The 72,089-nt window shown below is 37.4% G+C and overlaps 1 protein-coding gene and 1 pseudogene across 3 annotated transcripts; one reads left to right on the forward strand and one right to left on the reverse strand.

Moving 5' to 3' along the window:
• Window positions 1–1,612: 1,612 nt before the first annotated feature.
• On the reverse strand, window positions 1,613–42,920 carry OTUD4 (OTU deubiquitinase 4). Of its 3 annotated transcripts, none has more exons than XM_063107609.1 (21): window positions 42,128–42,920; window positions 37,825–37,908; window positions 35,048–35,098; window positions 29,076–29,122; window positions 28,302–28,374; window positions 27,016–27,097; window positions 25,040–25,172; window positions 22,557–22,614; window positions 22,077–22,194; window positions 21,914–21,978; window positions 20,381–20,475; window positions 19,186–19,289; window positions 18,896–19,082; window positions 13,908–14,070; window positions 11,839–11,962; window positions 11,480–11,535; window positions 10,914–10,994; window positions 9,904–10,039; window positions 9,072–9,332; window positions 7,992–8,032; window positions 1,613–6,634 (listed from the first exon to the last, which is right to left on the reverse strand). In XM_063107609.1, the coding sequence occupies exons 1-21, from the start codon at window positions 42,284–42,286 to the stop codon at window positions 5,423–5,425; spliced, it is 3,330 nt and encodes a 1,109-aa protein (XP_062963679.1). In that variant the 5' UTR covers window positions 42,287–42,920; the 3' UTR covers window positions 1,613–5,422. The 3 variants fall into 3 exon arrangements, with proteins under 3 accessions (XP_062963679.1, XP_062963678.1, XP_062963680.1); XM_063107608.1 differs by having other exon boundaries at window positions 9,904–10,042; window positions 42,128–42,919; XM_063107610.1 differs by lacking the exon at window positions 35,048–35,098 and having other exon boundaries at window positions 9,904–10,042; window positions 42,128–42,919.
• Window positions 14,237–14,956, forward strand: LOC134386339 (large ribosomal subunit protein uL23-like; annotated as a pseudogene).
• Window positions 42,921–72,089: the final 29,169 nt, after the last annotated feature.

Below are 72,089 nucleotides of genomic sequence, written 5' to 3' on the forward strand. Positions count from 1 at the left end.
AACCCTGTACCAACCCTGTACTCATCACTACCTCCTTTACTAATTTGTTTGGGTAGATTAGTGTGCCCAGCCCCAGGTGGTTGGTCCTAATTGGTCTAAGACAGGCATAACAATCTTCTTCCATATTTTCCTAGTCTCTCTTGCTGTTAGGTGGGCCATGTGACCCAGCTCTGGCCAGTAAGTTGAAAGAAGTCTCTTGGGGCATTTCTGGAAATCCTCTTCCTTTCATAATGAAATGAGATGTGTATCTGGTAGTTTCTTGTGGATGTGATATATGGAGCAAGCATTCTGTGCCCATAAGGTGATATATATGAGGGAAATGCCAGGAAAGCTACAAGGATGCTAGTCCTCACATCAAACACTGTACAACTGCCAACAGCCACTTTCCTCCAAGTTTCTTTCTTTTTTTTTTTTTTTTTTTAAAAGATGACCAGTAAGGGGATCTTAACCCTTGACTTGGTGTTGTCAGCACCACGCCGCTTAGCCAGTGAGCGAACCGGCCATCCCTATATGGGATCCGAACCCGGGACCTTGGTGTTATCAGCACCACACTCTCCCGAGTGAGCCACGGGCCGGCCCCCTCCAATTTTCTTATGAAAGAAATAAATCCCTATTTGTTTAAGCTACTGTAAGTCAAACTGGTTTTCTGTTGCTTGCCACCAAGTACTGTTAGCTCATTGCCCGAGGTGTCCCTCCAAAGGCTTTTCCATTTGCCTTCTGCCAGACGACACATCTGTGTTACCTGTTTGGAGTCACTCTTCATTTTTCTTAGTTTGCAGATTCCTGGACCTCAAACCTAAATATACATGGTTTAACATTTTCAGTGCAGTTTTGTTTTGTTTTCAAGAACCTGGAACCCAGGCCAAGAGTCTTTATCTGTAGGAAATTTTTATTATTGCTATTTTACTGAGGTGATCCTGGCTTTAATGCAAATGTGTTCATTCCAGCTCCTAACCCTACATGTGCCTAAGCCTACATCTCCTCTATAAGAAATTCACTGAGCGTAGCTGGCATCCAAACATTCTTACAGGTTATCAGAGAACCCAGAAAACTCACCTGCTTCAGTCTGTCAAACCCAAGTGAATTGTATTTGCTTTTAAAGAAATTTGCTTTAAAAAAAAAAGCCACATCTACTTCTGGCATGCAAAAACAAATTACTACTATATTATTTGCATAGCACTCAGACTTCCTGATCAAAAGGTAATCTCAATATTTTTTAAAAGGGTAGATTTTCACAATGGTATGTACAAGTGAGAAATATATAAGTATACTTGATACCTTTGTTTTTAAAACTTTCAATTTGCTTCATTTTTCTTCAGACAGCATTGTTACTGAATACTAACTAAAAAACAAATTCTTAGACATTCTGCACATTCCCATTTCATTTGGTGATTACTGAAAAAATGATAGCACTAGCTATAAAACCCAAATTCTACCACTTACTAGTAGAACAACCTTATTAGGCAAATAACTTGGCCTTCTTCTCAGATTCATGTATATATAGTAGGGAAAATAAACATGGTTTTTAGTTGCCCATACTGGAATTCTCTTTTGGCTGGAAAAATACCATGGAAATTTGTTTAACCCTGTAACCAAAGAATCACAAGCAGAATCAAGAGACAAAATTTAATATATGCACACAGTTTTTTTATATAATGCAGCATCACACCATGTAGGGCATTTACTCTTATTTTATACATTCAGATATGTTTGAAACACTTCTTAAGGCTACAAAACAGAACATAGAAAAATAAACAGGAATATATTCAACACTTACAAAAAGTGATATGATAAAGTATATAAAGTACTATTTTCCTTTCCAACACTTCAAAAGATATGTATATATACTTTTTTTTTTTTACATGTAACATCACAAATGATCACATCTTCACATGCTTTTAAGTATTACTTGTACTCAGTGTAAGGCTATTATCATTTTTCATACATAAGTTTTTTCTAACTCCATAACAATGCAATTTTTAATCCATTCAAGTAAATTCAACCCTAAAGTTGCTGTTTCCCAGCATTAAGACATGCACCCACCCCTCTTATAGGATTTTCTAAAACTTGTATTTCAGGGGAGAAAAAAAAATCTCTTTAAAAAAATCCCAATTAATGGGAGAGTAAATGTCTGACACTAGTAGCAAAACCTTAGTTCTTTGAAATTGACATACTGGAAGTGAGCCATTAGAATTTTAAACAAAAATAATAGCATTTAGATATAATATAGGGAGCAAAATACAGTAAACAGAAACAGTGTAGCCAAATATGCATTCTCTTCAGCTACACTTAGAATGGACCTTGCTTAGTACCCATAAAGTGAAAGACAAAAAGTTTACCTCATCTAAAACTGTAGGTAAAACAAATGAGGCAAAAATAAATATTGCTAGTTTGTAGGATGGCTGAATGTTTTCTAAACCAGTCTGGTTAGAAAGGAACTTTATTGCACCAAGTCAATCAAGTTTGCAGTTCACAGGCATTTTAACTCAACCTTGAGTCACAAAGGATACAACACACTGCAAGAAAATAGAGTTTGCATCAAATAAGCTGTATCAGCATTATGGTTTGGGAAACCTGCCAGGTCAAGGCAAGGTCTGAGTTTAGGTCTGCATGAAAATGAACTTGTGGGTTACTAGTAAACAGCATGAGGACTACACAGATGCCAGCATCCTGCTGCCAAGGAACACATGGGACAAGAGTTGAAGATTTATCCAAGAGGAAAGGAACCTGAAGAAGAGATACATACTACTAAAAGGAAAGGAGGATAGAATCAAGCTCTGCAAAAGCACCTAACTAAAAAAAGAACAAGAGAGCTTTGGTCAGTCTAAACATTTGTTCTTCAAAATGTGTGTGATTGTAATACGGTGAACTTTCATAATTTCCAACTCAAAATACAAATGATTCTTAGAGTTCTATACTTTTGCTTCCTTTTTCTTATATAGAAATATTACATTTGTCAACATACAGTATGACATACAGTTAAAGGAAGACAAAAAGCTTGCCTGGCCCTAGTTTGACCTCAGCATAAGGCAAAATCCCCTGGACTTATACATTTTAAAACAAATCTAAAGGAAAAAAAACTGATCTTCATGCAAAGATTGATAATTTTTAAACTATCAAAAGTCAGAGTTCTTCCAGAGTTCACTGAGAATAGTACCATCCACTAAAATTCTCTTTCAGCACTGTTTCCATTATGCCCTGGAGTTGACATATGGGAAACAGGAACCAAATCAGTGTTTCTTTCAGGAGCTATAGAGTATTCTGTTTCTCAGTTGAGGTAAGACAAAGTGATGGTAAAGAAATGAATAGTATGCTTTCCTATCCAATCTTCTGTTCCAGAAACTGAGACCAAACCCCAGTCAATAAAATGAAGGACAATGGAAACAGCAATTTCTTTTGGACTCCTGAGATCAAACTTATATTGAACTTTAAATCTGTTATTTATATCAAAATGTGATTTTTATAAAATTTATCAGGTAAGTTAATCCTACATAAAAAAGTATGGGCTGAAAATGGAGGACCCTCTAATCTTCTCATTCGATAATTCAGCAATTGATATTAAGAAAAAAATGGCTTAAGCAGTACCTTCAACAACTTATCTAGCTTAGAAGATGACAACAGAAATTCCTTTCAACAGGTTCTCTCAAGAATTTTCCTTTCCACAAAACCATCCCAGTCTTTATAAGTTTTTACCTAGCACCATCATAATGTTATCTTTCAAAGTGCTCTCTAAAATCCTATGTTACAAAATTATCTAAATGCTAATTACTACTCAAATCAGCAGTTAAACAGACATTAGGTAATTAAAATAGCACAAAGGTAAATAACCATTATTACAGTACAGTGGAGATCTCACTGAGCCTAGCTGGCATCCAAACATTCCTGTAGGTTATCAGAGAACCCAGAAAACTCATCTGCTTCAGTTTGTCAAATTCAAGTGAATTGTATTAGCATTTAAAGTAATTTGCTTTAAAAAAAAAAAAAAAGCCACCACATCTATTTTTGGCTAGATATATTATGTACACATGGCATGCAAAGAGAAATTACTATTATTTGCATAGCACTCAAACTTCCTGATCAAAACATAATCTTGACATTAAGGGCAGATTTTCACATTGGTATGTACAAATAAGAAATATAAGCTACAGTTATTTTTACAAAGTAACACAGATGAATGAATACTGTGTTAATTCAGAGAGTCCAATCTCCAAATGAGAACAGAGTGCAACATGCAAAGGGAACCTCTAGTGAACACTGCAAACATTGGAAGGAAGCAGGATCAAAGACATGTTACCTAACAATAACAAACTTATAACATACAAAGCAAAACCATTTTCTAGCAGCATCCTCTAGAAAAGAACTAGAAGTCACAATCATCTTATTTTTTTCTAATAGTTCCAGCCATGACAAGTTGAACATGCAAACGTAAAGTGATACACATAACCAATGGTGCAAGGAGAAAAACAAAACACAGTAACTCTCTCTAGAAACCTGTCAAGCTAAAAATTTTTAACATTTCTTCTCACAAAATATTTAGAATCTGTCAGTCAGTGCATTAGTGTTAAAGTGGCATTAAAAAACTTCTGCAGTTTTAACAGATGCAGATTATTTTCAAAATGCATAGCATCTACATTTCTTTCGAGTAGGCACCATGATATTTACACCAGTGCTAAGAATTCTTGGTGGAAACAGCCATTTCATTGGATTTCCTACTATTTCTTAAACATCTATTCTTGTATGCGATCTCAAGTTAAACAAATACTCACCAAAATTCAAAAATATACCCTATGAATATTAAAAGAACTATATACAACATTACTAAGACACAGGTTAATAGGCTGCCTTATGTGTAATATTAAAGAGAAGACATTATTCAAGTTTGACAGATATTGAGATGAAAGGCCTTTGGGTTGGAAGCATTTTAAAAGACAACAGTGTTTTAGGCTGAGAATTGTTTGAGCCCAGTTTATGACTAAGGCATTGCATAATAAAATATACATTTCTATTTGGTGCAATGTTACGTTTTGGAATCTATAGTGTGTCAAATGGTGTATTTTCTTGTCACTTTAGTAAACACTATAAAGCATATATTTTCCAATGCTTGAAGTCAAACTTATACAAGGAAAAAGAACAAACACTAATTATACTAAGCTGTTTATAAAAAATACTTTAACAAACTTATTTTCTACTTCTTATGGGAGCTGTCACCCGATACATAAATCAGATTTTGAATAAAGAAAAATGGCAATGCCAGGAATTTGCCTGCCCCCTTGAACTCATGTCCAAAATGAGAGTGAGGGTCAAGGGGAAGGGGAGGAAATAGTTCCAATTTGGGTTTTTATTTTAATGTGTTTTTTTTTAAAGCCTTCAGAAACATTCACCTAAGAAAGGATTTCTGCTCTAAATACTCTAGCAACAACCATCAAGTGTGTTGTCCCCTATGGCCATCTCCCATCCCTGATCTCCTCCTATCTCCCCTATATGGTCGTCCTCTGACATTTCGATGGTACTGATAACCTTCATCCCGGCTTCTGCTTGGCTGCCCTTTCCAGGACTCCTCACCTCTCACATGTTGATATCCACCCCTACCAGAATAGCCCCAATCACTTTTGTACTTCCTGCCTCCGTAAGTCTGATTATAGAACTGCTTGGATCTACCACTTCTCAGAATATTAGACACTTCACTTTCATCTTCTGAACTCTCTTCTTTTGGTCTTTGCACTCTGCTATCCACAGAGTTGGCCCCAGGGCTGACCACTTCAGCAGCAGTCTTAGGATCTTTTACTTTTTCTGGTTTTTCTTTCAGACTTTGAGTGGTCCTTTTAGACTCAAGTTCAACAGGCACAGCTTCTTTCTCTCTGTTTAGAATCTGATTGGGAAGATGAGCCTTTCCTTCTGCTACAGGAGGGATGGAAGCCAATGCCATATCTGCCTTCCGTGTCTGGGACGATTGCTCCACCCGGCCTTCAAGCTTATTGCTCACACTTGCTTCAGGGACAGAATGTGCAACTTCACCCCTGCCTTCCAGAAACTCATCTGCTGCTGAACCACATTCTTTAGATAGATCCAGGCTTTCCAGGGGCAGATCCAATTCTCCTTTTTCATCAGAGGGCAAGACAATATTCTGCCTCATTACTGGATTTTCTATGAATCCTTGAAAAGGGTACCCATACCAAACAGGAGGAAAGAAAGGAGGTGCAATGGGAACTGGGCCTAAGAATGGATTAGGTCCAAAGGACGGATGTGGGAACATATTCTTGCTACTTAGTGACTCTTCATATTCAGCATGAAGAAGCTGCCCAGGGTTCTCAGATTCAAGATCAGCCTGGTAAGACAACTGTCCATGACTTTCAGACACCTGAGATGGAGGGATAACCAGAGGTGCAGAAAATGTCGGCGGTCCAATCTCTGCCTGTGGCATTTGACCATTAACACTGGCCTCAGTCTGCATAGGAAAGTGTGCATCGGTACAGGTACAATCACTTTCATTCTGAGCAGAAGGAGCTTCGTGGAACCAAGGATTATGAGGATACACAGGGACAGGGACCTTTGGGTACATCCTGCAGGCTGCCAGGTAGGCCTGGTGCAGAGGGTACAGGTAAGAATGTGGGGCCCACATAGGACAACTATATGCCTAAAAGAGACACAAAAACAGTAAAATAAACAAAAAGGGAGGGGGAAAAAGAGGTTTGGGTGGATATCTATCTAAAAGTACTGGGTTCAAGATAAGTTCCTCATGCCTGCAAAGACCATATAATCTACAATCCAAATATTAGATCACTGTGATACCAAACAAAAAAAGGAATTTTACAAAATCAAGTCACTGCTTTAAGATTCCATTTCTTGCTCCTATAGTGAAACGAATACAAAGTCCTGATAAAAATATTGATAAGAGACTGTATCTCAATCACTGGCTGTTAGCTAGAACTGCATTTACATTCTGGCTCTACCAGTAACTCACTGTGTGGCCCCATGCTGACCAGTTAACCTGTCTGGACCTGTTCTTACCAGGAAAATACTGGCATAGGAGAAGGTGATCTCCAATGTTAGGACCCCACAATTCAAGCAGCCCCCAGAGCACACCTACTGCAAGGATTAAGCTAAAAATGAAATACTCCAAACCCTTCCTCTGAAAAGGTTCAGGTAAAAACCAAAATATGAAGAAAATATAGCCAGCTAATTAACTGGCTAACCAATTAGATAAAGCCCACATTATAATTAGATAAATACCAAACCAGGGAATGAATATAGATGACTAGATAAATATAAAACTAGGAAATATATGAGAATGGTAAAATTAATCAAGTCTTTTATGCAACAGGTCAGTAGGCTAGGATAGGACTCTTCATTTCATATTTTAACTGTCTAGAACCCACAGAATCTAATTCAGGACAGGAGACAACTCAGCACTGACAAGTACCTAAAGCTCTACAGCAGCCTTTCTAAGAAAAGCTATTTCTAGGCTGACCAATTCCCAAAAAATATCTCTGCTGTGCTAGTGAACAACCATACCACCTTTATAGAGGAGTACTTTCACAAGTTATTTCCTTGGATCCTTTCAACAGCTGAGGCAGGTCATATTGAGAATATTACCCCCATTCCATAAACGAAGCAGGCTAGGCTCAGATACACTCAGTGGCTTGCCCAGGGCTACACAGTTATAGAGTGATGGCGGAGAACTTCAAACCTAGATCTTTCATCTCATTTGCCAGTGAGGGCATTTCCACGAGGCTACCCAAGGGCGTGGCCATTTTCTCAATATACTCACAGGTTAAACCATCTCCAATTAGGAGGAAAAAACAGCAAAAACTGGGGCTTGCTACCACCACCAAAAACAAACTATACAATACTAAAAAATCTTAAAATAATGAGATTTAGTAAACCTGAGGTTACTGACAGGATAAAAGTTAACATTATTTAAAGAGTAATAATTTAAAACAGTATTAATTTTAAAATAATAAAATAACTTTAAAATGATAAAATGTAAATACCTTCACGCCAAGATTGAAGAAGAACCGAAGAATGTTCTTATCTGAAAATAAAATAATTAGTCACTAAAACTATACATTCACAAAGCTTTTATTTTAATCATCCTCAATCACTATGTAGTTCTAAAGACAATTTTACCTATTAGAACTGTTTTCTCTAGCCTGTGATATAAAACATACATAAAAACTGCAATATAACCGAAAGACAGGCTATTACTATAGGGTAATTCCAGGTTCAATATGCTTTGTCTATATTAACATCTAAATCCCAAAATGGCTTAAGCTGAGACTTTTATCTGATTAAAAGTAAGAAGGAAACTCAGGTGCCCATTATATTTCAACTTTTCTGTAGACTTTAAAAATCATGAAATGAAAATATTGAGAGAATGATAAAATCAACATATACGTAACTTATTAGTAACATGATTGGTAGGGGTATTCATATGCCATTAGCCCATTACCTATCAACTTGAACATCAAACCACTGACAAGTGAAACAAAATTATCCACATAAATCCAGGTACAGAGCATATATTGCACTACTCTTTCAAGTTTTACAGATGTAAAATTTTGCAAACTAAAAATGGGGGGATATAAATTCCTTAAAAATAAAGGGGGCAAGCAAATTTAAAAAGAATTCTCTAATCAAAAAAAATATTAAGTATAGTACTATAATAACAGCTACTACATATTATATTCACTCTTCTCCATAATTTTTTCATGAATAAAGTAATAGGAGTAGTTCTAAAAACCAAGCCAGTGTTGAGAAAATTCAGTAAGGTTTACGTATTTAGTTAGTGAAATTGTCATGATCCTAATTCAAAATGGTTTCAAGGCTGGTTATGAAAAAACGCACAAGGAGACGGGCCATTACTAAATATACAAAAAGCATTTCCTAATAAAACTAAGCCGAAACAGGAGTGAATGACCAATAGCCAAATCTCTACTGTCCTTCCCACCTAAGCCCTTCCCTTCAGCTTACTAAGAAACCAGACCTCTAATTTCTACTTGTATCTTTTAATCTCACTAAACCTATTTGTATTTGATGAACAGAATCAGCTTGAACTTAGAGAAGGATCTCACCTTTAGGCAAATCATCCCCTGTCTGACACAGTGAATAAGGTGGTGCAATGGCTCGATCTCCCTTTTCATTATAAGGAAACCCAGGATAGAGTGGGTCTTGGTAAAGGCTCAATGTCTGAGGCAAAGGCATCAAGGGCTGGTTAACTGCCTGTATTGACACAGGAACTGGAGAGGGTGCTAAATGAGCTTGGGATACAGCAGAATCGGGTCCAGTGGTCAGAGTCTGTGTCACTGACAAAACAGGAATTTGAGCAGGAACACCTACAAAAGAGAGAAAAAGGAAACAAAAACTATAAAAAGCTGAAAATTATTCTCCTCTACAAATACAAGTTTACATTAAATATAAAGAATGCCACACTACAGCTGGTAAAATGGTGTGTAGAAAGGCAAGCAATCTAAAGAAATACTTTTTACATCAACCAAGGATTCTCCTAGACACATAGAGGGTAATGAGCCCAAGAAACAAGCTCTGAGTCAACGTCTTCTAACAGCAGCTCTTACAAACATGTGTAAGACACAGGTCCTGGGAAAGGGTTCAACTGGGGGCCAAAAAAAGCTGGCCTCTGAGGGAAGCAATCAAAGCAACCAGTGGAGATAACCAGCTCACACATAATGCTCCTGGGAGTATGAAGATATACCTCAAATGAATACCACCCCAATGAACTTATCCCTCCCACGCTGGAAGCAGAGAAAAAAGCAGAGTCACAGAAAGCTCTGTGAGATTCCACACACCTAACCCTGCTTTGAGCAACTCTCACTCTAGAATTTGAAAGCTCTGACTTGAAAGGCTTTTGTTGGTTGGTTGGTTGGATTTTCTCAATTTTTGTCTAACCTGTTGGTCCAAAAGTTGTAGGTTCACTTGGCCAGGCTGGCACAGTGGCTGGTAAAGAAGGCACCGCAGGAGTTAGATGTACCTCTGGAGAAACTAGAATGGGAGCTGGATTTGACAAAGACACATGTTCTGCTGGCTTCTTCAAGAATGGGGGGCGGGTAGAAAAAGACAAGAATTCATTTTACTTAAACACTAATGTTAAGCCACCAGATGTACTGCCTTTTACACACCTTCTTGTCTTAGAAACAAAAGAAAGCACAGCAACTAAAAATAATATGCAAACAAATTTGATCCTAACCAAAGGTTGCCTACACACAAGTCACAGAAGTCACTGGCAGAGTTAGAAACATAATGCTTTCAAAGCAAGTGAGCAAAATTATTGAAATCATCTTGAATTTGATGAGTTATTTAGAAAAACTCACACAAACACATGCCACTTAACTATAAGTTTTCTTACCAATATGAAGTGTGTTAATTGAAAGGCATTTAACATTGAACATTCTCTACTCCTGTATTAGACCAAGAACCAAAATGTCTGTCTGAATTCAGGTTCCTTCATCATTAAACTTATAAACTGGTGGTTTTGTTTTTTAAATGTATATTTTTCAAATCTCTTCCATCAGTACATGCCTTCCCTTCTATGAAATAATTGTTAATGATGCAGACAATTCTTCAAAAAAGAATCTTGAAATAAAGCAGAAATTCAGTTTCCCTTCAAAAATCTAATCCTCAAGCCAACACAAGGTAATAAAGATAACAAAATAGAAACTTTTTCAAAATCAATTCAGAAGAACAGTCTCTATGTCCAGAAAATAACATTCCCTAAACACTGAGAACGTTCCGAACTAACATCAGAATTATAGAAAAATCATAACTGCACCTAAATTGTGATGCTAGAATAAATTCTCCCCATTTCCCACATAGATGTCTTCTGTTTTTAAATGATCAAATACTGACCAAAAAAACTCAGAGAATGGAACATTTAATGTCAAATGTAACAATGTACTTACTTGTTCTGCAGGGGATGGGCACTCTAATTTCTTTGACTTTGATGGTGATGAAACTCTTGCACATTTACTATCACTAACAGTCTTTAAAAGCAAAAAAATAAAAAAAGAAGGTGTAATTCTGGAATAATGGTGGTTGCCTTTATAATTCACCCTACCTGCATCTGACAGAACTCTCCTCTCATCACTGAGTATTTTTTCCAATTATATCTGGTCTTCAATAGGTGGGTTAACTTTGCCTGCACATCTTTATCATATCAAACTCCTGCGTAGATTTTACTGGGGGAATGGCTTCAAATAGCCCACTCTTCTCCGTCTACTCTAGAGTGATGGAGAATAAAAGCTACTTTCCAACAATTCAGATAGGGCATCCCAATGTACCTTGAAGAAATGGTTATGATTTGTGAGTGACTTCTCAAGCTCTGGTATCTTTTCCTTGCTTTTCTACTTCCCTAAAACATACTTATAAATGTTAAAATCAGCTCCATCTTCTTCCACTTCTTCCTACTGTATTATCACAATGTTAAGGTAAAAAAACAAAAGATGCAATTAGTGTTTAAAACTTTTACCTCCAATGTGCTTGGCTCAGGTTTTTTATCCAAGTGAATATGTCCATGGAAAGAGTCTATAACAGATAGAGATTTTTAAAAAGGCAGCATGGGCCACCAGTCAGGTTTGAACACAGAAGAACAAATTATGAAGACAGAGAAAGCCAAAAGTACTTCTTGAACCATGTTTAGTCAATAAAAAGTGTGATTTTTAGAATAACATGTAATGTTTTACCTCAAAGTAATGTTTCTCTACAACAGTCAGATATGTGACATCCAATATAAACTGCTTAACAATTTAAAGTGTTCTTTTCCCAATATATTACTTTAAACCAGGCACAGATCTCTAGCATCTGCTTTCAAACGGTGAAATAACATACCTTTGTCTTTTCGTTCTTCTGTATCCATTCTCCGCCTACTTCCTTTTCTATCACTTACATGTGATGATTTTCTCTGGTTGCTTGGGTTGCTACTCTGAGAAGCTGACTGACTGACTGATGAGCTCTTTAAAATGAACAAAATCCAACATTTTGTGTTAAAGATTACCCACAAATACATGAAGAGAAGTCCTGTAACTAGGGTACCCATTTAACTCAGTTGGTTAGAGCATGGTGCTGATAACACCAAGGACCAGGGTTCAATCCCTGTACCAGCCAGCCGCCAAAAAAAAAAAAAGAAAAAGAAAGTCCTGTAACTAATCTTACTCTTCATACTTGTAACTAAAACTCTCAAAATTCACAGCCCTATATTTTTATACTTCTGAAACTACAAAAGATTGATTCTCGGGTCCACATTTAACTATATATTCTACATTAATAGTCTCATTACTGAGTCAAAGCATTACCATCAGACCTTAGGCCTTAATTAAGTTAGACTTCTTTTCATATCCCTAATTCAGGACGCCACCCTAACCAAACCTTCTTCACCTTGTAACTTAAATTCTTTGCACAAATAGCATTCTCTGCACCAGTCTTCAAAGAAGTCATTGTAGAGCCATAGTCTTTGGGGGAGCGTCGGGGGGCCTAAGTGCAAACTAGCAGATACAGTGTACTAGGATTCCTATCATTGAAATGCTACTGACTGTCAGCAAATCACAAGATCCAGTCTTCTAACTGGTAAAACAAAAGGACTGGAATAAGTCAGGATTTTAAGCTAAGTTCTCACTGAGGGTCATAGGTTCATATTCTAGCACTGTAAGTAAATGTTTTACACAGCTGAAAAGGAGATATCAGTCCTCTCTAGCAAGAGTTTTCTAGAAGACAAACCTAAGTCACTATCAAATCAAATACAGAATCAGACTCCCTACTCTAAAAATGATGAGTATGAAGACCCCATTTTAACAACCAAAATATTTCACAATCTGTCTCCATATTTTAATAGTTGTACTTTTACCGTTCACTTACTGAAAAAAGTGAAGGTATGAGTACAAGCTTAAATGATTTATAGTTGTTTATTATACAAACATTATGAAAAAATGACATATGACATGAGATAAATGTACTTGGCACACAATGCCTATTCACATAAAGATCTGAGCACTTCTTCCAACAGATTCGAACTACTATTCCAGATCACCTGTTTTCACCTGACCTCCTCCTCAGACCTCTAAGAAATCCCATAGAGACCAGAAGACAGACAATCGAATGTGTCGGGCTTAATGTTTTATACTGGGTAGCCTCCCATAACACTCCATTTTGTTTAATCAACTGTTAAGAAAAAGTATCTAATGACCATTCCGTGTCATAGGCCATTTGGATACCACTAACCAACACTTAAAAGACCATAGACACGGGGCTCCCAACCCTAAAAATGAATTAGTAATCCCTCTCCTGTGCTGCCAATGAACCCCTCTCAAACAGCACATACTTCACTCTACATGAGAACAGTTTTCCCTTCTGACTCCCCCCAAAAGAGTTAAAAAAAACCTGAAAGGAGAGAACATTTCATCAGAGAAGCATCCATCACAGCCAGTGTCTGACACACAGAACAAGGACTAAGCCACAGCAGTATATGCTACCACCACCAACACAGTGAACAATGTAAAAGATAGCTCTCATTATATACATCAGATCCTGGTATGTTTAATAAAGTGAAGAAAGTTTCCTGATTTTATAGCTGTAACTTGTAGTAGGTTAATTGAATCTTGACCACTACCACATTTTACTTTGGCTAGCAAATTAAACATGTTTTGGTTCTAAAGATAAGCCTAAACACTACAAGTGAATGAATGAACTTACTTGCCTCAACTATGTTATCAACATTTCAGTAATATCTCTAGACCTCATATTCTGCATGTAAAATGTGAAAAGGAGAGAGAACTACATGATCTTTAAGGTACCTTTCAGTTTAAAAATTATTAGTCTAACACTGGAAATCACAGTTTAATACAGAAACTATATTATGAGAGACTTCTAAATAATAACTTTTAAAAATCTCTTTTTATACATACGGAAAGGGCTGGGAAAGCCTGTTCATCTCTGTTCTGAATCTCATAAAGTAAACGAGATTCTTCTATAGCTTGCTTCTCTCTGCGCTCTTCTGGAGAGAGGCCAAAATAGTTAGATTCTCGACTCGTATGATCAAAGTCCTCAACTCTCTCACGATCAGGTTTTCTGTCAAATAAAACAATCTTGTCAGAAAGGAGGAAAAAAAAAAGACAAAATGTACTGAGTACCTAAGATACAATTATCAATTTTCAATACAAATATTCAACTAACTTAACTACACTCTGACATTTTAGAACTTCTGGCAGCCTGGTTATTAATAAACGCTTAGCAAATGGAAGCTCCCATAGTTTCCTTACAGAGGAAGGCTCTGTTAGGCTACCTTACAGAGTCAAGAAGACAAACTTACAATGGGAGGGAAAAAAAGGAAAAGAAACATATAACTCACTTCCAAGTGATACAGAAATGGAGATTTTTTTTTTTCCTTTTCATCATGGCAGAAATGTAAGCACTGTATATATTCTTTATGCCATATTCTCATACTTTCACAAGAATTCACTCAAAAGAAAGGAACAGCTTTTCACAAGACGGCGCCAAAGGCAAAGAAGGAAGCTCCTGCCCCTGCCAAAGCAGAAGTCAAAGTGAAGGCTTTGAAGGCCAAGGATGCAGAGCTGAAAGGTGTCCAAAGCCACAAACAAAAGATCTGCACATCACCCAACTTCCGGCAGCCCAGGACACTGCGGCTCCGGAGGCAACCCAAAGATCCTCGAAGAGTGCCCCCAGGAGAAACAGGCTTGACCACTGTGCCATTATCAAGTTCCCCCTGACCACTGAGTCTGCCTTGAAGAAGACAGAAGACAACAACACACTTGTGTTCATTGTGGATGTCAAGGCCAATAAGCACCAGATTAAACAGGCTGTGAAGAAGCTCTATGACATTCATGTGGACAGGGTCAACACCCCAATCAGGCCTGATGGAGAGAAGATGACATATGTTCGACTGGCTCCTAATTATGATGCTTTGGATATAGCCAACAAAATTGGGATCATCTAAACAGAGTCCAGCTGGTTAATTCTAAATACACATTTTTTTCACCATTAAAAGAGTGAGTGAGTGAGTGAGTGAGTGAGTGAGTAAGTAAGTAAGTATAAGTGAGTGAGTAAGTAAGTAAGTATAAGTGAGTGAGTGAGTGAGTGAGTAAATAAATAAATAAATAAATAAATAAATGGGATAGTTTGGGTCTCAAAAGCATTCTAATTTTCTGTTCTAAATAGAGGGCAAGGGTCAAATGAGATACCAGGACCATCCACCCTCTTGCTAATGACACCACCAAGGGAGACAGAGAACTGAAAAAAAGGAAAACTAAATGTGCAAGGCTGGATACTAACTACACAAGCAAGACTGCTGTCATCTCAATATAATTTTGGTTAAAGAAGAATGACAAGAAATTCATGAATAGAGTTTAGTAGCCTATAATACAACCCTAATGTTTTTATGTGGCTCATAAACTATTAAAGGCAACATGAATACTATCTGCTACCATGCCTAACAATTCCACAACAGTAGGAAATGGAAATTCAAAATCTTTAAGAAAAATATGTTGTTTGTCACAGTACAAAGAGATATAATCTTCCTAAAAACAGTGTGAGAGACACTATGATACCATCAGATTTTTTTTTTTTACCTCTGAAATAAAGAATAGCTATTTCATGTCCTCAGACACTCTAATTCCAACAGGGCGGATGTAATCAACCCCAGCCATATCAAAGATAAAAGCAGGGGAGCAAATCTGGACCCTCATCATCTTAGACCTCCCAAAACCCCAGTGATATAAGACTCGAAAGAGGACTCAGCAAGTGTCAGGAATCTCTGGGAAATTACCACCTTACCACTGTCTTCTATCACCCAAAAAAATTACCACTACTATGTTTTAATCTTATCCTCACCTACCACACACAGAGAATCAACCCCTTCCTATTTTCACCCAGCCTGAAGAGAGATGTTCAGCAACACCATTTCTACCATATCCCCATTAATGAAAACATACATGGCAATCTTGCTTGGGTTTTTTTGTTGTTGTTGTTATATTTCGTTTTGTTTTATCCAAAGGAAGAAACAGTATCGGTTACAAAGAAATAAAAAAGTAAGAGGCCATGAAGGTCTATGCCTAGCATTACAGTTCTCTTTTATTCTATAACTAGGAAATTCAAAGCTGATGAGTTAATTATTAGAAATAAAGTCAAGATGAACTATAACAGGCTTAAATTAGTTGAATTGTTAGCTATAAACTTCTAAATGTTGACTGGGCTTTTAAAAAATCTTACTTTAATATTCAATAATCACTAATTCCTAAATTTGGAAGCCAAAAATATAAAGTAACTATACGAAGGACATAGGCAGAAATGAAATTTTTAATAAAATTCTCATTTTTTGATAGACTAGAAAAGAAGCATTTTTTTCTTTGAACACAAAAGTACTCTTTGGTGTCTTAAAGATTGAAAAAGAAAATACACACCAACTACCACATGGCTAATTTAAATATACTTTTATCTATTAAAAACTGAATTTATATCCAAGGTGTTTCTGGTGTCTAATCACATAGGAATTAATAGAATACTCAGATGTTTCCTATCAACAATATTTTTAATCAATGTTTTTATTACTATGCAACAGACAATATTACTTTGTCTTATTAGGATCCTCTACTTTTTTATGTATTAGCTATATATTACTTGTGACATAAAACAAGGTGGTGGTAATACACAGACACAAAACTTTACAGAATTTGACATTGTGACTGATTTACATAGGAACCTAGTGATATTTACAGTTAGTCACAGGTTAGCATTGTGTATGTAAGAGTGAATTTTACTAGTATATTAAAACAGATTTAGAAACTAATCATTATTGAATATTTAAAGTAATATTCAAAATAAGTTAATATCTTAGGCATTTTGCCGGCAATGGATAAGCTGCCACCAGGTGCTAGTGGAGTCTTGTCAATGTCCAGACAACAGACATCAGCCACAACTAGTTGATTAATGGCATGAATCCCATCTGTCTGGGAGATGTAAACCACCATAGGCCCCAAATGTCCCTGCACACTGTTGCTGGATGTGCCAAGAATGCAAGGCTCTGACCACTCTTCACCCAGGCCATTTCACAGAGTTTTGTTTGTAGTGAGAAACCTTAAGAAATAAAATGTACCTTCTTTCCCAACTGATTTTTAATCATTTGTTCTCATTAGAACTTGAGAAAAATTGGGTTATGAATATATATGTATTTCTTACACATGTATAAAGTGTCCCTACAAAGATACACAAGAGTCTGTTAATACTGGATGCCTCTGCAAAAGGAAACTAGATCACTAGGAAAATACGGATAGGAAGGAGACTTTATACAGAATAAATAACTTTTAAATGTTTTGGACATTGAAAATATGAATTTACTTCCTATCCTAAATAATTTTTTAAATTAAAAAAATAGTGTAATGGATTTGAAGTACTAGTTATCTGTTAGGGACTAAATTGCATTTCCCTCAAAGGTATGTTCAGGTACCTAACTCCTGGTACCTGTGCACATGACCATATTTAGAAACAGGATCTTTTCAGATGTAATCAAGTTAAGATGAGGTCGTACTATAGTAGGGTAGGCCCTACATCCAATATGGCTGACGTCCTTGTGAGAAAAGAAGAGAAAGACACAAACAAATGGAGAGAACACCACATGATGATGGAAGGAGACTGGAGTGATACACGTACAAGCCAAGGAACCCCAAGGATTGCAGACAACACCAGAAGTAGGAAGAGGCATGGACCAGATTATCGCCTAGAGCCTTCAGAGAGAGCAAGGCCCTGGCAACAACTTTATTTCAGATTTCTGGCCTTTAAGAATTATGAAAGGTCAAATCTCTGTTGTTTTAAGCCCACAAGTTTGTTATAACAGCCCCAGGAAACTAATACAGCCTAAATGTCAGTCTAAGAACCTCTCTGTCTTGAAGATGTGACATAAAATACCTTTAATGACTAAAAGGTAAGCACTTTCTCAAGAAAAGGGAATGCTGGAAATAAAATAACTAAAGATCTCAGCTTGGCAGGCACATAAGCTGATGCTAAGCTCTTCAGGCAATTGAGGAGAGGGCAGTTTGAATAGAGAAGGCATTGGTCACAGTAACCCACAGGAGACATGGCTATGTTTGCATGAAGAGGACAATCTCAACTTAAGACACACCCTTTCAAATAATGCTCCTTCAAGGGACTATAAACTACTCAGCAGAAGGGTTTATCAGCTATAAATTATAATCCACAAAGCACAGGAAAATTATGACCTTGAATTTCACCAGTCTTTGTATATTTAGTCAGAATACTTATATTTACAATTATACAAAACTAAAACTTGAACCCCAAGGCCAGTCCGTGGCTCACTTGGAAGAGTGTGGTGCTGACAACACCAAGCCTGCAGGTTCAGATCCTTGTATAGGGATGGCCCATTAGCTCACTTGGTAGAGCGTGGTGCTGACAACACCAAGTCAAGGGTTAAGATCCCCTTACTAGTCATCTTTTGAAAAAAATAAAAATAAAACTTGAAGCCCCATTCAGTATTATAGATATTACCGCAAACAATCAAAAGTTATCAGAACAAAGTGAACCAACAATTTTGGTTGGTTTAAGTTCCTCACCCTCCAAGAAATTAGAAATGAAATTTGGAATCCAGTATTTACCATATTACAAGCCAACAGAAAACTATTAAGTTCTAGAATAAGATTTGGCTAGGATAAGGTCTCAAAAATCATACGACAAAAAGTATTCAAAAATAAAGGTCTCTTTCCCTACAATATTACCTTGCTTTTGTTAGGAACTGAAATCCTCACATAGTGTTTTATCAACAATACTTTTAATACTATGCTATAGACAAGAATATGAACAAAAAGATGGCAAATATAACAAATGCCTCTCACTTAATTTCCACTTCTCTTGCACTCGGGAAGGTTACCTTATGATCTGTGAGGGTGTCCTGCTAAGATTTTTGTGCTCACTGGAGGCTTTCTGAGGCTGTGACCCTGAAGAATGACTAGAGAATGCATGTTGTCTTACTCCCGAAGGATGCTGAAGTCTAGGAGGTAGTGCTGATGGGGCTTTTATTGGTTTGCTTGGATTCTTTGGCCCTCTGTAATCCACATCTGGAACAAGAACCCAAAAATAACCTCATAATTTTCATATAACAAACCACCACAAATACCATCATCCCTATCCCTAAGAAATGATAACTTGACATGCTCCTACCAGAATGGAAATTTTGTCCAGAAGTAGAAGGTTTTTTCATCTTCTTCCCTGACACTGTGTTCCAGCTTTCTAGGGGAGGTTGTTTGAGGTTCTTCGGTGCATGTCTTCAAAAGGAAGAAAAAAACTTGTAATAATTTAAAATACTCCTAGGAAGAATGCTTAAATACTTAAGAATTACATCAATTTACATAAGAATTTCTAGTTTTAGTTCTTACATTAAAGACAAATTAGAATTTAAGCACAAACAGCATTTAGCTATCCAGACATAATTCTAATCAAATAAAGTGACAAAAATCCAAAGCATATTTTCTGACTTAAAAAAGAGACTAAAAGACCTAATCACAATCTAACCAAGACTAAATAAGGAATGACTGTTACTCTGTTAGAAGTCATAAAGGTATTGTATTTAAGGTAGGAAGAGAGGTCTTTATTCTGCCATAGACACACATAAACAATTACTAGAGAAATGGGGTAATGCCTGCATTTGCTTTAAAATATTCCAATTTCATTCCCATTTTTTAAAAAAGTGAAAAGTATTAGGGGGAATAGATTAGAAAAGATTGGCAAATGCTGTTAGTTACTGAAACTGATGGTTATATTTGGGTTCACTGTACTATCCTCCTTACATTTATCATTTGTTTAAAATTTTCCACAGTAAACTTTAAGGTGTGATTTACTACCTTTTTCTCTAATTGCAGCAGCAACTAATACAGTAAAGTTTAAGGTGTGACTTACTACCTTTTCTCTAGTTGCAGCAGCAACTAAAATAAAAGGTACTCTAAAATAACACTGCATAAAAGCAAGTCACCAATATGTTACTACTCCATCTGACAAACATTTACTGAATACTAACCACATGCGATGCAGCACTAAATGAAATGAGAAATATGGTCCCTGCTCTCCAAAGCTCCCACTTTACAATCTAGTCAACCTCCCAAACTGCCTTTGTGAAGATATTTTAAACAGTTCTTATACACAATAAAACAAGTATTCTTTATTTAAAATTTGCCAACGTGCAAAATACTAAATTTGAACTCACACTATTTTTCTAAACATCTGTACAAATATACTTTCTACGCATGGGCAATATCTTTCATTGAATTTGCAAACACACAGGGCCATTTAGAAATGCTCATGATAACATTAGGGAAAATGGAAGAGACAGCAAATGCCTTAGCTAGAGAACAGTACATACTTCTTTCCCAGTTCTTCAACCAAAACTGGTCCATTCTCAGAGTAAACTCCTTGAATGTCTGCATTAGAAAATTTTCCATTGTGATCTAACCTAACCTGTCGAACAATTCCAGAAATAAAAATCAGTCACCTGCATCTTTTGCATTAATGATCAGTCTTTAACTTATTTTGTCTTCAATTAGAAAGAAAATGAACATTAATTGGTAAAAATAAGATCAAAAGGGTGTACAATAAAACCCATCTCGCTAACCTCCCAGATCTCCACATTTCTACCTAAAAGAAAAGAAAACTTTTGTTTATCCTTCCTTCTCTTTGTTCTCTTTCAAGTTTTCCACATAAATACAGTAAAACCTTCCACAACTCTTTTCTACGATTGGAGCACATTTCTGACAATCCTGTAAAGAAATCTCCTAACTGAATTATATCCTCTTCTTCATCACCTTTCAAATACCCCAGAATCAGAATACTATTAAAGGTTCTTAAGGTAAAGTCCATTTTTGATGTCCCAGATATAATCCTGGTCAGTCAGATACATTTCACATAAACCAATTTATTATAAAGTAAATAAGTGTTTCCTCCACAAGTCAAGGAAAAAATGTTTGTCAAAAGCTGTTTTATAGTACTTTTAAAAAGGCAACACTTTTTGATGGAAAAGATTTCTGATAAAAATGAACTTCCGATATTTTTTGTGCATGTGAGGTTTTTGTTTTAGAAATACAAGTATTTTTCTGCTAAAAAACAAAACAAAACAGAAAAAGAATCTTGTAAATTATCTTATCCAAAGTTTCTCCAGCCTTAGCATTATTGACACTTTGGACTAGATAATTCTTTGTTTGGGGGCAGCGAGGAGTGTGTTCTGGGGTGACTGTCCTGTGCATTGTAGGATGTTTGAAAACATCTTTGGCCTCTACCCACTAGATGTCAGTAGCACCCTCCCAGTTATAAGAATAAAAAATGTATCCAGACGCTCAAATGTCCCAGAGGCGGGGGAGTAGGGAGTTGGGAATCACCCAGGTTGAGAAACACTGATCTAATCCAACTTTTCCCTTTAACAATCAGCTACAAATCCCAGGCAGTACGCTTATTGAAAATAAATGGCAAAACTTATGGTTCACTCTCCCTCCTCAGTCCAACAGAAAAACATTATGTATGTATCAAAATCTTCCAGGATAACTTTCACAAAACAAATTGAGTAGTAAGTCAAGTCTGAATCAATTTCAATAAATTATTTGCCAATTGTAATGAAAACACCTAAATATCTGAAATGTCATTGTTATTTCTTTGAAGCATGAATACCAAAGGCTGAATTGTTTTTAAAGATCATGTGATGGGAGGCCATGGTTTTAGATAATACTTGTATAATTTTAGTAATGTATTCAAATGGGTCAAAAAGCTAAACATTAAAATGTATACACGATAAATATATTCTGAAACTACAAATTAACACATTCAAACCTCAGCTGTTTTCTTGGTTCCTATTAGAAAAAGCAAGATTTCAAGTAAAATCTTTTCTTCTTTTATACAAATCACTTACTTGGCATTTATCTCCAACTTCATATTGTAAGCCAGCAGCAATGGAATAATCATGTTTTTGTTGAGCTGTAAAAAAAAAAAAAACAATATAATATAAAGTTAACTTAATTATTTTGAAGTACCACAAAGCAAATTTATAAAAAATGCTCACATTTTTAACTCACCTTGTTTAGACTTCAGCCAGATTTCATATTCCACATTTCTATAGACTGCTGGATTGAGTGACTTAAGAACCTTTCTAGACAAAGAAAGGCTAGTAGACTCCCCATTGTTCTTTGGGTGCTAAACAAAGTCAGGAAGTCCAATCAACACAGAAATGCTTTTAAAACATTTTTGTTTGTGATGTGTATAAGAGTAAAATCAAATGAAGAAAATAACCTTCAAAAAATTAGTAGTCATCCATAAATTTCTTACTAGTAAATGGCCTTGACTCTACTGAAAATATACCATAAAAAAAATTAAACTAAATTCATATGCTTTCTTATATTGAAGAATTAAGACCATTTATTTTTTTAAATGTTAATAGTAACTTTATTCTTTTTTTCATTTTATTATTAGCATATTCATTCTTACAAATCGTGATATTTCTTTATGCCCTTTCCCTGACCTAAAGGAACTAGTTAAAACCATTCTAAATAAAATACCTCATCGCCTGCCAAAGGTTTAAATTCATTCACGTCATTAGGAGTGGCAGTTTTATTCCTATGAAGGAAGAAACATAACCATAATTAGAAGCAGAATATGTATCTGCATACAATTAACTTCTACCCTAACACAACAAAAAACTGTCACCAGCCCTTTGAATTCACTGTAGCATAAATGCCTATGCATTTTACATTCATTCACTCAATAAATACTTGAGTGCCTCCTATGTGCCAGGCATTATGTATTATTAGGTGCTAGGGTCTAACAGTGAACAAAACAGACAAAAACTCTGCCCACATGAAATATACATTCTAGTGAGAGTAGATACAAACTAAATAAGTAATCAGCATTTAACATATTTACTGATAAGTGCTACGGGAGGAAAAAGGTAGGAAAAAGTGATAGCACAGGGATGCAAGCTCAAATAATAAAAAGTGGGATGAGGAAAGGACTTGCTGAGATGTCTTTTTAGATAAAGAAAGGTTGTGTGACAACAAACCATATGGCTATTTAGTTTTCCGGGCAGAGGAAACAGCACCTACAAACACCCTACAGTGGCCAAGAGGCTGCTGAGGATGGAATAGAGTGATGACGGGTCAAGCGGCACATCGGCACATGAGATGAGAGAGGCTCTGACCTGCACCTACTTGTACTCTTCTGTTCTACAGTTCCTCCTTCATAAATCAATCTATAGTTTTCTAGATAATTTCCAAGAATACACCCTTAACTGCAACAATATTTACTAGACTCCAAGTATCTAGAGTTTAGACTAGAAAATCATTCATAATTTCCAGTACTTCAAGACCAGCCAATTTGAATATGCAAAGAATTCAGGCACTAGAGTATATAGTACATCCTCGGTCTTCCCGCCTTATTACCACTCTATGCCTATCTATCTTGCCATGGTTATATAGCATTCTTCTTCCCTAATTGAAGCTTTGTCCTCAGTCAGACATGACACAAGTAAAAAGTTTTAATAATGCAGAAAAGGCAATCCATATTCCAAGGGCTACAATAGTACAGTATAAAAAGAAAAACTGAGCACAATAATGAACACATCTTCTTACACACCTGCTCCACTTTCCCCGGTAAACTTCTCCAGCTTACTAGCCTCTTCACTTGCCAACTGCCATCCCAGACCCAACTGCTTCTAATACTATTAACAGCAGCAGCAATCAAAGGCATGTGCCACAAGTCCTCCACACTCCATCCACAGGCAATAAGTTACAACAAGTTAGTTAGTTATTCTCTAACTACTTACAACAAAGGAAGTTATTCCAACTTCCCTTATGCTCAATAACATGTCTTACTCAGACAGGTGCCTGGATAGAATCATGGAGCAGAATTTCTATCTGTGCAAACATAATCAGTCTGTTCTACGGTTAAACTTACAATGGCACACACTGATTCAGGTTAGAAAGAAACAGCAGTTAAATTTTCAATCAGTATCAGGGAAGTTTAATCCAACAAATGACTGAAATTACAAATCAAGACATATATATATTTTTAAGTATTTTTGTAATAAAAAATTAGATATCCTAAGGCTTAAATTCCATTTCTATCTCTAGCATCAGTGTGTAACACACCAAGTAGGATACTTTCATAACCTCATACAAGAGGAATAATATACTTTTAGCTTCAATGGAAATATAAGATAAAGTAAACTTTAATACTGTTGATAACAGCTAATATATGTTGACTATTATATCTAGGGACTACGCTATGCACTTTACATACTATCCCATTCCTCACAAATTCTCCCCTTCAAGGAAATACGGATATATCCTCATTTTATGGCTACCACATTGAGGCTTCTTAGAAAATTTAAGTAACTTGCCTCAAGTCCAGTTAGTAGCAAGCCAGGATTGAAACTAGGTTTAGATGTACAGAGCCCAAGCTCTTAACCACTACCCTGTATGTCTTGTGTGGAAAAGAAAAATAGGCCTCAGTAACTTTATGTTAAAAGGTATAAGTTTACAATCTATATAGAGGCATTATCCAGAGCTGCTCACATTCTTAGAACCCCAATTTTGGACTTTATCTAAAGAAAAGGAGGCACTATCTAAGGAGGAAAACAATGAAAGAAAGTCAAGGAAAGCTAAACAGCCATATTTTTCATCAATGGATATGTAAACATTTGAAAGGTTAACTTTAAAATTTTACTATAATAAAAAATAAAAAATTAAAATAAGATTTTACTATATATACACATATAGATAGGACCAAATCTATTCTACAGATATACTTCTACATTACATAGACATTCTCATCAACCAAAAACAATGACTTTTAAAAGGAACAGTGCCATAATGGAAATTAGGTAAAATTAGTGGCAGAGAAAAAAAAACTTCTACTGCAGATTGCTGTATTTTATGAATACCATAACTCCTGAATATATGAAACAACTCCATGAAGAAATATTTTTTGAAATGTTTCTCTGTAGGGCATTAGGAAGATATTTTAGGATTTAAATTTTTCTTACTTGCAACTGTCATCCTCTGAATCTGATATTTCACTGTTGTTCTCATCAGCTACTTCAGAGGTGTCTAGTCCCATCATGATTTTACTAACATCAGTTTTAAATACCTTCTCATACAGCAATTCGTAAAGGAGAGCTGCAATTAATGAGAGAGACTTTATGCAACATTAACTACAGGCAGTTTTTTAAAAATAGGAACAGAGCATAAAAATGTGACTGTCTATTGCTCAGGCTTCTAAAATCCTAACTGGACATCCGCAACATCTAATTGTCAATAACACAATTTAATCAGAAGGTTACCTAGAGAGCAACTAGATTTGTCTGTGCACTTAAGTACTATAGTTTGAAATCACTAAGATCCTGCCATTTTTTAAAATAACGCAAAAAGATATGACAATTGTGAAACAAATATGACATGAAAAGCTAAACATGCAGACTGAGCAATTACTACATCCTACACACTGTGCTACGCCTTTACATACCCTCATATTTAATCTCAGCACACTGAAGTATTATTCTTTCTGGCTGTACAGATGAAGAGACTGAAACTTAGGGATGTCATACAGCATGCCTGACATTAAAAGACTTGGATGGAAAACATTAAGATGGCTAAAAAGAGGAACACAATAAAGACTGCACTAGCTGACAAGTCAGAAGGCTTGGATGCTAGTCTTAGCTTTCCTACTAACTGTAACTTTGGACTAGGCACTTCTTGCGTTTCCATAAAGCAAAAGAATGTTTGACTATATAATTTAGCTCCAGATTTTAATTTTACATAAGGAACTAAAAAGACACTGTTATAAAATGCATTCTCAGCAGCCACTGAAGGGAAGACACATATTTAGATGACTTTGTTGCTTTAAAAAAATAAAAATAAAAAAATAAACAAAACCCTCCTGTCCTGAAAACAAGGGAATAAATTTTACCAAAAATTCAAAAACACATGGATTTTAAGACTTTCATTTGGTTTTATTACAGGGAGCTTTATGAAAACAAGTACATTAAGAATTCATCAACGATGGGTGCCCGCCCTCTAAATGAGTCCTCAAAGAGACCTCCTTCTTTCATACCATCTTTCTTCCAGATTCTGGTTACAAGAGACAGACCTCTGGTATCACCCAAACCACAGGCACTTAGAAGTATAGGAAAGGCAGGCTCCAGGAGCTATCCTTCCCAAAGCTGAAATGTCCAGATTTTACTGGCTGGGGAAGGAGGAAGACACAAACCAGTATACAGACAGCTAGATTTTCATATCTCAAAATGGATCAATTAATTTTAAAAAACTGCATCACACATATCTTTACTGGTCACCACTAGCTTAAAAACAGAGGAAAAAGCTGTTACATGCCCAGTACATGCTTTGTATGAGTGATTTGTACTTTGTCTGAACAGATGATAAAGTAGATAATGGTTACACTAGCTCTCAAATGGGAGGAGGGGAAGGGGAAAATCTCTCACACACACACCCCCACACACCCAGGAAACATTTGGCAAAATGTCGGGATATTTTTGGTTGTCACAATGAGGGACAGGGAGTGTTACTGGCATCTACTGGGTAGAGGCCAGAGATGCTACTAAACAAAAGAGCCCCACAAAACATGATTATCTGGCCCAAACTATCAATATTGCCAAGGTTAAGAAATCCGCCCTAGAGCCAAATACAAGCCAATGTTTGACTTGCTCAGTCATTTGGATTTTCAAGCTATATATACACTAACAGCTTTAAAAACGCATGTAAGTCCTTATTTACTGCTGAAAAAAATAACTCTGTATTTACAAGTCAAACTCTAGCCACTAGTTCCTTTTTTCTTCCATTGGAAAAAGTTTTTACTATAACATTAATATTCTTGGTAACCTAAGCTTCTTAGAAATATTTTTTATATCACAACAGAAAAGAATATATTTACTCTGATTTGTCTGCATTTAGGCTGTATAGTTTATGAATAAAATGTCCTCTATAAACATAAGGTGATACTTACACTGACACATAGCAGAGCTATCTTTATATTTTATGGGATACACAATATCATAATGATTTCCATTCGAAAAACACAGTAATACCTGAAAGGGAAAAATAAGACATATTTCAGCCCTTTATATACACGACATTTACAAAGCAACTTATGTCTCCAATGCCTCTGAGTTATCAGATAACTTCCAAACAGAAAGTGAATATTTTAGAAGCAACCTAAAGAGACAATGTTACATGTACAACTATGGTACATCCATATGCTAAAATGCTATACAGCCAATAAACCAAAAAATTCTTAATGGCTTGGGAAAATGTTTATAGAATCAAAAAAAAACAGACACAATATATGAAAACATGATTTCAACTACTTAAAGAACAAGAAAGTTAAAAGACTGTTAAAAAAAAAACAACCAAAACCTTATTAATACTAACCTCTAAGAAACACAAAAATAAATATTTTCTGCTTCTTTACAGTGTTAAGTACTTTCTAAATAGTCAATTACTTATACAAAAAGAAGTATACATTGATTTTGTTTAGAATATGTCATATTCCAAAAATTGTATTGGAAAGACCAGATCCAGAGCAAAGTCCTTGGAAATCCCCAAGTCCCTAGAACTGTGGTATTTCACTCAATTACCCTCCCCCTTACCACCACCAGCGTGGTGACACAAAAGACACTTCAACTTGGCCTGCATGACTCCAAAACAGCTAATTAAAACAAAATTCTCTTCAACCTTAGCCATGGAGGTAAAAAAAAAAAATCCTTAATGTAAGAAAATTCTAAAAAAACAAAATTCTCTCATAAGAGAATGAGGTGAATTTTTTTTTCTTTTCTAGATTTCACATAATTTTTCAGTTGTTTCTGCTTTATGACCAAATAACGCAATAACACCACTGCCAGTAAAATTACCTTTACAATGGAAAATATATATGATTACCAAAGTATTCCTGGATTCAATGGCAGAACCTATTTTTACAAGTTATTTTACTATTTAATGTTTATGTTGACATAAAACAGTAATAGTCTAATTCACCATATACGCTAGTGTCCCATAATTTTTTTGTCTCCACCACTGAAACGTTATAAAAGGGTTCAACACAGTAATTTGTTGGGGGGGGAATTCAAAACTGTATGACTCAATGGTGATTAATAGAAAATTTTAAAAAGTTACAATACCATAACCTTCATAAAGAATTATTTCAAGTCATTTGAAATTATAGCTTAGGAGGTCAAGGTAGCAACTGAATGGTTCTTTTACTTAAATCCACTACAAAAACTGAGAAATTCTTACCTTTTCAGGAAAGTTATTTTCAGTTACTTGTGAAGGAGAAACATTTGGTTCCTGATAAATTATAAAATCTTTCCTGAAAATAACATTTAGAAATTATTTCTAATGGAATATATTACATAAATTTAAATTTAATAATTCACTCATTCATTCATTTATCAAGAGCCTAATATGTGCTAGGCAATACTAAGGATAAAGCAGTAAACAAAAGATAGTAACGAAACAGCGAAGTTGTAAAATACCTATATAAAAGTATCTCTTCTAAAAAATAAAATTTCAAATATAATTTACACACAACATAAATTCAGATATAACTTTAAAGAGGGACCTCAAAATCACAGAAATCATGAAGATGAAATTTAAACAACATTTTGAAAAGAAAAAAACAAAGTATTCACCTGCTCCTCTACTGGACAATAGTAGTAAAATGGAGTAATAATGTATTTTAGTTCTGTTCTAGCAGCCATTCAATGCTACTGGCCCAGAGAAAGTAGGAAATCATTTTTCGGTAATACTGATAAGTGACAGTTTATAGGACATAGCCTGGAAAAACTTCTGTGCCTTTTTCCAAAAATATTTTTAAGAATTAAAATTTCTAAAGTTGACATATCTAAATGTCAAAACCTAATTGATGCAATTAAAAAAAGAAAAGAAAAAATCTTAGAAAAGATGCTTCACAACCAAGGTATAAAACAGCTTTGCTATTTTAACATTTTTAGCATAATGAAATATACTAATTCCCTGATTTTATTTTTGTTTACTTATTACAGTGCTTACCTGTACATAAGAGAAAGAGCACTTATTTCCACTTGTCCTACCCATTCCTGTATTGAAAAAAAAATATTTGGCACGTAAGTGTCTCACACATTTTACAATATACTTTATATAATACCTCTAGACATACCTTTATACAATATACTTAATGAACTTTTAATTAAAGCTCATTAATACTATTTTGAATATTATAAAACATTTCTATAAAATAGGCCATAATATATACTAAAAAGCAATCCAAGCCTCTGTTGCAAAAATCCTTAGTAACAGTAATAGGGTGTAATGACAGGTCCTATTGGTGTGGCAAGAACATTGAGTGGCATCTGTAAGTTTAGAACTTGCTGAATGCAAGGGCCATCCTCCAATCTAGCACACAGGACAGAGCTTGGCACATGGTATAAACCCAGAAAATGAAATGTTGAATAGAAACAGAAAAACAGGAAGCATTAAAAAGGCAGAAGGTCTCTTATCTTCAGGGTAAATGGAAGTATAAAGAAGGTAGTGTCATGGCAATCATTTTGAAATAAGGGAAAGTCTACACTCCTGAAAGAAGTCATTTTAAGCTCTTCTGGAGGAAAATGGCCAATATAAATCAAAATTTAAAATGCCCATATACTTTCTGACCCAGCAATTCAACTTCCATAAACCTATCCTAAAGAAATATTTCATATGCCCACAAAGGCATATATAAACAAGGACATCACTGTAAGCTATTTGTAACAGGGTAAGAAAAAGAAAAAGAAAAAAAAGAGCCCTTAAGATTCCTAAGAAGTAATTAAATAATTTATGGTTTACTTACACCATAGAACATCATGCACTCATTGAAAAGAATGAGGTGTATCCATATGAAATGACTTGGAAAGATTACTCAAGGCTATTAAGTTAAAAAGTAAGTCACAGGGCCGAGCCCGTGGCGCACTCGGGAGAGTGCGGCGCTGGGAGCGCGGCGACGCTCCCGCCGCGGGTTCGGATCCTATATAAGAATGGCCGGTGCACTCACCGGCTGAGTGCCGGTCACGAAAAAGACAAAAAAAAAAAAAAAAAAAAAAGTAAGTCACAGTAAAATAATCTTATTAGTGTAAAACAAACAAAAAACTGTATATATTTGTATATTAGTATGTGTGTGTGCACAGAAAGGGGACCCTAAGGATGCATCCTAAATTGACAATAGAGACAAGGAATTCAAGAGGAAAAATGAAGAATTTTCACCCTTCATTCTGCATACATTTTTAAATCTTTTACCATGAGAATGTATTCTTATACTACTTGTGAAATTAGATAAGACTTTAATACCAAGAGTCACTAAAAACAATGATTTATAGTAAATCAACGATTTTTTCCTTGAAAGGGAAAAAAAAAAAACTGAGATAAGGAAAAGATTTTAGACAAGGACAATGACAATCTTTCCCCCCGAGGCTTTTCATTTTAATAATTCTTAAAAGTTGGCTCTGACTTTCAAAATGAAATAGGTGTCATAAATTAAAAATAGATTCCTTAAAATAGGCCTTAGCCTAACAATCACATTTTCTGTCAAACCCTCCGGCACACAGGAAATCCTTCACTGATATGAGCCTGCATAGATCACAAACACAAGTTCCATTTCTAATTTACGCAAAATGTGTTACATGACTTCAAAAAATGAAAAATTCTACTAGTGTCAATAAAATGTTACATAATGTTACTGTAATACATGTTTCTATAAGTAATCTTAAGAATAAATTCTGTTGTAGTCTGGCTAAGTAAACAGTGGCTACCGTAAAATCTCCTCTTCCCTAACCAGGGTCAGTTTTAAATTACTTAAAAAAAAAAAAAAAAAAAAAAAAATCGATGTTCTACTACTACTGTCTTCCACCTTAAGGCTTTAATTTTATTCATTCAGCACTTTTTATGATGTTTGATATACATCTTTCTTGTGGGTGAGAAAAAAGAATTTCTGCAAAATCTGTTTTAACTATTGAACCATACTACATAAAATGCACATAATTTAAGTGTACTTAAATAGTCAAAATTAAACTTTTGTTCTTGAAAAGACACTGTTGAGAAAATGAAAAGCTGAGCTACAAAGTGGAAGAATGTATCTGCAAAACATATATCCAATTCAGGACTTACATCCAGTATAAAGAACTCTAAAACTTCAGCAGCATCAACAGCAATAAAAAATGTGCAATATCTATGAACAGACATTTCACCAACAAAGATAAATGGACGGGAAATAAGCACATGAAAACATGCTCAACACCATTAGAGAAATGCAAAGTTAAAAATCACAATGAGTGTTGGCAAAGATGTGGAGCAACTGGAATTCTCATATATTGCTAATAGAAAGAAAAATGGTACAGACACTTGGTACAAACAGTTGGCAGTTTCTCATTAAGTTAAACTATATATATTTACCATATGACCCATCACTTCCACTCTCAGGTATTAATCCAACAGAAAAAGAAAACATACGAGAGTACTTCAAAAAGTTCATGGAAAAGTGGAATTAAGAGACAATATGAATCTTTACTTTTTGAAGAACCCTCCTATGTCTACACAAAGACTTATCAGCAAATGTTCACGGCAGCTTCAACAGTAACAGACCCAAACTGGAAGAACCTACGTATCAATCAGCAGTGAAAGCGTAAACAAATGTGGCACATCCACACAGTGGACTACCACTGCAATAAAAAGGAATAAACTACTGATAAATACAACAACATGGATGAATCCTAAAGTGTTTGCATTATGCTCAGTGAAAGAAGCCAAACACATAAGACTACAAATGCTATCATTCCATGTATATGCATCTAGAAAAGGCAAAACTTTGAAAGCAGAACAGTGGTTAACAGGAGCCAGGAGGTAGGGTAAGGGAATGAAGTGCACAACGGCACGAGGGAATTATTTGGAGTGAAAGAAATATCATACCTAATGTTTGTGGTAGTGGTTAGACAACTGTATACATTTGTCAAATCTCATCAAACTGTATGTTCAAAATTGGTGAATTTTATTGTATGTCAACTTAACCTTAATATACCTGACAAAAATATACTCTTGCAGAAGTCTGAGGCATTTTTCAAAATGCTCTACTGATATTTTGAGGGTAAAGATGATTTCTCTGAGAACTGATGAAGCAACAGAGTTTATTCACTAACTATACTTTTGTTTTCATTTTATACATCCTATATATCAGGGAGAAAAAGTAACAGAATGAAGATTTATAAATATCTCTTGCTCATAATGAAGAAGAAACAACTGCTCAGAAGGCACCTAAGACATCTGGAGAAAAGGTTTGATCAGATTGGGGAGGAGGGTGTCATAAAATAAGAAGTCCTGTGTTTTTCCGAAAGAAACCCGGGCAGTTGGCATGGTAGGAAGAGGCACATACCTGACCCGCATGCTCAAAATTGCACCAACTTTCACTCCTTCCTTTCCCACAGACCCCAAATAAAATCAGTCTCATTTCAGTTCACACACTGTCTCATGTCCTCCTGTCCCCTTCTCTCTACTTCCATTATGTCTACCCTAGCTCAGTCCCTCATAGCCCAATAACCTGAACTGCTACACAAAGATCATTATAAAATAACACTGTGGAGGTTTTCTTATCAACAAATTAATAAAAGGTTTCTGTCATTTCCTGTATTTCTTTAAAGGAAGTAAAAACATATAATATTTGCCACCTACAGATAATAACTGTTAACATCTGGTGTTTATCTTCCCTATCTGTTACACACATAATATGATAGGAATTTAACATTCATTCAACACACACAAATTATCAATTAGGCACCCCAAATTGAAAGGTAACTATGGGAATTCCAAAGCAATAAAAATATAAAATCTAAGAGAGAAAAGTGTAAACTTCAGGAAAATGAATTTGTGATCATAGCAAATGGATAAAACTCAGTTTCAGAATTATTCAAATAAAAATACAGTCAGGATGGATTTAGAGAAAAGGCCTTCAGAGAGTATTTGTCTCCAAAACTGGAATAATACTGCACTTATTTCTTTTTACACTTAAAATAATATGTTCATTTTTCCATATTTTAAGCAATTTTTTAAACCATTTTGAAATGAATCTTTCTGCCACTGGTCTCATCTGCTTCAAACCATTTTTCACAATATTCTTTCATCCATCCAGTCAACAAAAATGTCAGGCACTTTTCCCAGTTCTGGGGCACAGCAATGAACAAAACATACAGAACTCTGTTCATGAAGCTTAATTCTAGTAGGAGGAAAACAAACAAAATATATAATATGTTAGATGGTATAAGCACTACAGAGAAAAATAAAGCAGAGAAGAGAGATAGGGAGTGTGTTGGGGGCTAAGATCTGCAATTTTAGACAGAGTACCCACTACTCTCACTTCTACCTCAAAAACCCTGAATGGCGTCCCAATGTCAGATGCCCAGGCCCCAGGCCCAGAGACTGATTCAGGTCTGGGATAGGGGCCATGGAATTTGCATTTTTACTAGAATACCAGCTGACGCATCTATAGGTTTATAGATCACACTTTGAGAAACACTGGCCTAAAGCATAAGCTCCAAACTACTGAGCCTAGCATTGAAGTCTCTCCCACAATCTGGCCCCCACTTTCCCTCTCTTATTTCTCACTACTTCTTCACATGCTCTAAGCTCCACATAAACCGAACTTTTTTCTGCATTGCTCACAGTTTTTACTGCCTAGAATGCTCAGGCATTTCTTATTCAGAATCCATTCAGACGTGCAATATAAATTTAATCTCAAACTCTTGCTTTGTCTACCCAGCCGGAAATAAAACTTAGAATGCCTATAGCATCATATCTCTATAATTCTTATGACACATGTACTTTTCTAACTTGTATTTGACTTTCTTTCCTCTTAGAGAAACGCTTTGGTTATCTCAGTTATCTCTGCATCCCCAGGATGACTAGCAATTCTTGGCCCATAAAAGGCACTCAAATTAATGTTAGGGAATCAAATGGACACAGCAATCACTGATCAACCACCTTTGTTTCTATATTACATTTTCTTTCTTCCGTTCCTAAACTCTTCTAAGCTTTTTCCTTTGCCAATGTTATTTTTAACTTAACAGTGGACAATGGAAAATCCTAACATTCTAAATGGCATTCCATGATATTAGGATTTTTACAGTGAAAATACTAGTTTTGTAAGCAGGGAAAAAATAGAGATAGAAAAATTATTTTAACTTCAACATGACGGAGAAAGTGTGTGACAGTAGGAGTTGGTGGGGAAGTGCTTTTTCTTTCTAAACAGTCTCTTCTTCCTTCACAAAAGCTGATTGATCATGGAAAATAGAACCTCCATAAAAGAACTCTGCATTCTCGGTGCCTAAGGAAAAATCAAACCTTGCCCTGTCCACCAAGTCTCATATACACAAAAACACAGCATTCTGAAAATCATCACCAGTATTATCCCAGATCTTTTATGCTACATTCACATGCCATGATGACAAAGATAAAGACAGCATGAGCCCTGAACTCCCTGGGGTGAGAAGGAGGGCGGGGAGGGGGCAACCAAGGGCCTCAGCCACATTCTCCACAACGTCCACATCCAGCCCAGCAATGACCACCCCAGCAATGACCACCAAGCCAGCCTGGAAGCGCCCACAGCTCCCCTGCTGGAATGAGGAGGGTGTCATGGGCCTCAGCCACACGCCCCCTACCCTATCTCCCTCCCCTTTCCCACTCTCCCCCTCCACCCCAACTGCTCCACAACATCTTAAAATGTAAAAAAAAAATAATAAATAAACCATAAAAAGAGATGACTCCTATCCTTAGTGAGGCAACCTCTAATATAAAGCTCCGCCTGTCATCCAACTAAATGCTGCATAAAATGTGTAACTAAAATGTTTGTAGGAAATGTTTATAAGGAAATAAGGAATCTTATTACTGTAATCTGTCTATACACTGTAATATTAATCTTCCATTTTAATGAATTTTAAAGATATTATTTGGATATATAAATAGAAATAAATTAGAAGATTATTTCATACCTGTGGATTTTCCAAACGTTTTAAATACTCTTCAAATGATCCTTCTATAAACTGCAAAAAAAAAAGTCTATTAGGACTGTCTACTAAAAATATCATCTAAGAAATGTCAAAACAACAATTAACCACTTCACTGAGTAAACATTTGCTTTGAATTACACAAACCTAGGTTGCATCAGTTAACATTAAAAATATATATAATCTAATTATGAAAATATACACAAATCATTAAGTAAAGACCATAAACATACAGAAAAATTTAAAGGAGGAAATGTTGTCAGGAAAGATGTCCTGGAAGAGGAGTGACACAAGATGAAGGCTGAACAGGATCTGGACGGGCACAGGGAACAAATACGCCACAGAGAGGGCCAATGTGGCATGAGGAAAAAGTAAGAACACTGTGTTCCGAAGACAGGAGCGATCTGGCCCGCTGGAGCAGGACAACTTGGTGGGGAGCTGAGTAGGCAAGGAACCCAAATGGGGGCCTGTTTATAGAGGGCCTTGAGCCCAGGCAGGATTTTGAGACTAGATGAGGAAGGCAATTCAAGGTCACTGAAGGTGATATTCTTTTTTTTTTTTCCTGACCGGTAAGGGGATCGCAACCCTCAGAACGGTGTTGTCTGCACCACGCTCAGCCAGTGAGTGAGTGCACTGGCCTCTCCTATATAGGATCCGAACCCGCAGCCTCAGTGCTACCAGCGCCGCACCCTCCCGAGTGAGCAACGGGGCCGGCCCAGATGATATTCTGAACTGAAAAACTGTATGATGAAAGCAGTACTTTAGGATTAACCTGGTAGTGGCCAGCATGTAGAAGAGAATAAAACAAAGTCAGAAATACTAGCTAAGAAATAGTGTAGCTAAGAAATAAATCGGGTATGAGTAGTCACTGTCTCTTAGGTCAGTTATGCTAAAAAGAGATGAGAACTAATAATGCTGAAGATATTTTGAAGCATCAACAAGATTTTTCTATTACAGCCTGCTTCATTGTTACTTTAACATAAAAATGAGTTTATTCAAGCTATGTGATAACCCATCCTTTCTTACGTCTTTCTCTTAACAATTGCACTAATTTGTGAAAGCCCTAAAAGACATTCATCTGAACCACCAATTCAATATAATTTAAATCAAAGTCCCATTTAATTTGACAAACTGATATACTTAAAAACATTAAAGCACACTCCCTAGTCTATTAAAATCTTTTAAACATCCATGGATTTTTTTTAAGATTGAGATTCTTTTATAGATTGTATAATGCCCAATTTCTAAAAAATGTCAAGTTTAAAAACATACTTATAATAAAATAGCGCAAACATTTTAAATATCCCACCAATCAGAGGCTACAAACAGACTTAAAAAAAAAAAAAAACACCCCACAGGACCATTTAAAGTTGGAAGAGACCTAAGCAGTATTCTGACACAAGCCTATACCCAATCTGAGAGTCTTCTTTCTAAGCAGAAAATGTCTACCTAGGCTGAGGCCAAAAGTTATCAGTGAGAAGGAATATCCCTTCTCACAACATCCCTTTCCAATTCTGGCCAAAAGAAACCACTAGAAGGTTCTTATTAAAAAGAAAGTGAAACTTTCCCCCTTAGAACATGCAATCTCTGATCATACCTCATAAGATTATAAGGACTAAATAAACATATGCAAAATACTTAAGACAACACATGGCATATAGTAAGCAAGCAACCAATGTTAGCAACATCCATTATTATCAACTCTAGGGCCAATAATAATTAATTCACTTGTAATTTCTTCAAATATTTAAAAACCACTTCACTTCCCTCTTCCCTCCTTCATCACCACACCCTAATACTCTCCTAACTAGCCTCTACATTACCAGGTTTTTTAAATAAGATTTCAAACCTCCTGATCAAGCAAGTAACTCTCCTTCCTGTACATCCTAAACCATGGCCCCTGGAAAGATGTTATGTTACCAGTAATGGTAGTTTACTTGACTACAGAAAACACCAACCCAAGAGCACATCCAAACTAAGAACTCTATGTGGTAAGTCTTAAATTTAGTTATTTGCAAAGTGTCAACATCCTTTACCAGTCAATAGGAGAAAAATACCATGCAAAGTTGTCAGGTTACATAATTCTAGGTCATTAAACCAATAATTAGTAAATCCTATAAGGCTCTGAATGTAAAATGAAAATAGGTCACTGAAGCGTCTCATTTCACGGCCTACAACATACTACTGAGAAAATGATACTGTTGTTATACAAAATTTTATTAACTATTAATCACCACTTACATAATTGTAGTGTTCTCATATGTGATTTCACAATAAACCCTGAAAATTAAAAATCTATAAATGCCTTCTGATAAAATTAAGAGTTCAATATTACTTATGCTTAGTATTTTTTTTTTGTACCCCACGTCTGAAATTTTTTAAAATTCATAAGGAGTTAGCAATCTCAGAAACTGCTATTAACCACAACACCCAATTCCCTGACCATGTCAGACAAAGCTCTCTCTTAGCGTACAAGGACCCTGTCCAGGTCATCCTTCCATCCTTCCATCCCCCACAGCTCAGTGTCTTATCCATCCTAGGAACTTTCTAAATGTCTGAATAAATGAAAAACACAAAACAGCCTAGAAAATATCACAACTGAATATAACTGGATTTAAGTTCGATAAAGAAATTCGTTTTTATGAGTTATTTTCATAACCTGCATTAAGATTCAGCCTGTGAAATTTCCACTATAACACTTCCAAAGGCCAAAATGTAAACGCAAGTCAAGTGACGATTACATGTTTGAAATTACAAATTACCGCTTCAAATTTCTCTCTGTTCTCTCGAAGATAGTGAATGCAGGCCATCCTGACTTCAACATGGCGAGACTGAGAGTGCAATACCTAAAAAGAAAAAGGAACACACTACTAAGCATTTTCTTAAAAGTGGATACAGGTGCCTTCTTTCACACCCAAAATAACCTGACAGCCAACAAATATCAGTCTCCCTCCATTTCCTTTTCTATTATTTTAATATCTTTACTCATTCCCACTGCTTCCTCTAAGCACAATGATGACATAACATATATATAAACAATAATATTTCTTAAACCAGATGTCATCCTATAAAGAACTTACTACCATTTCTCCTTTAGAATACTAAAATTACTCCTTTGAGGATATCTTTGTAAACTTAAGACACTTTCTTCTCTTGGTCAGCCCTCTACAATAACTTTGCTCTTCACAAAGCACAGCTAACAAAACCCCTACTACATAGTGCTGAGTATTATTCTGCGTTGTAAGAAAAGAGAACAAATAGGCAACTTCAGCAGGAATCCTCTGAGGCTTTAAGCCTGTAAAGATAGATTTCTTTTTCCCAATAATTTTGAATGTACTTAGTGGCCTTATGTAGAAATTTAAGTCCACTACAGTTTTAGAAAAATTAAGGCCCTCATTATTAAATCCCTAATTATCAAGCTTACAAGACCCCAAAGAACATTTAAGTGAGCAGCATGAAGGATGCAAAAAATGTGTGCTGTCATCCCAAGAGGCTTGAGATTTGTTCTTTTGCCCCAAATCGTAAAGCGCCAACCTACAAAGTATAATCCAGATTCTCTCACTTGGTAGCCTCTTTATTCTTCTGTTAAACAACCAGTTCAAGAAAAAGATAACTTACTGGCATTGCCCTTTACTAAAATTCTAAAGCTCTGGATTGAAACAAACTAATATTTCTTATCAAATGTTTAGAAACCCTCTGGCTAGCCCCCAATACTTGACCATGCTTAGAACAGATTCAAATTCTTTTCTTTTACTAGATACCTCAAATGAAGATATTCCTGGTACCCTAAAGGGATAAGGTTTAAAAAAAAAAAAAAAAAAAACCTCGACACACTTGAACACTTGAAATAACACATTTCGAACTACTATCAAGGTCTCTTGAGAATTTATATTAATAGAAAATAGCTTTAAGAGTTACGGCTCCAATGGAGTGATTTTTCCCTTATGTTCAGGGTGAGCAGAGAATTCAGGAAAAGGGAGACTCCAGCAGCACATTTTACAGCTCTCTTGGACAACAGCCAAGGCTCATTTATACCTTCAGAACTACAGGCACAACTGCCTGGACAGCTAAATATGTCCTATTATATTGAGATACATTGAAGACGCACTAACCTGACGTTAGCAATGAGTCTGTTTTCAGTTTACTATGTGGTTTTCAGCTTACCTTAGCGTACCTTCATTGTTGTCTTGGGACACTATTAAAAAATATCCTTACATATTCTAAGCTTCCAGCACCAGAAGTACCGTCAATATATAAAAATAACCACCATACAATTTTTTGCCAATTCTACAAATGACACTTAGCAACACTTCTTTCACAAAAGCTGTTAGACACTACTATGAACCTAGGTATTATTAGTATAAGTGAACCACAAAGTCATCTAATAGAGTTTTCCGGCTGTTAGCAAAGTGAAGCTAGTCTTAAAGCCATTTACCGAATAACAAGTGGCAGGCATAAATTAGTAAAGCTTATTTTCCATCCAAAAAAAAAAAAAAAGGCAGGCATATCTATTGGTTTTTCTCCTCTTTCAAACGGATTTGATCACATAGAATCAATCTGAACTTGTTGCTCAAAAGCAACTCTCAGCAACTTCCATAAAGTGTGGAGGGTGCTGGTAATTTACAAAGCCAAGGACTACAAGGTTAAATATCAACTTTTTAAAAAGTAAATTATTGTGCAAATTCGAGGAATTCAAATGGTATGATAAATATCTATCTTTACAAATTATTATATACATGAAAATAAGCTACAAGTAGTAGGCGTTCCCTCTTTACTTGGGACAAGATAGTGATAAACAATGGGAAAGGCCGAGACAGTTTTAGCAAGTCCTCTAGAGTGCCCTATTTTTAGCTCCATGGCTATGGAGCTGATTCGGGTCAGGGATCCTGCAGGCCAAAGTCCGCAAGAGTAAAAAGGAAAGAGCCTATCTAAATCAGGTAATCTGGAGGGAAAGACCACTCCTAACTCGAGTCTCCTCCTCTTTTCTAAAGACTGCCATCTGCATAACTTACTCTGACTCCTTAGAAATGGATATTTATTGTTATTTCAAAGGAGAAATTGTTGGCAAAAATGAAATCCTTTGTACATATTTTTAATGGGCAATCTGAGATCGTTGTTACTTCCCTTTTTCACACACACACACAACTCTGCCTTTGGCCATGATGGCTACACACTTAGTCCATATCTATCGAACAACTGAGCTTCCTCCAAAGTTGACAGTCTTGAGCTAAGCTCAGTTCAGTACAATAAAAATCAGAGTCACATAACTTGGAGAGCATTCCCTTATGCCTAACCTAAATTCCATTAAAAGACACAATAAAATATCTTATCTGATGTTAACAATGAGTTTTTAGTATAACTAGTTCTTGCACCTTTCTACTTAAAAATAGAGACCCCACTACAATAGAAAGGCTTCTGTATAATCAAATTTGCCAAACATCTACAGCATGTAATGCTGAAAACAAACACACCTTTCTGCTTCGATATAAACTAGAACCTGGATAATTCAATTCCAAATAAGCTCTCAATTTTCCTTATCTCTATTAATTTCTACCTTCTTCCTTACCAAACTCTTGCTAGAGCTAACAGTAGGAATATATAATAAATATGAACTGAATTATTTCCATCTCTTTCCTCTGCTTCTGGAGGTGCAGAGAGGTTCAAGGAGGCTGAGGCAGAGGAACCAGTACAGATGAAGATCAGAAAAATTCACAAATGGGGCAAACTACCCACTAATAGTAAGGGCTGGGATGTGTGAGTGGGTGTGAACATACCCCACCACAACACTGGACCATCCTAAATTTCCGAAAATGAGATAAGTCTAATGAAAAGAAAACGGCAGAGCCTGGTTTGAGAAGCTTTCAGAAGAATTTCAACGACAATGCATACAATATAATGTAAAGGTTTGTACGTACTAATTTTCTTGTTCAAAAAAAAAAAAGATTTTATGCTAGATGTGAAAACGAGGGCCTTTGGAAAATAAATGGCTGGCCTTTTAATGTTTAAGAAACAAGAGGAGACTGGTCTCCAGATGTTAAGTAAAACATTTACTCACAAATGAAAATTTTAAAAGCCATTTAGCACATTCAAAAAAAGTGAGGAAAAAAACAAACATCATAAAAACCCCACAGGGGTTAGGGGTGGGGGTGGAGGGTGGGGAGGAGCAGATCTTAAGCCAAAGGAAAGCAAACTGTTAAAGCTGTGAAATACACACCAGGGCAGTAATGTGAAACATAATCCAACTACTTCAGTAGCTATTTTTCAATATAGGATGGTTTTTGGTGCCTGCACACCTACAACACAGTGTAATATAAAATAAGCTCTCTCAAAAAAAAAAAAAATCCGAACTATTAGAAAGTGGTTTTGACCATTAACGGAGAACAATACGACCGAGGGCCTAGAGAACCCCGATTATATCCTTCCTACTACCAACACCAAAACAGACTTTTCAAAAAGTAAATTCTCTTCAGTATACCTACACAGTCTTGCAGAGCATAATAAAGTATGGGATCTACCCAAAGACAATTCTTTCAAAACAGTCCATATCTGTAAAAGGCTGGTTTTCTCGAACTGCAAAGTTTGCTCTCTTCATTCAAGTGACATCGGCGGGCTTGACTACCCCACATTCCAAAGTCCAGTGACTGAAAAAAATATGTTCCACGAGTAAAGTCTGGGGCACCACCTAACTCTAGTAAACATTCAGTTTACTGGTGTGAATGCTGTGCTCATAAAACGAAGGGAAGGTGGATGCGGAACATGTCGCCAGGTACCCAGCAATCAGTCAACAGTACGCGCGCTCCGAGGAGACCTCACGAGTTGTTCTCAACCCATTATCCCTTCGCCAGGAAGGACGACACCCAGTTAATTCACGGGTTTTTAAGTTTCGATTTACATCTTTCGGACCCAAAGCAGCGCTCCCATTCCGGCGTTACAATGGGCCGCTGTGACGAGAGCGGGGCCACGCGCAACCCCGGACGTGGGCGGCCCGGACGACTGCCGGCTGCCGCTTCCCCACCCAGACCCGCCGCACCCGCCTCCCGCCTTCCCCATCCCCCCGCCAATTACCTGCTCCGCCACGGCCCGGAACAGGCAAGACCCGTCCTTGGCGACCAGTTTCCGATACAAGCCCAGTTTCCGCAAATAGGCGTCCATGGGCGTCGCGTCCTCGCGGGGCCACGCGCCGCCCTGGTCCTCGCCGTCGGGGGCGCCGACGGCCGCCTCCATGTTGCCGGTCCTGCTGCAGGCCAGGCGCGGCGCGGGCTAGCCCCACATGGCCGCGCCGCCAGCTGCTCGACGCCCCGGCCTGGGACAGGCGGCGGCTCCGGCTCGGGCTCCGGGGGAGGCGGCAGGAGACGGCGGCGGCCCGAGGCAGCGGTCCGCGCTCTCCAGGCGCATAGGGGAGCCCTGCCTAGTGCATGCTTGTCCGCACGCAGCCGCCTCCCGGGAGGGACCACGCGCCCAGGGAAAGCAGGGGTGGGGGTGGAATTAAAGAAAACCCCGACAGTGAGAAGTCACTTCCCGACGGCCTCGCTGCCCGGCTCAGGAACAGGGCCGGGGGGTGGCCGCCCGCACAAGTTTCCTCGTCCCAACTAGTGTGAGGCGAGGAAGCCCCCGCCCCCGGCGCGCGCGCGAGGCCGGCTCAGGTGAAGAGAGGCCTGCGTCCCCGCGCGCTCGCCACGCTGGGAGCCCAGGAAACCAGAAGAGAAAGACGCGGCCTAGCGTTTCCCCACCTCGCCGGAGGGCGCCGGAGGGGCGGGAAGCGAGAGGGGGTGCCCGGCGGAGGGCAGCGCCCTCGCAGCCCAAAATTTGTTTTCGCTTTCGGCTCCACAGCGGAGAGGACGGCGGGAGGTGTAGTTTTGGCAGCGGCAGGAAGTCGGCTTGCGGCGGGCGGGCACGCGCGGGCTGGCCTACCGGGGGAGGCGCCCGGGAGGCACGCGGACTACAAGTCCCTACAGCGCGGGCGCCGCCGTCGCCGTTGCTGCCCGGAGCCGGCTTCGCGTTTCCCAGGCGTCGCCTCCGTGAACAGGCCGAGGTCTCCGCCAGCCGACGCTGGGCGACCTGCGCGCGCCGCCCCACCGGCCGCCCACTGCGCCGCGGGGCCGCGGGAAGTGCGCGCGCCGTGCGTGCGTGGAGTTGCCAGGGACACACAGCCGCGACAATGTCGGCCCTTTGTGTATTTCCAAACAGAGGGCGCACCTGTCTGCTCCCCTCCCCCAGGCCTGCTGTCCTTGCGTTTCCATGGAGGTGGCTTTAACGGCTTAAGCAGAAAATAGAGCTAATTGGCGAAGCCGCCTGGAACTGGCACCGTACACGACGACACACGCTGACCATAAATCAACCGTGGACTGCTGATGCCTGTTAGAAATGAGAAGTACAGCTCACGCACTGTGGCAAGATGATGCCTCTACCAGAGACATTTTTGTTCACCCTGTTACTGTAGCTGCACACCCCAACACAAAGAGAGGGCACTGTTAGAAAAGTTAGATTTTTTTTTTTTTTTTTTTCCTTCTTAAAAAATTCATCTCGTAGTTGCTTGAGAACATGCCGGACTTGCCAGGGGTTCCAGCAGTGCTCGAGGCTTCCAGCTCAACTTCCTACCCTTCGAAGTTGAGTGACAGGAAATTGGCAGAGTTGAATTATGCTTTAGAACTCAGGATTTATCCAGCATGCTTCCGGGACACCAGAATTTTATTTGACACCAGAACCGCGTCTGGTGTCATTCAAACACATGGCTAATCCTAAAAACTATTCCAGCTTTGAGTCCATGATGGAAGGGAGGGAGAAGAGATAAGTGGAGGATTACTGTAGGTTTAGATAGGTAGTCAGATAAACTCTTTGGAATGGAGGCAAGGAAGGCCAGATGGTGGGAGTCCAACATTAATTACTGAAAAACTCTTGTTAGACTGTTTTTCATTATTTTCAGTGCAAGCAATTAATCATGTATTCTCTTTACTTGGATCGTCCAAATTTGATTTCTTAATGTTTAAAGATTCTATCTCCAATTGTGCTGTTTTTAGACAGTGCAAAAGTTGTGACTTAAAAGAAAAAATTTCCTTGTCCCCAATATTAAGTTTTTTACATGTCATAGAGAATAAACAGTTTAGAATCACTTTTAGAAAAACATAATTTGAGGTCAAACCTGTTGCTTTTCTCTTTTAAAGATAGTTACAGTCCGGTCAAGTTGGTGGAATAGAGGGTCCTGTGTCACCCTCTCCCACAAATCAACCAATTTACGACTATTTAAAAGCAACGACAGCCAAGCTGGAGCCACTAGAGCTCAAGGGAAGAGGAGGAGAGACCTAGGGAGTTCATGAAGGCAGAAGAAGCCACAATGAGAGAAAGAAAGGATCGCTCCCACCATTTCCAGCTCTGGCTGCTTCAAGGCTTCAAGGAACGGGAGCTGGCAAAAGCTGCAGCTGTGCCCTTTGTACGAAGTTTCTTGGAGGCGGCCAGGGAGAAGAGGGCCTTGGTGGCCCCCAGGCCAGCAAGACCACTAACAGGGTTCCTGTGGACTCACATAGGAGGGAGGAGCCATAGACAACTGAAAAAAGGAGCCACTCAGTGGCCAGTGAGTCATCACAAGGGACCGGTGTATGGCCCGTCCCATGGGAAGTGTTTGGAGTACAGGCAGTGGGGGAAATGGGCCCACTAGGGGAGCACTGGGGCACAGCATGGACAGCTGATCTGCCCTCCAATCAGGCCCACTCAGTGAAGACTGGTCAAGAATAAGAATGGCAGGTGGGGAAGTTTGCTGAAAAGACTCAGGCCCAGACCAGTTTCCACACAACCCGGCTTTATTGGACCTCATGAGACCCAGAAGTGCATACAAGGTCAACAATTAAAACCTGAGCTTTACAAAAAGGCTTCCCCAGGGAATCAGCAGCAAAGCAGCAATTTAGCTCAACCACAGGGCTCAAGTGCTGGTCCCCACAGGAAGTTTCTCCATTTTAGAAGTAAGCAAAGGACAACAAATTAGTTCCAGTACAGAGTTTAAGTGGTGGGAACAGTGAATAATCCAACACAGAACTGAAAAAAAAATACCCACAGATCAGAGACATTGTCTGGTATTAACTAGTAAAGGTCTGACACCACCAAGGAACACCTAGAAAACCTAGAAGGACTGGAAGCCCACTGGGCTCCCGAGCCAGGGAGAGGGGGAGGACTGTGGGCTTCAGCCACATGCCCCTGATGACCATACCCAGTCCAGCCATGACCAGCAACAGGAAGCACCGCAGGCTTCCAAGCTGGGGTGGTGGGGGGCTGATGGCCTCAGCCATGCCCCCCAGCATCTGCAACCAGCCCACAGCCACCAAGGCACTGCCGGCACGCTCCCTCCTCTGCTGGAGTGGGGGGGGCGTGCAATGGGCCTCAACCAAGCACTCCCTCCTTCCTTCTCCTCCCACTCTGTTTACTTCCCCCTTCCCATCTCCCCCTCCCCTCCAACTGCTCTGCAATCTTAGAATATAAAAAATAATAATAAATGAATTTTTTAAAAATACATATAGTTAGTTACGTTGCATATATTCTCATTCTGCTCAAGAAAATTGCTGACAGGCTGCCTGGTTAGCTCAGTTGGTTAGAGCATGGTACTGATAACACCAAGGTCAAGGGTTCCAATTCTCACACACACAAAAAAATTGCTGAGTTTTGCCACTGCTTAACAACATGGCTTGCCTTTATTTATTTATATATTTTTTAACCTGACTTGCCTTTTAAAACCACAGAGAAATTCAAAAAGTAAAGTAATACCTAAACTGTAAAGCTTAAATGCTGAATTCCTAAAATGAGTTGATTCTATATTTTTAATTTTATAAGCAACAGACTTTCTGGTATGCCCAAAGAAAACCATGTCTTTTCTAACATTTAATATTCCTTCAATAAGAATTTCTTAAGCTAATCTCATTTTCAAAATGAATTTATGGGAAATCTACTGTATATGTCATGCCAAGATTGCATTACTGAATATCTTGTAGATATAATAAAAACTTGTATTTCCAGGGACTTCATATTTCAAAATTTATTAATCTTTGTTTTGTAACTGAAATGTTCATAGTTACATTGTTTTAATTTTTTTAAAAAAATCATTTAAACAGAAAGCTTTGCTCACTTTTTTTTTTTTTTTTTTTTAAAGGTGACCAGTAAGGGGATCTTAACCCTTGACTTGGTGTTGTCAGCACCACGGTCACCCAGTGAGCTAACCGGCCATCCCGATATGGGATCCGAACCCGTGGCCTTGGTGTTATCAGCACCACACTCTCCCAAGTGAGCCACGGGCCGGCCCTTTGCTCACTTTTATATGCACAATAATTTTATTTCTGAGCGGCTGATAGCGTTTCAAGCATATTTTCCATTTTGAGGCATATCCATATATTAATCATTTAAATGTTCTTACATATATTTTTTAGTAAAGTAATGTTACCATCTTCTAAAGCCCCAGAATTCCTCTGAAATGCTTTGAAAAGAAAAGGAAATCAAATACATCTTTAATTCTACAATATCTTTATTTTTCCATTGCAAAATTTAATTCACTGATAACAATATAATCAAAATAAAAACAGGAGTGATCATTTAACTAAGTATAAGTATTCTAGTATCGTGGCATTAGGGTCTGCTTTCAATATATTTTTTAATGAATTATTAAATACAAAGAAACCAGAGGCCTTTATCCAAATTCATAAAAATTCTGTTATCTTGTAAAAATGTGGCTTGTGATCAGAGTAATAGAAAAATAACACATTTCCGGTCTTTCTTACACTTGATGTCATGGTGAGGTTACTTATGGTCCTCATTCCTGCTGAATTAATGCAGAATAGCGTCACACTAAACTGGCTACTTCTGGTTCCAAAATTAGAAGTGATGCACCTGTTATATCTGACCCTGGGCCTGTTTAAGGAAATCCTTTAGATATTTTGAGGACTAATCCAAGACAGACCCTCTGTATGCCAACTCCCCAAATATAGCTCAGAGTTCAGGCAATGTTAGAGGAACCTATGTCTTTAAACTGGACCAAAACTTACAGAAACTCACTTTCAAAGGATCTTCACTTGGTAAAAATAACTTCTGAAACTTTTTGAGATGCCAAACCAGAGCTAATTGAAAATGTTCATCCTGAGGAAGCCATTTCTAACTAGCAAAAGTAAAAGAACTCTTTAAACGGACATCATTCTAATCAAATAAAACCAGAAATAATCAATGAATCTAATGAAATTAACAAAATTAATCTTGCACAAATGTACAAGTCAATACCTTTTTTTTATACACAGTCAATACCTCAAGTTAGTTTGTTTACTATAACAAACTTTAAGGCTAATAATTGTACTAGTGGAATTTCTTAAATTGTTTCTAAAAATGACCGATTTTATGAAGGTTTTTTAAAAATCCAATATAAGGTTAGATACTGGTTTAGGCAGCCTCGAAATTGGCTCACATTGATTTCCACCTCTTGGCATTCACACTCATAATCATCTCCACCTTGTACTAAGGTTGGTCTTGGTAACGAAGAGAATAGAGCAAAAGTGATGGTATGTCATTTCTGAGACTAGGTTATAAGAAACACTTGGCATTTTGGTTGCTCTCTTATACTCCCTCTCTCATGGATCATTCACTCCGGCGGAAGCTGGCTGCTATGTGTCAGACTTACAGAGAGGTTCCCTTAGTAAGGAACTGTAGTCCCCTTCCAACAGCCATCTGAGTCAGCTTGAAGTGAATCCTCCCACCCAGTCAAGCTTTCAGGACTGCAGCTCTGGACAAAGTCTTGACTACAATCTTATGAGAAACTCTGAGCCAGAACCTCCCAGCTAATTTCTGAAATTCTTGACCTCAGAAACTGAGATAATAAATGTCTGTTTTAAGCTCCAAAGCTTTGGAGTAATTTGCTACACAGCAATAGATAATAATATGGATATAAAGCTTCATTGTTTGTCTTACTACATGTAGAATGAATGCATTTCAATAATTCATGAAAATAATGCCGAATTTAATATCATTAGTGATTTTACAAGTTCTCTGAATCCTGAAGAAATAGAATATTTTACCAAAAAAGTCAAACTAGACAGTAAGTGGGATTTTTTTCTTTTTTTTTTTTTTAATTCACAGACTCTTACAAAAATCGAGTAACCTAAGAATGTCTGGCCTTTATTGCCATGGAGCATTTTGTTTTACTTTCTACAAAAATTCGAATAATTGAATCATACCAAAAAAACTTACCTTAGGAAGAAAGACCTGTCTCTTTGCAATCCTATGTGCTAGAGACTGCTAATTGTCATCCTTCACTTCCCATTTTATTTCACCTGAGTATTAGCTGGGCACATGGCCGCCTGGCTTTGGACTACATTTTCCTACTCCCTTGGAACTAAATATGACCATGTAATTATGTTTAGGCCAATGGGATGTGAGCAAAATTGATGAATTTAACTTCCAGCTTATCTCCTTAAAGATGACACCTCATGTCTTCTACTCTCTTTCCTATTTCCCATGAGCTTCTTTGAAAACATGGTTGAAACTAGTTAGCCAGCTTTGATCTTGCAAAACACCTCAAGAGATACCACACAGCAATGAGATGGAGGAACTAGGATCCCTGAAGCCTCATGTCCTATAAACCTTAGACCACTCACCTCCAGACTGTTTGTGAAAGAGAAGTAAACTTATTTTGTCATTTTTGTTGTTATAACTACTTAATCTAAGTATTCTAGATCATTTTTCTTCCAATATTAAATAAGCAATAATATTTAGGGGCCAAATAAAATTTATTTATAACAATCTTTCCTGAGTTAAACAGAACATTTTTTTTTCCTGAAAAGTTGGGGAATTGCTAAAGATTTAATTGCAAAATCCCAAATGTCAAAGGACTTCAAAATATGAAGGTTTTAACACCAAAATAATAGTATTATCTCAACCAATGACTTTTCTCATTGACAGTGTTGACCACCTTCTAATTTTGAAACTCTCCTTTACCTTTATAAATATGACCATCTTAATATCTTGGTTACATCCCCTTTGCTGATTCCTCCCCCCACCCCCAACATCCATCAACTAAATGTAGGGTTCCACAAGTCTCAAGATTTAACCTTATTTAGCCCTCTTCTCATTTCCAAACTTTGGTCTATGATGAGATAAATCCATGAAAAGTCCATGCATTTCCACCTAAAACACAACATCTTTAAAAGTAAATTCATAAACAAGTCAGGCACAGAGAAAGAAATACCGCATGTTCTCACTTATTTTGGGGAGCTAAGAATAAATAAACAAATACACGAACTAAAAAATGGTGGGGGAGGAGAAGACACAACAATCACAACAATTCCTTGAACTTGTTATGTCAAGTGAACAGATATGATGTAGATGTGGGGGGAGGGGAGAGAAGGAGGGAGGAAAGAGGAACGGGTAAAGGGACACGAAAATCAACTAAACTATATACTGAGAAGTTAAATAATAATAATAATAAAAGTAAATTCATCTTCCTCTTAAAAACCATCCCCCTCAAGTGCTCTAATACCAACCATTGGGTTACATAGTAGGTACTCAAAAGACACAAAAACACTTATGAATGACTTAGTGATAGATCATTCATTATGGCAGATCGCTCTTATTTGTGCTCAATCATCATCCATTCTCATGAAATAGATGAGAAAAATTAAGAAGGTATATTATAGTCAAAACAAAGTGATAAAAACATTTTGAGAATGAGATAATTTGACTAATGCTCAGGCAAAGCAGGAAACAATGTGTTTGATGGGGTGCATTCCCAAGTAATATTTTAGGGGAATTATCAGGAAGAAAAAAAGATCCTTATCTGTAATTTAACAATAGAATGAAATGAAAGAAGAAAATATATGTTACAGCTTTTGAGTTTCATTTGCAAACTATTCACAAGGAGGAACTAGCTGGTGGTAGTAAAAGACTTTAGCTAATAAGCCTCTGGCTTTTTGCACATTCACCGTTTTCTCTGATAAGTTAGCAAGGTCCTTCATGAACCTTTTAAGTCGTCAATACTACACACTCCTACATAGCAGAAAATACTTTAACATTGCATAAATTATTTAATCTTTCTAACTTTTCCTTGTTACAGCAAAAGGATCAAAAGAATGGTGGAAAAGAGAGAAAATCTCCCAAGACAAGAAGCAAATACTTTTTACCACAGGAGAGTGTTGTTGGGTTTTTTGTTTGTTCATTTTTTTGTTTTGGGGTTGTTTTTTTTTTTTTTTGCTTGCCAGTATGGAGGAGAGTATTTGAAGATCAAAGCTCTGCTAGCCCTGAAGGAAAAGAAAACCACTTTCCTTTTTTAAAAATTTTAAAATAATTTATAAATTTTTGCTGTGGCTTAAGAGCCATGAAACTCAATTCAAAAACAAAGAAGTAGAAGGAGGAGGAGGAGGGCAGGAAGGAAAGGCAGGCCAATAGACCAGGACCGGGTGCCACCTGTCAGCCAAGTGCCAGATGAATTAAGCTAGAGAAGCACCTTGTAAAGGGCTGAGTCCTTTCCAGGCCATCATCCAGCCTCCACATGAAAGAGCATCTCCTGTGGTCATCTTACTTAACTATACCAGTGCTTAACAGCCTGACTGCTCTGTCGTACCAAAGTTGATGTAGGCCATTAGATCCTTGCTCAATCCCAGTATGAATACCTACAGGGATAGAAAAGGGAAGCACCTATCTGTGCTTCAGGGAGATGGTCTAAATAGGTTCCAAACCTCAGAGCTAGGACTGTAGTCCTGAGACCCTATTCTATGCATGATTGGAAAAGTGAAACTATCATTTAGTTTCTTTCTGCAGCTGCCAAATTCCTTGTGAGGTAAGCACATTGTCATGCCCAAGCTGGATGAGCTAATAAACCCCACAGACTAAGGCTTTTATATAAGCAGCTAGTCATAGTCCATCATCTCTGCAAATAAGACCTCCACATACTTCCAACCTTTTACCCCTCCTTCCACCACTACCTCTTAATTCCACTCTGATGAAAGCAAATTCACAAAGTCCCATTACAAGGTATTTACTTTAGCTCACCAGGGGGATTGTAAACTCTTTGTATATTTGTAAAATTTGAGATTTTATCTTTCTCAAGGGTCTAATGGTATATTTGCTTTTGCATATTCAGATTAACAATTCAATAAACATTCATTAAGTGATTTCACATATTCCCACTGAAATTCTCACTGAGGAAAGTATTCAGAATAGAAATGCATAATTATGGAACCTGTAGTTGAAGCCTAAATATTTGATATAGTATAGTGGGCCAAGAGATTATGTGTTATGTTATACACCATACCTTCTTTATAACCAAAAAATTGAAGATAATCTAAATAGAGAATTGATCAAGTACATTTTAATATGTCCATACAGTTAGAATACTATTCAGTCTTTAAAAGCAATATGTCTGTATATGTGTGTGTATGATATCACAATCATTCAGAAAACTTCTTAAAACCACAGATTACTGAAATGAAGGTAGAAGATGGTGATCAGTGAATCAAAAATCAGCCATGAGTTAATGATTATAGAAATTAGGTGATGAGTACATGGGAGTTCATTTTTCCTCTTACTTCGTACATGTTTTAAATGTTCTATAATAAAAAAAGTTTTAAAAGGGGGTTTTTGAATCCCCTTTCAGATTTCCTGAATCAGAATGACAAGGGATGGGGCACAGCAATCTGTGTTTTATCAGTCTCTGCAGTTGATTCTGAAGATCAGCCAATATTTGGGAACATCTGAAAACTGGAATGGGAAGGACATCCATCCAAGAAAAGGAAATTATGGGTAGTTGTCGGGTCCGCCGCCGGCCGACCCGAACAGCCCTAGCCTCGTTCCTTTTGGTGGGCGAGCAAATGGCCTGGATTGCTCTTTCCCTCCTGTCCCCTTTGGAAGGAGACGGGGGAAGAGAGCCGTGAAGAGAGGTGAGCACAACCGCCGGCCCCAAAAACAGCCCGGTTAAAGGACACTCAGACACATCGGGGGTTCTGTCGAGCAGTTCCGTTTATTATCACACAAGCACTTGCTTTTATAGGCAGATGGGGAAGGGAGGTTTTTTTACATAATCCTATCAGCTTAAAGATCAAGGACATGCATCCTGTCTCAATGCCTAGCTATTGCAACCACACAGTGTTCACGAGTGTAGAAGCACGTATTTGGCCAATAAGGGCTAAGGTAAGGTTCTCACAGACACTCCCACCCTACTTCCTCCTGGCGCCGTCTTAGGCTGCCACGTTAATACGCCCTTGTGGGCCTATAATGGCGCCGCTTGTAATGTCACTTAAGGTGGCGTTAATTTTTAAGGCCGGACAGGTAGTTTGCTGCCATGTATGTGTTGATTACAAGAGTTCTCCACAATCATCAGAGTTCTTTCTCTGTGCAGCCTTCTCCTCTCTCGGAGTTGCCTTGCTCTCCACAGACTCTTAACTCCATCTACTCAACTCAGGGAGTCTCTGGACTTTACCTGAGTCCCCCCTCCCTGAACAGGCCTGAAAACTCTCCCAAGGCAATAAGCTGGGGTGATTCCAGGTCTCATCTTATCTGTTTCCCACCTCTAGTGATCACTGTCCTTTGCTGTCTAATGTATAGTGTGTTGAAAACCGTTCTTTCATATATTTTCTTGATTTGGATCTTTTCAGCAGGAAAGGTAAATAAAGTCTCTGTAGCTCCATCTTGGCTGGAAGCAGAAATTTGAAGCAGCAATTTGAAAGAAAATAACAATGAGCATTTTTATTTTTATAGATTTTTAAGTTTGAGTCACAAAATAAGTTGTTTCTCCTGTTTTTGGCTCCAAGGCTGCTTTGCTGTCTTGGCTCTTCCTGGAGCTTCTCTGATCCAAGTATCTCTGCATCGTTATCTGTCATATCTTCTTGAGGTATCTAATCTATCTTTTTGAAGATACCCTGTGTCATCTTCCACCATGAGTCAATGAACAATCACAAATTGATGCATACATAGATCATTCTTCATAAAAGTCCCAATTTCACAAAATTTTTTTCATTACTCTTTTATATTATCTAAGTTTATTAATACTTGTCTAAGTATACTTTTATTTGAAGATTTTTCCAGTAAACCTTTGCAGTGACCTAATTCACGAGTTATACAAAAATAGCAGTACTGTAGAAGTAAACATATAAATAAAAGTTGACAACAGAGTTATAAATGGAGAGTTTTCTAAAAGTAAAGGAAATATATATCTGAGATACATACCAGTGATACATTTTCTCATTAGAAAAATAAAATGGAATCCACAAAACACTATAAGAATTAATAAATGAGTTTAGTCACGTTGCAAGATACAAGATCAATTCAAAAATCAATTGTATTTCTACACACTAGCAGTGAACAGTACAAAAATGACAATGAAAAAAAATTCTATTTAGAACACTATCAAAAAGAACAAAATTTTAGGAATAAGTTACCAAAAGAAGTGTAAGACTTTCTCTCTAAAAACTATAAAATATTATTTTAAAAAATTAAAGAAGACATAAATACATGGAAACACATCACACGCTTATGAATTGGAAGACTTAATATTATTAAGATGGTAATACTATGCAAATTGATCTACAGATTTGACCCAATCCCTATAGAATCCCAGCTACCTTGTTTGCAGAAATTGAGAAACTCATCCTAAAATTTATATGAAAATGAAAGAAAACCATAATGGCCAAAACAATCTTGAAAAAGAACAAAATTGGAGTACTCATACTTCTCCATCTCAAAATTTATTACAAAGCTACAGTAATCAAGACAGTGTGGTACTGTCATAAAGATAGGCATTTAGACCAATGTAAATAGAACTGATAATCTATAAATAAATCCCTACATGGAAGGTCAGTTGACTTTCAACAAGGGCACCAAGACCAATTCAATGGGGAAAGAATAGTCTTTTTGGCAAACGGTGCAGGGACAACTAGATTTCAATATGCAAAAGAATGATTTTAGACCCTACCTCACACCATGTACAAAAATTAACTCAAAATGGATCAAAGACCTAAAAGCAAGAGCTAAAATTATAAAACTCTTAAAGGAAAGCATATGGGTAAACCTTCAGGATCTCAGATTTGGCAATGGATTCTTAGATATAACAACAAAAGCATAAACAACAAAAGAAAAAAATAGACAAATTAGGCTTCATCAAATTTAAAAACTTATGTGCTTCAAAAAACTCCATCAAAAAATAAAAAGACAAGGGCTGGCCCATGGCTCACTTGGGAGAGTATGGTGCTGATAACACCAAGTAAGGGTTAAGATCCCCTTACTGGTCATCTTTTTTTTTTTTTTAAAGATGACCGGTAAGGGGATCTCAACCCTTGGCTTGGTGTTGTCAGCACCACGCTCAGCCAGTGAGCAAACCGGCCATCCCTATATACGATCCGAACCCGTGGCCTTGGTGTTATCAGCACCACACTCTTATGAGTGAGCCACGGGCCGGCCTACTGGTCATCTTTTTAAAAAAATAATAAAAAAAGAAAAAGACAAACCATGAAAAGATACTCATTACTCATTATGGAAATGCAAATCAATAATGAGATACCACTTCACACTTACAATAAGAAAGATAAACAATGACAAATTTTGGTGAGGCTGTGGAGAAAGTGAGACCCTCATACATTGCTGGAGATATTATAAAAATTGGTTCAGCCACTTTGGAAAAACTGCTAGGTTCTTAAAATGTTTAAACACAGAGTTACCATATGGTTGAACAATACTACCTCAAGGTATATAGTCAAGAAAATTAAAAACGTGTCCACTTAAAAACTTGTACACTAATGTTCATAGCATCATTATCTATAATAGCTGAAAAGTAGAAAGAACCCAAATGTCCATCAACTGATGGATGCATAAACAAAACAGGATATATCCATATAATGGAATATTATTCAGCAACAGCAATGAAACAAGTACTAATATATACTACAAAATGAACGAACCTTGGAAACAGTATGCTAAATGAAACAAGCCTAGCACAAAAGGTCACAAATTTGAATCCGTTTATATGAAATGTCCAGAATAGGAAAATCAGTACAAACAAAGTAGAGGGGTTCAGAGGGTAGGAAGAATGAGGAGCGACTGCTAATTGGTAAGATTTTTGAGAAGAGATGAAAATGTTCTAAAATTAGATCATGGTAATGGTTGCATACCTGTGAATGTACTAAAACTGTGAATTGTGCACTTTTTAAAAATGTGAATTTTATGGAATGTGAATCATGCCTCAATAGAGCTGTTATACAAAATAAATAAAACGGAGTATAAGTATTTAAAATAAAGTAAAACATCCAGAAACAAATGCATTTTATTATTTGCCTTGTACTACAAGGTTCAGTTTTATAAAGTGAGTAACATTTTCTTGTGCCAAAATCTATGGTTTCCAATCAATTCAATTAGTAGTGGTTTCATTTTCCTCAATTAGCAAAAAGAGTTAACATCTTTAGACTGATTAATTTGATAATATAATTAACTTATCTGGTATTGTCATCTAGACTAAACACCTGTAACTTTACAAATAACATATTCAGTCCCATAATTATCCATTTTTATAGAAACCTTATCCATAGATAACCTAAAATGTAAAAGTGGACGATAGAGTGCCAAGAAAAAAATAAAACACAATTCCAGTAGAATAAGAAAAATGTAGCAGGGTATGAATTTTCTACTTATTTTAATGTTTTCATTTCTTTGCAATAAGCACGTTCTAGGGAAGAAAGCACTTCCACTGCCACTCCTGGGAACAGAATAAACAAGACACAGTTGACTCTTGGACAACACAGGTTCGAACTGTGTGGGTTCATTTATATGCAGATTTTTTCATTAATTACTGTACAGTACTGTAAATGTACTTTCTCTTCATTATGATTTTCTTAGTAACCTTTTCTGTAGCTTACTTTACTATAAGAATACAGTATATAATACATATAACATACAAAATAGGTATTAATTGACTCCGTTATCAGTAAGGCTTCCCATCAACAGTAGGGTATTAGTAAATAAGTTTTGGAAGAGTCAAAAGTTATGCTTGGTTTCAGCTGTGAGGGGATTGGCACCCCTAACCTCCATATTGTTCAAGGGTCAACTGTATTTCCCTTACCTGCTTAAAGATTGATCACTAGCCTATAAGACTATTGATCTAAGCATGTGTTTTAATGGGCCAAGATCTGTTGTGAAAGAAATTCAAGAATAGGGCTTTTGGGGCCGACCCCATGGTGCACTCGGGAGAGTACGGCGCTGGGAGCGCAGCGATGCTCCCGCTGCGGGTTCGGATCCTATATAGGAATGGCCGGTGCACTCACTGGCTGAGCGCCGTGCGGACGACACCAAGCCAAGGGTTGCAATCCCCTTACCGGTAACGAAAAAGACAAAAAAAAAAAAAAAGAATAGGGCTTTTGATTTGCATGACCGTATAAAAAAGTATAGGGTCGAAAGCATGTGGGTTGAGATGAAGTAGGAACTGGTGCTTGGGACATGAACCTAGAAAAAAATGTCATAGAAAATAGGAGCCTAGTGCCCAAGAAGCACCAGGTGAGTGGACTAAGGATTACTGTGAGGCTCTACTGGCTGGCCAGCCTCCCAGCCTTCCCAGCGTTAAACTCCAGGCTCCTGTACACACCGCAAGCTGGCACAGACCCGGAGGTTTCACTTTGCCCCCAACCAACTATTCTTCATCTGCCTTGTCCCTGCAATGGCTTAGGTCTTGTCTCACTCCAAGGAGGGCCCTGGACACCCAGTAGAGTGGCGAGGGTGCTGACATAGCCAGAGCCACATTCCTTCCTCCAGATGTCATGTGAAGTGATGCCACCTCCTTGCCTTACTACAACATAAAAAGAAGAAGAAAATCTATAAGCTATACTCCTTAGCTTACCGAGCTGATTATTTACCTACCATTTCTCAGCTTTTTGTAGCTGCCCTGTGATGCTAGGATGGAACTTTGCAAATGACATTTCCCAGACTCCTTTGCCTGTTGGTGATCTGTTAAATTCTGCAAATAGAAGGCACTGGAGGGAGATTAGGAAGTAGGAGGAGGGAAGAAGTGACTTCTTTCCTGACTTTTTGCTGTTCCTGACTATATTGGCCCAGCTTTTTTCAGCAACCCCAGGATAAGCGTCATCAGCCCCCAAAGGCAGCCAAGCACATGTACTCCTCAGAGGCCCTTTTTCCAAGGACGTGAGTGGTAATCCCAATGTCTTCCTTTTATTTCCCTAGCCCAAGCCCAAGGGGTTGTTGTTTCTGCTGCTATCTCTGAGTGCTCCATTTTTGTTCTTTCAGTCCTACAGCACTTGAGTAATCAATTCTCTCTGTAAAAGCAACCCTGTTAAAATACCTAGTGGTGTTTTTTCTTTCTCCTTGACTGGACTCTGGCTGATATAATACTACCCTCTGCTAGTTGTAACATAGGGGCATCCATCTCTGCCTTTATAAAGATATGGAAAGACTGAACCAAAAAAGAAGAAAAATGGATGTGTTGCTTCTTTGCTCAACCCATATCATCTTCGCAATTAAATTTTTAAATTCATCTCAGTTCAAACATGTCGTACTTGTTTTTCAACATCCTTAACTACCACCCATTAAGCTTCCTATACCAATGAATGAATTCCCATAAAAAATAAACATTGGAGAGTCTTTTTAGTATAGTATGTAGCACATTTTTATAAAATAAAAATTTACCTTATTTGTAATTCCCATTGCATTTGTAGAGGTGACATATTTCCTCGCCACTCCCCAGATCAAAGAAAGATACTACCAAATTTCTATTTCAGTCATCTATCCTGAACCAAAAAAGCTCTTCTAGTGGCAAGATGTTCAACCCTTCCTTTTTAATTTTTAAGTAGTCTCTTTTCACCTGTAAAATTCACAGAGCCCTCTGAGACACTATATGCCGTCTTCCTTCTCTGACTACGTTGTATTTAAGTATAGCAGAATAAGGCTGATGGACAGTATTTCTTCAAGATGAATATTTAAGAAAATCCCATAAATACTCTATTCCAATCATTAATTTATTGCCTCTCCGTTCCAAATCTACCCTTCATTGCCTCTCTATGATAATGAACCTGGGCTTTCACTTTGTCAGTGGAGAGTGTTGGGGGGATGTTGGAGGAGAAAGGAGTTTCTCTTCTTGGCTGCAGTGTGCTCTTCTCATCAGGATCCTGCAGCAACTGGGCGCACTCAGAGACCATTAGTATATGGCACCTTCCCATAAGCAGCTTCTCATGGCCCCTCCTGGGTGACTTGGCAGTGGAGTGCTGACGGCAAGGCATTTCTCCATAAACAGCTTCCCCCAGCTCTTCAGGGAGTGGATTTCCAGCAAGTCTCACCAATGTGGTACCTCAGCAAACTTCTCTGCCATCCAGTGAACTAAGGCTGTGTTATTTCCAGTGAGGTCTGGATGTCAGCACTGAGGGGCTTCTTCCTTATGTAAGTTTTGTCTGTAGTGGCTGCTCCCTAAATCTACTATTCACGCATCCTTTAGAGTTCTCTTTACCTCTTACTAGCCAATCCCTCATTACTCCATCCCCTGTTATAGTTAATACTTTACATTGAACTTTCTCTGTGCAAATTAATGTGTGGCTTATCTCTCCTGATTGGACCCCTGATGGATACATACATGTTGGCTATATTTTGCCTCATCTTATCTGTTACCAATATATAACTAAGCAAGTATCGAGCATCTTCTATGACTAGCAATACTCACGAATCACATCATAAATATACATTAGAGGGGGAAGTGAAGTTTATACAAGCCTTGATGCTTTTAGCATTGTCCTACCATATTCTTACTCTGACCAGACAGTTCTACTCTTACCTAGCTTTTGAACCTCACCTTCAGTGTTGTACATCAGTTGTTTTGTCTATCCTGCACTGCTGTCCTCTTGTATGGGAAATGCAGCCCTTCCTTTGAGGGAACTGCTTCTCTCCCATTCTCATCCTCTCTTCTAAATGTGTGATTCTAATGGAGACTGCCAGTAACACACTCTGTTATAGGATTGGGCACAGGACTCAAGTCTGGCCAGTCAGAGACTTTGCTTAGGCTTTTTCTGAATTAAAAATTTAAAAAACAAGTCATTTCCTCTCTGGCCAGGCTAAGAAAATGTGAGCTGGGAGCTGTTGGTAGTCACGGTTCCAGTCTTGTGCAACAAGTCAGTCTAAGAAAATGAAGTTGATATACAGAGAAAAGCAACAATAGGAAGAAAGAGAAAAAAAATTGTTGGCGTTAGAGGGGCTGGTTTTGGTATTATCAGAGGCACAAATGTGCCCCGGCCCTTCCCAAAGTTTAGTTAATTGAACCACCTAATTTTCTTTTTCCCTAAGCTACTTTGAGCTAGGTTTCTATCACTTATAATTGAAAGTCCAAAAATGTTAACTTTCCTGGGGACCCCTGAACACATTCTTACTTCCACTCTTTTTTCCTTCAGCACATTTTATGTGTACTAACCATTTGCTACTTTATACTGTGCTTATTCCCTAACTGCCCATATGGTACAATTTAACATTTTTAGCTAACAGTATATGAGGCCATATTTTGCATATAGACATTTCACTCTTGCCAATTAGATGGTAATCTTTACATCTACTACAGTGTCATGCACATAGTTTGCTGATTAATTGATGGATGGGAATTTTATGGGGCTAGAAGTATGGTTATCTGTTTCTCTTCTGGGGTCTTGTTTAACTACCTACTACAGTAAATGATGCCCAAGAAATCTTCAACTAGCATAGTGTCATAATAATAGCCTCAATTTATTAAGGCTCTGTTATATTTCACAAACTATATTTTGCATACATTATCTTACTTAGTTGTAATTCTAGGAAGTATTATTATTTCCATTTTAAATATTAAAATGCTGAAATTAAATTAACTTCACAGAATTTCAACCAAGGCTTAACTGACTCCAAAGTTCATCTACTATGCTATGCAGCTTCACCTGTAGTATATATTACCTGTACGTGATATTTAAAAGGAAGACCTCTGAAGGTACATTGCATATACTCCTACTTTTAGCTATAAAAAATGGTTTAAGAAGAATGATTAGGGAGAGCCCAGGGAACAAAATAGTCATTACTAAACATTGGACATTGTAAGGACTATTTTTTTTTAACTACTGAATCTACCCAAGATGGAAATCCTCTTTGTCAGCCTACTCTGTGGTCTGCACCTAGTGTGATGGGGACAATAGCAGGACTGAGTCCCATCAGTCTTGTTTGCCTTTGGTACTTCTCTATTTTGTAGTGAAGCATCCCTGGTCATAGTCCTGCAGTAAAACCAGTGATCATTTAAAGTCAGTTTTATTTTTCTGAGAAAAATATAATACAGATACATATAAGTAGTCTTGTCTTAATATCCTCTGACCAAATTACCTTCTGTTTCTCTTTTTAAAAATTTGCTTGATTCATAAAAAGAGAGCATTTCAATTTTTATATCAAATTAAGCTTACTATACATTGATTAAGAAAAGATACCTAGAGCAGCATTTTCTCCATAATAACCACATCTTTGGGGGTCATGTTATTAAATTTTAGGTCAGAAGTCAAAGTTACTTTTAAAGATTTTTTCAGTTAGTTGACCAACCAGTTCCCTTTTTTCCTAAGCTAGTTTGAGTAATTATTCATAATAATATAATTGCTGGAGTTTTTATTACTAGTTTTTTGTTTTTTTAAAAAAAACTATTATTGATGTAAATAAAGAAATTGTGTTTCATTTGCTGCAGTTCACATTTCAGCAACACATCTGTTCCTGGGGAGAACCTTAAAAAGATTGCTGGGGCTGTATTGACTACTTGCAATCAGAAAATGTTTCAGTACCTGTATTTAAGATGTTAAAACAGATGAAAAGCGAAACATTTGTTACATCAGTCAAGTTTTTGTTCTCAAGTATGGCAAATAACTGATTTGAATTATTACTGTCACACAATAGACTAGTTTTGCTTTTATTTTGCTCTCTTTTAACTGAAATTACAAGTTTCCACAATTCAAAGACTAATTTTGTACCAATAAAGAAACAGCAAGGATAAAAGCCTTTACTCTGAAAAGCATTATAAAGCTGGCCAGCTAAATCAGGCCTTACACAATGTTGAATTTGATTTCAGAATCAACACTGAAAAAAGAGGAGCCTAGTGAAAGTTTAAACCCATGGAAGCTTTTTGTTTTAAACACCTTCCTATGGTTTGGCCCACATGCAGAAGACAGTTCATCTGCAGATGGGTTCACATTTATAAGTGGTCTGCTCAGTGTTGCAAACAACTACATTCACAGTCATTCAAATCATTTTCTGCAAATGGGCAGATTTCACACATGGATACCAAATGAAGGGGCACACACACACCTCTGATGTTTTCAAAGTAGGACATCTTAGAGGGGCTTTTTTTTCTACAACCAAGGATTATAAGGATTGTATGTTTACTTCTGCCCTGTGAGATCTTCCAATAGCTCAGCTGAATTCTTTTTTTTTTTTTTTTTTCTGATTACTACTGAAATGAAAAAGAAAACTGGACAAGTAGACACACTGTCGGAAATGGGTTTTCCAAAACAGTGTTTTTTGAAAAACACTGTTCATTACAATTTAAGTCCTACCAGCAAAAGTAAATTCAAATGCATTTAAGTCATCAAAGGTGATACCAGAAAATAGCAAAGTTCTCTACTTAAGGAGGGGCTGAAAATTAAGGGCAAACCCATAACCACCCCATCCTCTCCCTTCGCTGTCTCCATGTTCTGCCAGTAAGGAAAGCAACTTAGAGTCTCCTTGGCAAAAGCTAGAGGGCAAAACTGAAGAGAGCCTCAGAGAGCAGAAAAATATACCCAAAATACACACAAAATGTGTAAACTGAACAATCTTCAAGCACCTGAAACAGTGTGCATACCACTGTTTTCCTATGTAGATTTTTCTTATCTCTTTTCTATTTAAAACATAGAGTGGGCAGAATGTTTTAACTCAGAATTTTTACCATTGTAACTTAGGAACAATAATTTGAGGCTTCTAAGTAGGTAAGTGTCACCATGGAGACAAAAAGAAATCTCTCTGATACCTTCTCCTGCATGGAGCATATCACTAAAAAAGGAATGTGAAGCTCAAAGTATATCTAGATAGACTCATGGACTGTTGAGCTAGCTGAACCTTTGGTCTGCTAGTAGTCCTGAAAAGGAATCTTTAAATGTCCAGATACATTGTTTGTTGGTGTACAAAATGGTGTAACTTGTATGGGGAACAATTCGCAAATAATGATCAAAATTATGATTACACATACTCTTTGACTCAGCAGGTCTTCTTTTGGTAATTTATCCTACAGATATTCAGAATTTATCCTACAGATATTCATGACCTATACATATATTCTGAATGGTATTTACATGAGGTTATTTGTTGTAACATTATTTGTAATAGCAAAAGCCTAGAAATGACCTAAATTTTATTAATAAGGGACATGGTAAATAAAGTATGGAATACTTTGCAGCCATATTGATATGGAATAATGTATAAGATATACTGTGAAGCAAAAATAGCAAGTGCAGTAAAAAAGTGTATGGTATGCTACTATTTGTGTATTCATATTTATTTGTTTGTATATGCATAACATATCTGTGGATGGATTCATCAGAAAGTGCTAACATTTCTTGCCTTGTGAGGTGTGGAACTGGGTAACTGGCCTACAGGGGTGGGAGGGAGTCTTTTCAATCCATGCTTTTCACTGTATATATGTTAGTAGTTTTTGAATTTTGAATCATGTAAATGTACTAACCATTCAAAAGACAAATAAACCAAAACATAACAAAAATATATACAGGTAAATACAAGTGCTCACTGACCTGTAAAAGTTTTATTGGTTCTACCCACACTTTTTCATCTTGTATAAAAAGATTTTTTAACATGAAAAAAGTACGTTTTGGAAAATGTGTTATAATAACAGCTAATCAAACGTGTTATGTGCTAGGTAGTATACGCAGCTCTTTATATAGATAGATAGATAGATATAGATACATACATATATATATGTATGTATATATATATATTTTTTTGGCAGCTGGCAGTATGGGGAACCAAACCCCTGACCTTGGGACCTTGGTGTATTTTCTCATCTAATCTTCAAGACTCCATGGGACAGGTACTACTATCATTTCATGTCGAAGGAAGACATCGATGAAACACAGCTAGGAACAAAACTAGGGACACTCAAGTCTTACTAACTCAAAAACTTATGTTTAATCACTGTCATACTGTTAACCTTTTCTTCTTTCAGTATACCTGAATTCTCCAAGGGCCTTTCACTGAACATTGGCATACTGAAATTGGATAAGTGGGGAGAAACATTTAGGTATTATTTGGTAACTGGTTACCTCATTTAATCAGTAAAAAAATGTTGTTTCAGAATAAAGAGGCCAAATATGTTGGCTGTATTTTTGCATTCCAATGTGGTATAATCTTGAAGCCATCTGGTCAAAATCACAAGTCATTAAATATAATTTTGTGATTAAATAGGAACCTTCAGCAAGAGTAGTATTAATCCCAGTCTTCTTTGGTGGCTTTGTATCTAGAGCCAGATGTGAAAACATCAGTTAGCTTTGGGCTATGTGCAAATTTGAAAATTCTTAGATTCATTGGACTTGAACTTTGTGTAGTTCAAGTTTCACTAAGCACTGGCAGTACTCAACTTTGGCCTTCAGTGTATAAAGATATTCAAAAAGCATCTTAGCCTTCAAATGTTCAGTACCAAACAATGCTGATTAGTTAAATATAAACAAATCAGTAACATCTGGATTACTCGCAACTTCACATGCACTTTTAAGGAGCAAAAATAAAATGCCTTAAAGAATATATTTAGGGTTGGGTCAAATATAAAATTTGGGAAATAGACTTCTCTGAAATTTCCTCCATCAAAAGATTATCTACACCCATTGTGCAAATAAGGAGACCAAAAATTAAAAGGTCATTTCTTCTGCTTTACAAGAAAAATACTTAACAATATTCATGTAAATAATAATACCATCTTACATTAAAACGCTTTTTAGTTTACATAAGGAGAAAGTGCTCTTTCTTTACATTTTATAAAATTAATGACTGGCTTCTTAAAGAGATGATTATGACAAAATTTCAAGTATTGAGATAATTTTGATATCTTTTATTTTTTAAAAACTTCTACTTCCAAAAGAGTTTGAGGTAGTTTATAATGAAATGTATATATATTGTTTCATTTAGGGTACAGAGAGGAAAACAGAAACCATTCAAGGTCTGTCACCAGAGGGAATTTTAATATAGAGAGTTAAATTTTCACAGATAAGTGATGGAAAAACTGAGAAGCCAAGCATAGGGCATTGAGGCACCCCAGAGATTGTCACCACAGGAAGCTACTACCACTCCTAGAGCAGAAGAGGTGGGTTTACCAAAACCCAGAAAATGGAGAATCTTCGGCTTCCCACGGAGTCAGGACAGGATGGCTGCCTGACAGGAGCCAAAGCCAAGAAGTAACACAGCTACTTGAGCAGGTGCTGCTGAGAGTTACAGATAATTTACCTTTTACCCTCCTCCAGTACTCCAGTCTTCTGCCAGTGCCTCTCATTGGCTGAACCTGCCTGGAAGCCAGAGGAAGTAGGAACCTGGGAAATGTAGTTCTCATTGATATAGAGTAGAGCATGGGAAGGGCAGAGAATTTAAGATTTAAGAATCTAGCCCGTTTGCTATTTGGGATCCATTGTTACCCTTTTACCCATTCAACAGCAACTCCAGGTTTCTTCCTAACATGCCAACAAAGATACTGTTGAGTTCTTCCCAAAAAGAGGAGACACCAAGTCCTAGAAAAGTCAGCCATTGTATCCATCTCAAGGTTTTCCAAGTTATATGCAATCATGCAATCCTCCCTGGATGTGGTTCCTTGAAGTCTTGGTGACCTGTGAACTAAATTGTTAAATTGAGTACTACCAATTCTCATTTAACATAGGGGAAGAGAAAGGGAAAAACTCTAAAAGAAAAAGAAAATCCTGGTATACATAATATACAGTTATATGTGTGTGTATATATATTGCAGGTATGTGTATTTTTTTAAGTGCATAGCTGCTATGATCCTTATTTCTGTAAATGATTATAAGACCAAGACTGGTATTTATTACTTCTTTCTTCTACCACCCATTTCATGATTTCCTTGTCCTTATCTAATACCTTGATTGGTTGGGATTCTTTACTTCACTGGTGACTACAACCTTTGTACTGAAGGACCTGAGTCCATAGTAGTCCAAACTTTACTGGGTTGCTTTATATTGCTTTACATTGGACACAGAAGTAATGAGACATCCCACAGACAACCCTAGGGTTCTGAACATTGTCCTCCCTACCTACACTGTGCACCAGCCACCCAGTTTTCCAGTGGTAATCAGATCAATTTCCCAAGTCTCTACAGCAAATTCCTGCTCTGCCTATTGGTGACAGTCTCAGCTTCCAGTTTGTTGGGATTAGTGTTGGATCCTCTAGTGACAATATTTCTCTTTAGGAACTAAGTCTTTTCAACTGGCAGAGCCCAAGGGTAAGAATGAAAAGCAAAACCTCTGAGAGAGGGTTATTGAGTTATAACAGAGAGAAAAGCCACTTCTATTTTTATTACTTGGGCTATCCTAAGCATTACAGCAATGGGAGAAATAGCACATCATACAATGAGAGCTGGTTCCCAAATATACTGCACACCTACATCACAGAATGGTGTCATACGGCTGATGCCATACCTGATTCTTCAGTAAGCTGTTCCTCCATTCTATCAGACCAGCTGCTTCTGACTGATTATTTATGTAGTAGGACTAGTGAATTCCATGAACATGGGCAATTGCTTCTCTTTTTTTGCTACAAAATGGTTTCCAGAAGTAATATTGTATGGAATACTATACTATTGAGTAGGGCCTTCTGTCAGCCCACAGATGGTGGTGCTGGGAGACTTAGTGCATGTGTAGAGGACAAATGCATGGTGTGACTATGTGTCTATGTGCTCCTTCTGTGATGGAAGAGGCTCAGTATTGCCTATGGGCCACCAAGTAGCTGGCTGGTATCCCCTGGGGAATAGTGCCACATCAGTAGCTCAGTATTGGCCTCTGCTTTTGGCAGGTTGGGCACTCAACAGTGGCTATAACCAGATAAGCCTCGTTAAGGGAAGTCCCTGTTATTTAGTTCATCATAGACTCCATCCCTTCTGCAGCAGTCACTTTGTATGTGATCAAGCACCAGGATGAATGAGAAAAGAGTCTGTGTTGAATATCTTCTCTGTGCTACACACTCTGCTGTTCTCTGCCTTATAAGTTACATGTGGGGATTCTTCAGTTGCCGGGGATGTCTACTCTAATTATCCAGAGACTGAGGATATAACCACAGGGAGGGGCTGCAGGGCCATTGGGCCCACTAGACCCACTGTGACAGTCTCAGCCCAAAACGCCATTAATCACCTGACCTCTATAAGCCCCATTCTGAATGGGTGGTGGACCACAGTGATTTTTCAGGTCCCTACGGATTAGCAACAGCTCAGAGCACTGTCTATTAATTCCTCCAAATTTGAATATTTGTCTTTTTTCAGTACATAGTTATCCTAATGAAAACTGTAGGTACCTTTGGAGGTCACTTTGGGGTAGGTTTGGAGGATGATATAAGTACATGCATGTAGTGTGGCCATGTCCTTCCTAATAGGGTCCCCTCTCCCTTTCAAAGGGCTCCAAGCCTTTGAATTGGCTTAGATCTGGGAAATGTGTGAGAAGCCATGATTTCCTTTTGCAGTGACCAAGTAAGTTTTCTGCTCCCCAGGCCTAGAATTTTTCTGGCTGTATAGATCGAATATGTTAGTATGTTGCTCATTTATTTCATTCCTTGGACCACTATGTTTGATTAGCCACCACCACACATCCCTCAGGTGTTAAAACACTCTCATTGTCACTGTACCTGTTATTCTCATTATGGTAATTGTGTCCAGTTTGTCTCTGACAGTTAAGAGCTTTCATCTGGTCTATGTCATACCAGGATCCCATTACTCCCACTGAAGTTGTGGAGACCATCTCAATGGCAGCATCTGCCAGCATCCTAACCAGTCTGCAGAGAACAGCCACCACCAGGTTTTTCAAGGACGCTAGTGCACTTTTTGCTAATGCATTTTCTCTGTGATTTAGTGAAGAGCCCTCTCTGACCCCTCACAGAGATAAGGTGAGTGAATTTCATATAATTAATCTATTCAACCATTCCCATATACCTTCTGAATTTCTTCTTCCCCATTATGCAGGGAAGTTCTGGCATGTTGATCTCATTGAGGGTAGGCTTCTACCAAACACAAGTTTAAGCCAATCAATCAAACACACTGTTAAGCTATTTCCCAGTTACATATCCGGAATCTTATATATCTAATAAGTGCACTCATATAGATAAATCCAGCTTGATTCAGTACAGTTGGCCCTCCTTATACATGGGTTCCGCATCCTTGAATTTAACCAACTGCATGGAATATACATGGGATGCACAATCCGTGTATAAGGAGGACTGACTTTTCATATCTGCCGGTTCCATGAGGCCAACTGAGGGACCTGAGCATCCTTGGACTTTGGCATCTGCTGGGTCTCCAGCAACCAAATCCCTGCAGGTACTAAGGGACAACTGTGTTATGGTTCATTCTCTTTGGTCTAACACACTGAGAAACTGTCTTCAAACAGCTTCCCTAGGCTTCTTCCATTGAAAAATAGCAAGATTTCACAATTCTTTTGGTACATAGGTTATCTCCTCCTGGATCAAACTTTGCAATTCTTCCCCTGGGGCATGCTGGGATCTGACTCTTGTTGCCAGCCTGGAAGTAACAGATGAAAGGTAGGAAAGATTAGGATCAAGCTATGCAAGATGGCTTTACCTCTCTCTGGGAAACATCGGATACCCTGTCATTGGAAGAGGCTTGAGAGCAAGGTCCCAGGTTCTGTTTAGCCTTTACTGTACCTGTGAACAAGAGCCATGTATGGGGGCCTTGTTTTACATTCCAGTCTGTGCCTCTCAGGCTGTTCTCACAAAATGCCTCTTCTCTGTTTTGAGTACACATTATCTGTACTCTGGGGTTCACACTTAGTCATTCTCAATCACCTGTGGTATAACCTACAAAGTCAGAGACCAGCCTCATTGGACCTATAGTTGAAACAGATTGCTGACAGAGTGAGGTATGAAGTATAGAGGGCAAATTTGGGGATCAAAATTGAGGGGGGAGGCACTAAGAGGTGAGGGTTAACTTGTACGAGACTGATCCATTTGCAGAATAGTCTTTCGAAGAAAGTTGTCTTCCTGCAAAGTTTTATGAAAACTGATTATTGCTCAGTGCATAAGGCACTGGCCAATGGCAAGTATTGGACTCAGGCTACCCATCCGCATTACATCAGGGGATGGATTGGCACTTCCCAACTGTGAATGTTATGGTGCTGTCAGGCAACAAGCTCACCACATCACATAGCTTCAAGGCTTGGAGTCCAGTCTTCACCCATTTCATGCTAGAAGATGAGGGGATAATGCTGAACCCACAGAATAGAGCTAGAACCAAGTTTCTGCTTTGTCATTTTGCTGTTGTGTCCTAGGCTCTGACCATGCTGGGGGTTGGGGTGGGGGGATGCAGGTGCTGAACTGCTCAAGGCTCCCTAATAATGCAGCTTAAAAGAACCTCATAGCCTAGGGGTTGAGGTGCCTCCTCCACAGGTGACTCCACCAGAAGTCTCTGCATTGCCCCAGAATGTATGGGCAAAGGGAGGATCTGTACTCTTCCCCTAAGAATATGACTATATGTGTGGTCTTTTTCCCCCATTAGCTCAATACTCATCTTAAGGCCTCTGTTCTGGTTTATGTGTTGTTTGATTAGAGTTATTTCTCAAATATTTTTCTCATATCAAATACAGGGGTGATATGGTCTCTGAATCCCCGTTTTTCCCAGTTGGCCATTTTTTTTCCTTTTGTCAATGTAAAGTATTGTAGCATTTCAGTCCTTTCCTTACAGTAATGTATAGTGTTATTCTGCTAATTTCTAGCTTTTGATATTGCAGATTTGAAGTCAGATGGTTCTTTGTCTTTCTTCCATTGTAAATAAAATTTTTTTCTGACTGGAAGCTTTTGGGATTTTCTTACCATCCTGCAGTTTTAAGTTTATAAGAGTACACCTAGGAATGTGTCTTTCCTTATTAAAATCATCTAGAATTCAGTGAGTCCTTTCAGTCTGCCTGTGCATGTCTTTCTTCAGCTCAAGGAAATTTTCTTCTGTGTTTAATTATTCTCTTTTTTCCATTATTTCTTTTTATTCCCCTGTGGAATGCCTATTATTCATATGTTGAGTCCTCTGGATCTATCCTTCAAATCCTTTATCATTTCCCTAATAATTTCCATCTTTTTGGATTTTTGTTCTATGCTTTCAGATCTCTTTGACTTGACTTTCAGGCCAGCAACTGAAACTCAAATTTAAATTAAGATGCTGAGTCCTAGTCTATTTGTGCCGTTCATAAAACTTCTTTAGAGTTCTCATTACACTTTTAGTTCTCTCCTAGCAGCTCTCTTTTAATAAGGATTGTTCTGAGTAAGCATTCATCAGCTCCCTGGCTGCTAGACCTAACATATTGACCTTCCTCCCAGGGGTCTACTGATCTTTGAGAGCCACACTTTCCACAGGAACTATAGATTTCAGATGCTGGTGTTCTCTAGAGCAGGTTCTTAGGCTCTCGTCTGGCTCAGAAAGGAGAAGTTCCTGGAGCAGCTCCCTCCCAACACAGTTATGTTCACTATTGGCCTCAATTCTTCATCCCTCTTTACATCCAATGCCTTTGTAACTTTACAGTATCCTCCCATTCTGGATGGGATTTTCTGTCTCAGGATTTTATTCTGTCTCTACCATGGGACTTGATTTAACCTATAGGACTTTTTCAAGTGCTTACACATTTCCACTCCTTATCTAATTTCTCCGCTTTCACTGTGGGAACATCTTCAGGCTAACCTGTGGAAGAATGAGATATTTGGACCAGAAGTATGTCATCCAGTTGTCCCCCAAATGACTTTCTATCTCATTTCAAGGTGTTCATAAAGTCTGAAATCATAGGCATAAAGCTATCTAGGACATTTTCCATCTTTAAAAAATAAAATGACATAAATAGTTATTTATGTTTCTAGGCTTCATGGGCATCTTTGTAGGACAAAGGCCAGTTCTAATAATGATATATAAGGAGACCCTCTATAAGCTCCTACTCCTTTCACCTCCCTGATCCTGTTCTTCCTCTTGCTGTTTCTGCTCCAGGTATACCACAGGCACACTCTTGCCTGAGGGCCTTTACATGTGCTTGGAATGCCCTCCACTCTTTACCAGATATCCACATGCATGGCTCACTTCCTCAATTCCTTCATGTCTCCTGCAAGGTCATTTTCACTCATCACCCGACTTACTTCCCTGGAATATCCTGTATTCTCTTTTTGTACTTCATTTTTCTCCACAGCAGTTATCATAATCTAACATACTCTTTATTTTACTTACTTATTTTGTTTACTTTCTCCCTTTCTCACTAGATTGTAAGTCTTGTAAGGGCAGGGATTTTTGCCTGCTTTATTAATTGCTGTATTTCTAATAATTATTGATTTGAATAATGCAATCAATATTTTAAAGCATTATCATTTGGCATAGAGACAAATGTTTATTTTATTTATTGTAACAGAACAAGTATTCTGTTCGTCTAAAAGTTTTATCATTCACTTAAGTTCAAATAAAGTGTAAGTGTAGGTGGAGAGAGATAGTGGTTTTAGATAAAACTTATTGAATGTGTTAGGGATCTGTTACATTTCTGCTCATAGTGGATTCTCGTAGAGGTAGATATGATGTTAATTTTTAATATATCTGAATGTCCAAATAATTTTTTCCTGTGAAATAAGAGGTTAATTATATCTCCACAAAAGCCTGAAATATTCTTAAACATTCTCAACAGATTTGTCATTAAATTAAAATAGAGCATAGTTTCGGCCAGTAGTATAACGTGACCACAAGTTGTTCTGAGGCTTTGCTTAAATAGAATAACCTCATGATGTATTTCAAGTAGAAAATTAACTCTTTCCTCAAGTCACAGACTGTTAAAAATATATATATGTACACGTTTTTTCCAATTAACAGAGAAATATTTATAAAATGTTTAAAATAGACAAACAAATCCCCCTTTTTTTCCTTTAAATGCTGCATGTCATTAAGTATTCTTCTTAAACATGGTTATAATTGCAACACACCAATCTATATGGGTTTTCTATGATTTATTTTTGTAATCTCCTGTTATAGGATTTGTAGGCTGTTTCCTATTTTTCACTGTTATAAATAATGGTGATGATCATTTGATGGTCCTCCTTGTACATAATTCTTTGGATGTATCTCTGTTATATATAGAGTCCTAGATATGACTAAATATTTTAAGATTTCTTGCTACATATTGTTATGTTATTTTCCAGAAATGCTGCATCACTTACTTCTATCAGCAGAGTATTGGTACATCTCATTCCTCTCTCACCAGCACTGAATTTTCTTTTCATTTTGGTAAAAAGTGCATAACATAAAATTTACTAACTCCATACCCACTAAACACTAATTCCCTCTCCCTTCTCCCCCAGCCACTGGCAACCACCACTCTACTATCTGTCTCTATGAATTTAACTACTCTATGTATTTCAAATAAGTGGAATCATGTAATATTTGTCCTTTTGTTACTGGTTTATTTAACATAGCATAATATCCTCAAGGTTAATCCATCTTGCAGCATGTGTCAGAATTTCCTTCCTTTGTAAAAATGAATACTATTCCACTGTATATATACACTACATTTTGCTTATCCATTCATCTGTGGATGGATATTTGGAGTTGTGACATTTGGGTTGCTTCTCTACCTTTTGGCTCTCCAGAACTGAATTTTAAAAAGACTTTTCCTATGCAGTTTTAATTATATTTATTTGATTTATTGTAATGCTGAACAAATACACACACATTTTTTTCCTCCTGAGTAGTTATTTATATTTTAATTTTGCTTATTTGTCGACAAAAATGTCATTGACTTTAGTAGGTATTATATGAAATCAATGCAGGAATATATTA

The sequence above is a fragment of the Cynocephalus volans genome, chromosome 9, assembly GCF_027409185.1.
Source record: "Cynocephalus volans isolate mCynVol1 chromosome 9, mCynVol1.pri, whole genome shotgun sequence".
Lineage (NCBI taxonomy): Eukaryota > Metazoa > Chordata > Mammalia > Dermoptera > Cynocephalidae > Cynocephalus > Cynocephalus volans.

Coding starts and splice junctions, on each gene's coding strand:
- OTUD4 (XM_063107608.1), bottom strand. CDS start 42,286: ATGGAGGCGGCCGTCGGCGCCCCCGACGGCGAGGACCAGGGCGGCGCG. Junction 29,123..35,047: donor AACGTTTGGAAAATCCACAG/GTATGAAATAAT, acceptor TTTTCAATACAG/GAATGGGTAGGACAAGTGGA. Junction 21,979..22,076: donor CTGGCTGAAGTCTAAACAAG/GTGAGTTAAAAA, acceptor TTTTTTTTACAG/CTCAACAAAAACATGATTAT.